At 39.9% G+C, this 72089-nt stretch overlaps 3 protein-coding genes across 5 annotated transcripts in view; all 3 read left to right on the top strand.

The window, feature by feature from the left end:
- Window positions 1–804, top strand: part of LOC114495406 (trace amine-associated receptor 3-like) — a 1679-nt gene extending 875 nt beyond the window's left edge. Inside the window, exon 1 of the mRNA XM_028510688.2 lies at window positions 1–804. This exon is cut by the window's left edge and continues 875 nt beyond it. Within this exon, the coding sequence (XP_028366489.1) occupies window positions 1–255 (255 nt within the window). The 3' untranslated portion in view covers window positions 256–804.
- A 4333-nt stretch (window positions 805–5137) lies between these two features.
- Window positions 5138–6618, top strand: LOC114495134 (trace amine-associated receptor 4-like). Its single transcript, XM_028510279.2, has one exon. The coding sequence runs from the start codon at window positions 5246–5248 to the stop codon at window positions 6287–6289; it is 1044 nt and encodes a 347-aa protein (XP_028366080.1). The 5' UTR covers window positions 5138–5245; the 3' UTR covers window positions 6290–6618.
- A 25404-nt stretch (window positions 6619–32022) lies between these two features.
- Window positions 32023–71002, top strand: STX7 (syntaxin 7). Of its 3 annotated transcripts, none has more exons than XM_028510443.2 (10): window positions 32023–32142; window positions 37723–37873; window positions 59659–59728; window positions 61032–61125; window positions 61824–61961; window positions 62770–62822; window positions 63357–63453; window positions 64447–64519; window positions 66982–67064; window positions 69719–71002. In XM_028510443.2, exons 2-10 carry the CDS (start codon window positions 37789–37791, stop codon window positions 69806–69808), a joined length of 783 nt encoding a protein of 260 aa, XP_028366244.1. In that variant the 5' UTR covers window positions 32023–32142; window positions 37723–37788; the 3' UTR covers window positions 69809–71002. The 3 variants fall into 3 exon arrangements, with proteins under 3 accessions (XP_028366244.1, XP_028366245.1, XP_035880629.1); XM_028510444.2 differs by lacking the exon at window positions 69719–71002 and adding an exon at window positions 68814–69566 and having other exon boundaries at window positions 32025–32137; XM_036024736.1 differs by having other exon boundaries at window positions 32026–32137.
- Window positions 71003–72089: the final 1087 nt, after the last annotated feature.

Below are 72089 nucleotides of genomic sequence, written 5' to 3'. Positions count from 1 at the left end.
ATAGTGATGGGGGTGTTTCTAGCTTGCTGGCTGCCTTGTTTCCTTGCTGTTTGGATTGACCCATACTTGGACTACTCTACTCCCATACTGATCCTTGATCTTTTGGTGTGGCTGGGGTACTTCAACTCCACCTGCAACCCCCTCATTCATGGATTTTTTTATCCCTGGTTCCGGAATGCTCTCAGGTTCATAGTGTCAGGAAAAATATTTAGCTCTCATTCAGAAACTGCAAATCTGTTTCCTGAAACACACTGATTTAGGAAAAAAACAATAAAAAGTGAGTAGAATATTGAAAATAAGGTTATCATTATTTTACTCAGAAGCACATATATTACATCCCCAAATAACTGCAAATATTATTTTATTGAATTTCAGTAATCTAGATACATTTTCTGGAAACTGCACAAGAGCTATGTTCAGTATCTTCGATCAGCCAATCAATCAATCAGTCAGTCATTAATTATCAACACTCACCTCGGACTTGTAAGAAAAATGTCCAAAAGATATATATACTATAGTGGAAAATAGGTTGCCTTTGACTAATTCACATGAAATCATTAAAGACCAACATAAGATTAAAACCTTAAATTGCTAATCATTTTGGTTCCTCTCTGATTCCATTCTAGAATCCACAAAAGGGAAGATCATTATGACCTGTGAGCCCACAAAGGGATCCATAGAGTGTGAGTTAAGACTTTCTTTATTATCAGCTAGCAGCCCACCTTATCATTCAGCTTGGAAGAATTATCCACAATCATTATGTAAATTATTCAGTTATTTCTGACACCCTGAAGCTCACTAGAAAGAACTGCTCATAGGAGATACAGTTGATAAAATAAATTGTCACAGGCAATTTGAACTTTTATCCTTATGATTTTTTATTTTGTGGCTTATATTTGAAATGACCTCCTGTTTCCTCTGTCTCTAGCTTCTTAACCTGCATGGTAGGTCTAAACTATTGGCCAGCAGTCACAAGGCCTTTTACCTGTTTTAACCACTTTCTCTGAAAGTTGCTTAGGGTCCTACCAGATACATATCACCCACACTGCAATGCCTACGATTTAAGTCAGATCATTAAAATTTGCTGAGAGTCTTTCTAGGAATTTTTCTGTGAAACATTTAGAGACAAAGAGTACCTTCCATTATTTGGTAGATTGGGACATGTGTGAGTAAGTAACAATCATGTCCATATCTCCTCATACCTGGGGTTGAGCTGTGGGAGCGGGAAAAGGAGGAGGAGAAGGACAGCAGGCTGTTCCTGAATCTAAGTTCAGTTTTCGGCCCTTAGAGAGTGAGGGATGGTGCAGAAAAGCAGGGTGGAATCAAATGAGTTGTTTGAAACACCTTTGTTGCAAAGACTGCATGATAAGAGAAGAACAAAGTAATTTAGAACATTGATGGCCATACGGGGAAGTTTTGAAATCCCCAACATTACTTTTCTTAAAACAGAACTGGACAATAATAGCTTTAACATTTGCAAAATTTTTTTGAATTGTGTTTTGAGCCTTTCAAACTTCCAGGAATCTGAAGTTGCCTCTTGCTCAGATGCAGTTTTAAAGTGAAGTGAGGCTAACACACTTTCTTTTTTTTTTTAATTTCAATCATTGTTCAAGTACAGTTTTCTGCCCCCTACTCCCGTTTCAGCCCCTCCACCCAACCCTCCCCCCTTCCCCCCATTACCCCCCACCCTTAATTTTTGTCTATGTGTCCTCCAAATTTGTTCCTGTAATCCCTACCCATTCCCCCCTGAAAAATGAAAGGACAAATGTCTTGGGAAGCCTGGCGCTCCTAGCTTCAGGCCCGTCTCAGCCTTTCCCCTCCATTCCTTTGCTTTAGCACCTGCCGCTGGAGCCTTCTTGCTATTTTTTCCTGACACGTGATGGTGGCACTTTTCACTTTTTATTCAGTTGGTTTGAAACATGATTCTTATTGCTTTCATTTAGGCTAAGACTTTCAGTTAGGGAATTACAGACAGAGAACTGCAATGTGGATGAATATCAGTGTGCATACCAGCCAAATGAATAGACACAGATGAGGCACATTTCCCATAAGGACTAAAGAGCCCACTGAAAACATCTAGCATTTGGTAATAAGTGAAGTGAGCATCTGTTGGATGTGAACTAACTTTCCTTCCTTCTTTCCTTCCTCCCTCTTTCCTCCACTCCCGCTTCCCTCTTTCTCTCATTTTCACTCTTCTTCACTTTGGCTTTGTGTGAGGCTAGTCCATGGATCCCTTTGAAGTCATGGGGATGATGATAGCATGTAAACAGATTCATCCTCCCAAAGCCAATTCTCTGGTGGCTTGCTGTGATCTCTTTGCTGGCAGCACCCTGAAGGTTGTTAAAGGACACTCCTTCAGACACGGGACACAGGTAATACAGCCTCAGGGGCATGTGCTGTGTATAAAAACTGAGGGCAGCACAGCCTGCCAAGAGCCTACCTGTGAGAGCTGAGGCCCAAGTGGGTTTTCAGGGGGACTCAGCAGGGAAGAGAGCAGTGAGTACGGTGGTCACATGCATGGTAAGAAACTTGGGCGCAATGGATCAGTCACCTTTCAATGGATTTAGCTCCAAAATACCTAATTAGCCAAAGAAATTCTGGGGAACCAAAGGAGAACACATTAAAAGAGGATAAAGATCAAATAGATTTATATTTGTGCATGGTGAAAATAATCAAGTTTAAAATACCAATTTATGAAGACAAATGTGGATCATTTTTAAGAGTCAATGAGACGGAGATCTACTGCAGATCTTTTTAGGTCTAATTCATAAGTAACCTGCCTTAACTAAAAAAAAATGCTACTGAGTAAGTGAGATATATCAAAACAAGATACAAACATTGTTTTCAGAGAAAGACTGAAAGGTGGAGTGGTTGAGCCCTGTGGCCAGTAAGAGAAGAAAAATCATGCCTGATAAAGCAGATGGGGTCTGCCCTTTACTAATTGTCCACTTTATTTACAGCACATTGTTGAGCTTGCTGAATATGTTTCTTCTTATTTAAGGGAAATACATATACAGAAATAAAATTTTAGGTATTTAAGGCCTGAGGAAAAGTCACTGCATCATTTTTCATTATTTCCTTGAAATTCTAAAGTACTTGTAGATTTTCAAAATCATTATTTCAGAGTCCTTGTGTCTGTTTCCTTACTCTGTAATCTTTTCCCTTAAAGAACTGAATTTGAGCTAAAAAACAATGCAATCTTTGCTCTTTTACAGAATTTAACAAAAATAATTAACATTTTCTATGCTTTTATTAGGTGATTGTTTACAATGTTGCTGTTAATTCCATTTTTTGTTGCAATGTTCTTGATAAAGAAAGAAAAAAAAGCTTAACAATGTCCCATGATGAAAGTGAGATGTCAAAGAGGGTTTAATTTTATTTATTAAAAAATTACTGCACCTTTTGTGGGACTGAATCTTCAAAGGAAAAGAATCTCTATTCTGTTCAGTTTTTAACTAACAAACCAAACCCCAACTGCATTTAATTTCATGACAATCTCTTTTTTTAACAAAGCAGACCAGCAGTCATATTGGCATTTTCTTACTTGTTTTTATAATTTCGGGTCAAAACTTTAAGGTGTGGACTTAAAAATATTGCTACTTTGACATTGCCTTAACAATTCACACATGTAATAACTTTTTAAATAAATGTGTCTTACCCTTTGTGTCTTACTATAACATTTAGAGGTTTACATATTCCCCTTATATACAATGGTATATCAAAAATATGAGATAAAACTACTATTTTCTAGCAGCTGTTTCATATCATGTTCTCCAAAAAAATTAACAGAAAATAAATAAAATTTTCCTATAAACCTAAGAGCTAAATGAATCATTGTTTCCGGGAAACGTTACACAGGACACTTACCCATGAGGCTGCTGTGTTTCAGGAATCTGTGTCTGTGCACGTACGGAGGCAAGTGCCTCAGTCACTCTGGGGTCATTGCTATTTGTACTTAAAGATCATTTTTAATAGATCATTAAAATGAATTCAATAAAAAATTAATTCACAACTGCAAAGAAGGTCAAAGGGAGAATAAAGTTAATTTAATAAAGAAGGTAAGTAGGTATGTAAAGCTGTATTACATCAGGATCTTAGAGCTTAGAAACCAAAGTGATAAGTAATGAAATAATTTGTGCTGTGTTTCAAAATCGATAGACTATAGTTTGTAAGAAAGTTAAATGAGTCTTTGTCATTCTTACATGTTATTTCTCTATGTTTTTGTTTCTCAAATTCAACTTAATAGCATAATATTTGATTGTTACAGTCAGGATATTTTAGAAAATATTTTAATCTGAGATACTAAAGAAAAATTTTTATCTGAGATATTAAATTACTATATCCAGATCAAATGAAATGTGCTAAACTGTTAAGATTTCAACTACTACACATGGGAAAGAATGTTGAGCTCTACTTGCAAATACTGTAAATATTACTGTCAAAGGTACTTGCATTCTCATTAATATATTTTTCAATTCAATCTGGTAGGACGTGCTTGTGGGTTCATTTTCCCAACAGACCAGGGACTTTTAATCTATTCTGAAGCCAAAGTCCACATCTCCAACCTGGCGCTGGATCTCACTAGTGCTTGTCATTGGTCATCAGAGTCACACATCCAGTCCTGGCACTGGAAAAACAATGTTGTATTCAAACCCATGTTGTATTCTGGGTGAGTCAATTCCATTAACCCACATTTTAAGAGCAATAGCATAAACTATATAAAGCTACAGCTTAAACAATGAGTGGGTCTATATGTCGAATTTGTTTCCAATATGAGACATGAAATCTCTGAACAACACCAACCTGAATTTGAATTCATGAAATTGCTCCTAAATAAAAGGAGATAACCTGTGAGATTTATAGAGCCTATCATTTGAGATGTTTTCCCTTTTACTTTGAGGTTATTCATGCATTATATTATAGGCTTTAAGATTTTCAGTTTACTACATATGGCCCTAAATTCTAAAAACTATATTGTTTGCACTTGACAGAGAAATGTTTCCTTTGTGCATGTTGTTTATGTTGTATATATCTGTGTCTATTGTGAGTATACTGTGTATTAAGTGGCAGGATCCAAAGCAATGCTCCTGACCAGTGTGGGGTTCAACCTGGGATTGGAAACGCAGCTAGCTGGGCCTTTCTGAGAAGCTGCCAATGATCTTTGTCATTTTTCCTTTCTTTCACAGAAAGGAGAGGAACACGGTACTTTTACAAAAAGACTTGTAGTAGCTAAGGCACCAGGACAATGAATTCACCTGCACTTTGGAAGGCCCCAGAAGTACAAGTCTGCTTTGCTTTGGTTAACAACTCATGCCCTAGAAATGTGAGGTCTGTGCTGACTGTCTCGGCCATGTACACGGTCATGATTGGTGCCATAGTGATGACCATACTGGGCAACCTGGTTGTGATCATTGCCATCACTCACTTCAAGCAGCTCCACACCCCAACCAACTTCCTGATCCTCTCCATGGCCACCACTGACTTTCTGCTGAGCTGCGTGGTCATGCCCTTCAGTATGATCCGTTCCATCGAATCCTGCTGGTACTATGGAGATCTCTTTTGCAAAGTCCACAGTTGTTGTGACATCATGCTCTGTACCACCTCCATTTTTCACCTCTGCTTCATCTCAGTGGATCGTTACTATGCTGTGTGTGACCCTTTGCATTATGTCAACAAAATTACCATCCCTGTCATAGAGGTCTTTCTGCTCATCAGTTGGTCTATTCCCATCTTTTTTGCCTTTGGCCTGGTATTCTCAGAATTAAACGTAATTGGTATAGAAGATTTTGTTGCAGCCATTGACTGCACTGGTTTGTGTGTGTTGATATTTAACAAGCTCTGGGGAGTTTTGGCCTCCTGTATAGCCTTCTTTCTCCCTGGGACTGTGATGGTGGGGATTTACATACACATTTTCACAGTAGCCAGGAAGCACGCTAAGCAAATCCACATGGGTCCTATGAGGAAAGAGGTTGGGTCAGAAGGGAGAATGAAAGCATCATCCAAAGCAGAGAGCAAGGCCACCAAGACTTTAAGCATAGTCATGGGAGTGTTTGTGCTGTGCTGGCTGCCCTTCTTCCTCTTGACAATTACAGACCCTTTCATTAATTTTACAACTCCTGAAGATGTGTATAATATCTGCCTTTGGCTGGGTTATTTCAATTCCACTTTCAATCCTATCATATATGGCATGTTTTATCCTTGGTTTCGCAAGGCATTGAGGATGATCGTCACAGGAATTATCTTCCACCCCGACTCTTCCACCCTAAACCTGTTTCCTGGACATGCTTAGGCAATGAATGCTCTCTGTTCTCTAAGGTTCTTTCCTGTTTTTTTTTTCCCAAAAGGATCTCAGGTGCTTTTTCCACCCCAAGGTAGGGACATGTGTGGAGTAGATCAGGAGATTCATCCAGCTGGTGTGACAGACACCTAAGTAGGAGCACTAAATTGAGTCTTCTGGGCATGCCAGAGCTGCCACAGTGGCTGATTGCCGGGGCTCTGAGGAAAGCACCTCTAATAAAAGAAACTCTCTTCCAAGGTTTGCTGACTCCTGAAGTTCTAAAATTAGAGATTCAGAATTTCACTTATTTGGCTTAAATAAAATAATAACAATCTTTTACTTTTTTTTCTTGTAAACATCAGAAGAGGAGACATAGCCCTGACTAGTGTGCCTCAGTTATTTGGGTATTTTCCCACAAACCAAAGGGTCAATGGTTCAGTTCTCTGTCATGGCACATGCCTGGGTTGCAGGCCAAGTCCACATTTGGGGGGCATGCAAGGAGAAACCAATTGGTATTTCTTTCTCACATCGATGTGGTGTCCCTCCCACTCTTTGTCCTTCTCTTTCCATCTTTCTAAAAATAAATAAATAAAATATTTTTAAAAAGAGGAGACAAAATTGGTTTTCACATTCATTGACAGCCATGTACAGTTTACCTTAATCTTTCTTGAGGTTATTATTAAATCTTAGGGAAGAGGGGAGAGGCCTTGAGAATGCCGGGAGCCTGCATTGTGCAGCATGTAGATGACAGAAAGAAAAAAGGAAGCAGACAGTTGTATTTACTTCATATTTTATTTGTTCTGAGTTAAACCTCTTTCCAAAAAGAGTTGCTATGAGGTTTGCAATATTTTGATAAAATTGCACTGTCTTATTAAATGAAAAGAATGGGTAAACAGTTTAGAAGTATGTTCTTTTTCTGAATATATAATTCTTATGTCTATACACATGTATCCTGCATGTATATATACAGGCATTGTACATCTCTTTGGGTTTGTGAGCACATACTAATTATTCACCAGGGCTGAGTTGCAGTCACAAACTGAAGTTGTTTCTCTTCTTGCCCCCAAATTTTAGGACAATATTTATTGCCTTGATTAATGTGTCTTCCCTGTGTCCTTTTGTCTTTCTCTTCCTCCTCTCACCCCATAAACTTATTTCACCAAACTATGATTTTTATAATCTTCTTTTATTCTTCCCACCATCTCTCTGTCCTCTAATCCAGCAGTTCTCAGTCAGGGATAGTTCTTCCCCTGGGAGACATTTCTGGTTGTCACTAGCAGAGAGGGGGTAGGAGTGACATCTAGGAGGTAGAGGTAAGGGATGTTGCTAAACACCCTACACTTCACAGAACTGTCCCTCACAACAAAGATTTATCTGGTCCACATCTTCAGTAGTGCCATGTCTCAAATATACAGCTTTAATGAACACCTGTCTATGTATTTCTCACAAATATATTTATCTTCATCCCTACCATTTCTCCACATTTGAGTTTCTTGATTTTTTTATAATCTGCATCTTTTTGTATTCTCCCTCAAGATCTCAAACTAAACATGTCCATCATTTCCCTTCTATACCCACCTCATCACCCCCATCCTGTGTTTTCTGACTCCTGCTTTGTACCAGGCTTGGGCGTGCACAGTGTGTTAGTTGCTCATCTAGCCTGTGGGCTCTCTGTGTGCAAGGCTGCAACCTGATACTATTTATGTTGGTGTCCCACAGTGCCTGACACGGTGCCTTTCCCACAAACATCTCTGAATGTATTCACTGGATGACTAAAATGTAGAAACTGGGAGGATAATGAGAGTTACCCCAATTCACAGAAACAAACCATTATCAGAGAAAGGGTGTCAGACAGTGGGGGGCCTCTTTCCTTGGGAGGGAAGATGGAGGGAAGAGCCTATTTTGAAGGAAGAGATGGAACTGAATTTATTCCTGTTCTCATGGGCTTTGGCCATATGTGCACAATGCTGTACTGGGAACTTGAGTCCAGGGCCAGCAGAGGCACATAATGGAGAAAGACTCACGAACTCAGAAATGTTTGCAACATATAGAAAGAAGCTTTCAGTTCATACAGTGAACTTCCTGAGGATAGAAGTTAGGTTTTCCCTTCCTTTGCCTAATGTGCTAATAGTTCAAGAGCTTCAGAGAAATGTTTGGTCATGTAGAAATATTGTTCACCATCCTATGTATTTACAGATTGGAAAAAAATTTTAATGGAACACAAACTCAGAACTTTATATGTGGATGGAGCAATTCATTCATTTTTGTTTGCCTGTATTTGCCGATAGTAAGGTTGCTTTTAATAACAAAAACCCTAAGACGCTGGTAGATTGGAAAGAGAGAATTTGCTACCATTACAACAAATTTCAAAGTATATTTTATTATACTAATTCTTATCGTAATATCAGAATGTAAGTTTAGCTAAACACCATCCATTTTCTGACCCAGCCAATGGCATCACACTTCTATGCAGGACATACAATCCTAAGGTTTCTAATGTTCACATACATACACCCTAAAGGCATTCATAAACTATTTTGCTTTTTTAAAAATCTAACCTCGCTATTGAAAAATTACTCATTACTCCAAAATACCTTCAAAAACATCTCTATTCAGGGAACAATTCCCAATACCCTCTTGGTCTACCTGTTCTGTTGAACATCTATAGCTTCCCATGGTCAGTAACTATAACTTGATAACTTAATTATAGTGTATTTAGGTCCTGAGATGTCATTAAAATATTTTTTAAACTAATACTTCCCTGTTTTCACAGGAAAATATTTGAAATCAGAGGTGGGTTTTAAATGCTTAGCAGATGATTGGTTTATTCCATTCTGATTGCAGTAATTTGATCCTGCAGAAGGAGATTTCCCCTGCCCCTAATCCAGAAGGTAACGTTCAAAGGGTAAGGTACTCTTTCTGTTTGAAGAATGAACAGAAGAATGAAAGGGCCCCGTGGCACTACCTCAGCAGTCTTTGACTTCCTTCCCCATCGTGGAATTTCCTCCTTTTCAAAATGGGGGGTTTGTACTCTATGTTTTCTAAGGGGTCCTTAAGCTCAACTAGCACGTAATCTAACTATGGGAAGCATTGCCTGAATCCTAATTTCACCTTACTTTTCACAGTTGTAGTCAAGGGTTTGGAACACTTTTCACAAAGTTCCCTTGAAGGTCCCTGTCTCCTTGGAACCCAGTTACAATGTAAGCCAGGTTTGTCTACTTCAGTGATCACTGAGTGAATGTATTAGTACTTTTAATTTATTATATTTTTGAAGGAATATTTTCTTCCTTTCCTCTTACAATAGAAACTGGAAAATATGTTGAATATTTTCCACCCCAAAATAATAAAAATAAAATTGATAATGTACCACAATTCACGATTTTAGTTTTCCTCCTATTTTTAAAATCAGAAAGGTTAGAACTACTATTTTTTGATTTTATGAGAGCACATGATTCCCTTTGAAAAACAATTACCTATGCCACATGCTTGCTCAGAATCGAACTAAATGTGTTTCAGGAACTGTTACTAGTAAACATACTGACACAGTTTATGCTCATCTTGCTTCTGCTTTTTTTCCTCAGTCTTATTCTCAGGTCTCTAGTCATTCTATTTCCACTTAGGTTTTTTTCAGACTAATACTTGTTTGGAAAACTTTTTGTAAATTAATTTGTGGTATCTGGTGTACAGAGATATACATATAAATGTAGTTATAGATGAAGACATAGATATATCAATCTCAATAAATAAATACAGAAGAAAAGTCATATGTTGAAGTTTGGCTGAAATGGATTTATTCCATCTGTTTATTTTTATTTGCTAAAAAGATAACTTATCCTGACACAATTCTTATTCCCAATTTAAAAAATACATTGTAAAATATTTTTAATATATTTCTAGTGCCAAATTTTCTTTGGAAGTAAATATTCTTTATTTTCCATTTAGCTCATACTCATTAAGAAATAATTAAATTACAGCCCTGACTGGTGTAGCTCAGTGGATTGAGCGCGGGCTGTGAACCAAAGCAGGTTCAATTCCCAGTCAGGGCGCATGCCTGGGTTGCAGGCCATGGCACCCAGCAACCGCACATTGATGTTTCTCTCTCTCTCTCTCTCTTTCTCCCTCCCTTCCTTCTCTAAAAAATAAATAAATAAAATCTTAAAAAATAAAATAAAATGAGTATCAGCTATGCAAAGATCACCCTTAAAAAAAGAAATAATTAAATTACAAACAAATTATAAATTAAAATTTTGAGACATTAAGGCACTAGGAACACTTTGTCTTAGATATAGCAATAGATATAATTTGCAAAGTATAAGTCAGTCATTACTTTAAAAACACATTTCCCTCTTTCCTTCCTGGAAATAAACTCACACCCATTCCCAGTGCACTGGGCACGGCACCATCCTGGAAACAAGCACACTCAGCCACTGCACAGGGTGGAGTTCGCATATTGGTCACCTTCACAGAAGCAGAACATGATTCCACTTCCCTCGCATCCAATCGTGTCTGTTAGAGGGGGAGGGCTGCATTAGCCAAGAGAGGTTCCATGGTAGAGAGAAGGAAAGGATGGAAAGGGAAGAAACCAACATTTACTGAAAACCTAAGCATCTCCCTTACTGCCCACAAACTGTGAGACACAGATATTATCAACCTTCTGTTACAGACGAGGCACACAGATGTTAGGTGATTTACTCTCTTTTTACCTGAGTGCCCTGACTTATCGACTATGTCTCTGGGATATTAGAGAAAACCGGACAGCTAATAAACCTGTGGGCGGGACTACATTTTAAATGCAGCAAGCAGACTTTGGCTTCCAGTGAATCACAAAAACACTAGAACGTGAGCGTCACGGCCCAATGTTCGTATCACCAATGAGCCAGGGTGGAGGGGGAGCAGGAATCACACTGGCAGTGGACACCACAAAGGTGTGCAAGAGCTGGTGGTTAACATGTCAGGCTCCTGACCCCAGGACTCGATGCCCAGCTCCTTCCTCATCTGCAATATGACAATAGGATGCAAGAAGCAAAACTGTTGCACCTAAAAAATCTGGTTAGACCTATGCTCAATAATATTGTCCTGAAATATGAGTAGAATGTCCATGGTGATACATTACCATTCTAGGATAAAGTCCTAGAACTCCTTTGAGTCTTTGGTAATGACCATGAAGTTGTTTCAGAATAACACTTTTCAGTTGGTTAGAAAGTTTAAAATACACATAGAATTATAAAGAAATACAATTATATTGAAACTCAATTATCATAAATCACCAGGTTCAATAACTGTTGTAATTACATAATAGGGATGAGCATAAGTGACATCTCATGATATCTGCAAAAACTATACTGTGATTCAAAAAACTGATATGTACTGATGACAGAAATCAGAGATAGTGCCAATATTATTGTGGGTTTTTTGCCTACATTAGAAACAGAAAGAAACGCTAAATTTCAAGTACAGATTAGTGAATATTGAGAAATAATTTTTCTTCAAATAAATTCATAGCCTCCCCAATTAAAGGAGCTCTTTAAATGTGAAATCCAGGTCCATGCATTTTAAACAGAGGGGGCAGAATAGAAATTAATATGTACTCCCTCAGAAAATCTATCTTTACTGAACTTCAACACTTACTCAAAAAAATGTCTATGAAGGGACAGGGTTCAGGTGGGTTAAGAAGATGGTTCTAGGTCACTGAGTCGACACAGAACAGAACTGAGATTTGAACCCCTCTGCCCAACCCAGCGCTGAGGAGCTTCCTAGGGAAACAGCCTGTGTCTCTCCCCAGAGCTCAGGCCGAAGGACTTGTCTGGGCCGGTCATGCTGGTCAGTGCAGATGCTTACAGAGCTGGGTCACTTCCTGTACTTGGACAATACAGACAAATGTGTCCTTCACATTTTATTGTTCTTTTTAATGAAGTTCTTTCAGTTATAAAAACTGTATCATCTATTACAGAAAACCTGAAAAATACCAGAAGGCACAAAAGAGGAAAAATAAACTCTAATTCCCATTTTCTGGAAAAGACTGGTGTTGACACTTAATACATTTTGCTTAGTCTTTTCACGCGCAGTTTGCTGTTTGGAAGTGCGCTCTCTGTACTGGGACTGCATGTCACTGTGCTTGTTTTGTTCTGAGTTCACGGTCATTTGTAAATCTGACATTCTTTTTTTTTTTTTTTTTTTAATGTCCAGGAGAAGGTGGCACCACTCTGATTTCTGCCTCTAGGGTCACTTGTCTGCCACTCTGGCTCTCCTCCCTCCCTCTTTCCCTCGTAAAGACGCTCATGATCCCGTGGAGCCCATGTGGACAGTCCAGGATAATCTCCTCATCTCGAGATCACATCAGCAAAGGCCCCTTTGCTGTGTAAGGTGACATGGTCCTAGGTTCTGGGGCTTAGGACACTGACCTCCTTGAGGTGCCTCCTAGTTCTGACTGCCTCTGGCACCGCCCATCCCCTTCTCTTATATTTAATCCAAGGTCTTATCATTTTACTTTCAATAACCTAAGAGGCCATGCTGCTGAGGGTGACTGGCCTCATATGTTCTTAACTTCATAATGGCTGAGTTTCCTTTACTTCCACTGACCAGTTTTTAATTCTAGGTTGAAACAGTGCAGGCTGAACCCGAAAGCACAGCACACCTAGTAACCAGCACTAAGGAAATCAAAATTTCAAGCAGGGAGGGCTATCCTTGGTTGCATGTGTGAGTTCTGTTTCCCAGATGACACCAGAGCCAGGAGTAATCAGTGCCCGAGATAACAATCATAAAGGGTTAGACCTGAGACATTGACTTCTAAGTATGAAAAGTCTTATTGAATACCAACTGTGAAATGATGTAATGCTGTATCCAACAAATTCTTCAGACAAAGCCAACTTGCTACTTTGCTTTTTAAAAATGCATTTGCATGTACTCTCCCAGTGCTGGGACATGGATTTTAATTTTTTTAATCTATTCAGCTGTCTGAAACAAAACAACCACAACGGAACAGAGTAGAAAAAAACAAAACAAGAATAAAAACTGCCTGGTTTACTCACAGTGAAACTTAAGGAAGTGTTTGACTTCATGGAGCTTACATGTTCCCCAGAGAGACAGACAGACAAAACAGAAGTAAATACACAAATAAGATTATAGCAAACTCTCATAAGTACAATTAAGGCAATGAGAAAATAAGGTAAATGGCCCTGGCTGGCATAACTCAGTGGATTGAGTGTGAGCCTTCTAACCAAAGGGTCGCTGGTTTGAATTCCATTCTAGGGCAGATGCCTGGGTTGCAGGCCAGGTCCCCAGTAGGGGGTGCACAAGAGGCAACCCCACATTGATGTTTCTCTCCCTCTCTTTCTCCTTCCCTTCCTCTCTGTCTAAAAAAAGTAAATTCTTAAAAAAAAGAAAAGAAAAGAAGGTAAATTAAGTAATATAAGAGAGATACCAACATTAGCTGACAGTGATTTTTCTGAGGAAGTAAAGTAAAAGCTGAGTCCTGAGGATGATGAGGAGACTCGCCTCTGAAGTCTGAGGAAAGAACAGCGCAGGCAGGTGAAGTAGCCTGTGCAAAGCTCCTGCGGCATGTTGTTGGGAACTGAGAGGGTGTGGGTAGGGAAACACAGCTGGAGCACGTTGAGGCTGGGCAGGAGGTAGTAGGATGTGGTTAGAGAGTTTTGCAGGATTAAGACTTTCAGAGCCCTGACTGGTGTGGTTCAGTGGGTTGGGTGTCATCCTGCAAAGTGATAGCTCACCGGTTCGATTTCCAAAAGACAACTGATCGATGTTGTTCTCTCACATCCATTCTCTCCCTCTCTTTCTCCCTCTCTTCCTCTCTCTCTAAAAATTAATAAATAAAATCTTTAAAAAAAACTATTTGAGACCTCACAGGACATAGTCAAGAATTAGAATGTGATTATAAATACAGTAGAAATCAGGCTTTCGGCTTTGAATTATGAGCCTCTCACAGACCCTGGAGATTAGGCTCGATGCTGGAACTAGCCAGGAACCTGTAGAACAGGCATTCTTTCAATATGTGCTGCTGTGCCTAAAACTAACTGCAGGATACCCTGTCCTGCTATAGCCTCCTGCACTCCAGCTCTGTGCGGTAGGGCAGCCCTACAGGTGTGATTCTAATTGTTTTAAATGCAGGCTGGCTGATTTATGTGTTTCTGTTGGTCTCTCAGAGACTGTGACAGAATCTGGACTATAGTTGAATTTATGGATGCATTGTGAGGACTCAAGCCCCTTGAATCTCGTGTTCACTGAAGCATTTCTGTTTGGTTACTTGTCTTAAAAAGGCTGCTCTCTAATTGCACTGGTAAGTGTGTCATGTCTGATGGGCCCTTTCTTTATAGAACTTTGTATTTATAGAAATCCTCTTGTATTTTTAGCTGCTAAGACATTTTCTTTTTAGTAATGAATAAATTTAGAATATGCAAATGCTTTTGTTGCATTTCATCAGAATTGTAAAAATCTGTTAAAATGGTGAATTATATTAATAGATTCCTTAACATTAAGGCACACTTCCATTCTTGGCATAAACTAAAATTATGATATATTCACTGATGTTAAAAGTTGACACATAAAGGTCCTTCGTGTTCAGAGCAAAACACTGAAAATAACAAATAAGTAAGAAGACTCAATATTATGGGTTAACATTTTCCAGCACTTTTTATCATTAAATATAAAATTATGTTTAGTGATAGGGTCAGACAAACCCTATTAATAGCCTAAAGCTGGATTCTTTCTTAAACATTGATTGTTAAAAATTTTCTATTTAAAAAAATCTAATAAAGAAGTTAGCAGACTTTTTAAATATAAAAGACTAATAGATCATTATTTGACAGGTGAAAATGAAGAATTAATCATTTATTTACTTAAAAAGGTATCTTCATGAACTTACTGAGTGTAAGCCACTGTGCTAGGTATTGAAACAATCTGGACAGTTATCAGCAAATAAAAGGTATATAGTAATTTAGTATTTTTAGTAAAAGTCAAGTTACTCTATGTGTACATTGTAGGAATAGGTCTGTGTAGGGGCTGAAAATATCTAAAGTTGTTGTTAATTTATTGTAATAGGCTTAGTTGTAAAATACAGGGTGGGGCAACAGCAGGTTTACAGCTGTAAGTATGTGAAACAGCTTATTCTTGTGTTATTATTTATTAATTATTGTATTATTTTCTATATTATCCAGTGTAAACCTACTTTTGCCACACCCTATATAGTAATCAGAATAAAAGAGGACATGTATTTTACTTTTAATGCTCACTTCAAATTAATATGACTTTTAATTTATATTACTAACGTATTTGTTTTTTAAAATATAAATGTAATGAACAATCACTCTTTAAGACTGATATTTAAATATGTTGATCATAGTACTGTATACCTGAAACCTATGTAATTTCCCTAATAAATGTCACCCAAGTAAGTTTAACAAAAATAAATAAATAAATAGCTTGCAATGTGTCAAAAATGAAGAGCGAGAACATAAGCCAAGGGCACTGTAGGTGAAGAAAAATAAACACAGCATGTTACAAGGTTGTAAACACATGAGGCATTCATGAAACTGAAGGAAGCATTGATTACAACACCAGTAATGAATTAATGCTGTTGTAATTATATCCAGTTACACCGGTAGCTCTCTGAGAGGACAATGATGGTCTACTCTGTCTTTACACCTAGTTATTGATAGATGACTTCCAGCCTTGCCACTAATGGACATAGTTACTCCCTACAAACACTGAGGCAAACTATAGCAATTGTCCTGTAAGTTTCCATGTCTGAACACTCCATTTCAATACCAAAAAAGATACGTATGTGCAAAGCTCCACAGAGTGTGCAGGTTGTACTTTTTGTATCAACTGATTGAGAACAGAAGCTATTATGAATTCAGTAATGATTTTAAATAAGTTAGTATTTTATTAATACAAAAAATTAACATGTATTCTATTTTTTTCACTTAATTTTTATTGTTAACAATATTACAGTAGAGTAGAGGGCCTCTACTTTTCAGCCCACTCTTGTTCTATTTATGGGATTCACACTTGAATTTCTCTATGAGTGCTAATAAGAGTTGTTTAAAAAGGTCTTATTTTCTCCTCATTATTTGTGTTCTTTCTTCGGTCAGTCTCCCTGTTTGTTCATCTTGTTCATTTTTTTTCCCTTTTATTAACTTCCTCAGTTGTCTTGGATTATTCAGTTAGGATTTATACTCATCTCTTTCCCATTAACTTATTCTTTCTTAATCTCAATTTATTTTCTTGGTTTTGAGGGAACTTAATTTATAATCTAAAAATAATTAACAGTAATATAAATTACGGTGCTTGAAAAGAAAATCCCTAAAATAAAATCCCTAAGGTAAAAGTAGGAAAAGGATTGGGGCATGTGTTTATTACTGAACTATGTCAAAGATATGTCTTATTGTACTTTGTGGTCCTCTTATATTTCTGTACTCTGCTGCCTCTTAGTGGTCACTCTGAGCAGTACTGGGCTGAGCAAACAAGGAGATTAAAAAGTTAAATAGCTAAATGCCCTGAAGTGTCAGTTTAAAAAGGACCTCCCCCTGAAAAAAAGGAGAAGAAAAAAAGGAGAGGAAGAGGAGGAGGGGGAGGAGGAGAAAGAGAGAGAATAAGGAGAAGAAAAAGACAAGAGGAAAGAATACAAAAGAAAAAGGGAAGGAAGATCCTCCCACCAAATATTTAGAAAACACGCCAGTTAGATGTCTACCTACTCTCTCACTTCCAAGGTACTTCTCCATAAAAACAACTCAAAGAAGGTTTTTGAGCTTTTGCCTTCATTGGAATCACATGAAGAGCTTGTTTAAGATTTTCAGGCTCTATACCCAGAAGTTCTAACCTCTAAGACTTAAAGTGAAATAAGAAGTATGCTCTTTAAATCAAGCACCCCAACTGATGTGGCATTCCACAGAACACCTTTCGGGAAATACTGCTGCAGGGGAAGTAGCACTGTTGTAAAGAAAAGTGTTCTAAGCCTGGAGTCAGAATAATCCATTCATTCCGTTCACACTTGCTAAGCACCTTCCAACCACTCATCCATGCTAGGTGCAAAGGACGTGGATACAAGTCACAGTCCCCAGTCTGAATAATTTCATAGTGTACTTTGGGTAAGCCAAGCAAACAGTAACAACGCTCTGGGGTAAGAACTCTGGAAAGAGGGAAGAAGAGCAGTCCCTGGGGATGAGGAGTGGGGGAGGGCACAAACTTGGGGAGAGCCAGGTTTGGTGTCTATTGCAGGAAGTTCCCTAGTCAAAGAGACTATTAAGTGAGTTAGCAAGGACATGCAGGATTCAAGTTTCTAATTCTGTGACCCTGCACACATCTCCAAACTCTCTGAGCTTATATTTGTTATTCATATGGATATAGAGAGATCTGATCAGATCACTGGGGAGGAGTGAGGGAGGGGCATGGAAGGAGGTAAGTGGTAAACAAGGCAATGGTAAACAAGCTAGGGAGTGACAGGTGCTCTCAACCTCTGGGGAGAAGCCCAAGAGGGAGGTGCAGATGCCAGTCTAGGACAGGATCGGCTGAGAAGTTGCATGCCTCCAGGGCACATGGAATTACAGACTGGAAGATTTAATCAGAAAGGGGGCAGAGACTCACTCTCTTTCTCTTCCTCCAGGATGCCTGGATGATTGTGCTGCAGCTGACTGCATTTCCCAGACTGGTACTTTAAATGGGAGAAGGAACTCCAGGCACAGCCTTGGAGCAGTCTGGCCTGGCAGAGGGGAAAGAGCTATTTTTCCTTAAGAATGCTAAAGGAGACGAGCTCTGAGGCAGAAGCCTGCCATTCTTCCAAAATTGTATAGCTTTTGCAACTTATGTCACTTTGGGTTGTAATAAAAACTAACAGGGAATGCTAGGGGAACTCAAGAGTTAAAGGCTTTACCCTTAGTTGATAGGCTTAAGTGACTAATGCATGTGAAAAACTGTTATCCCAAAACTGTGTAGCTTTTGAATAAAGACTCCTTTCTTTATTCACCAAATGTCTGCCTCTGGAATTTTGCCTAGAGGGTGGCTGTGGGCAGCAGGACCCCACTTGCTGTTTGGTAACAATATAAGGAAAAGACTTATTGTATACATGTAGATTTGTCATTGTTTGTCAGTTTCTGGTGCTTTTCACTTTCACCTGACAGTGTACTTACAGTTTACAGAGGTTACAGTGTTTGTACCAGGTAAAATAACTGACCCTAAGATGTCATTCACTGACTCCAAATAATTCCCACCCAGTGTTTTACGGTCCTGTGGGGAAGGAACAAATATCCTCTGCCCTCAGGTTCTTTCAGCTGATCTAATTATCAAATAGGCGTGAGACAGATTAGCAAGAGAAAATAACCAAATTTAATACATATGTGTATATGGGAACCCCACATACCTGAACTAGTCAGAAACCCCACATGAATGAGAGATTCAGAGAGAGAAAGAGTGATTGAGCGATGCATATATGACATTCTGAGCTAGGGATGAGATGCGGCCCCTTGGGGGCTTCATTGAAGAATGATAAGAAGAATAGATGTTTCATAAATAAAAGTTTGCCCTGCTACATATGTAGGTCAAAAAGGTTATTACTGATAATCTCTTATTATGGGCAAAGCCCCTAATTCAGATTCCTTTAGATAGTTAAAGGAAGGACAGAAGTTTCTCTTGAGCCTGAAGCTAAAATTGTCTGTAACTCTGAACAATCTATATATCATGTGGTGACTTGCTCTGAACCCCAAGTCCTATATACAGAGTGGGGCAAAAGTAGGTTTACTGTTGTGAGTATGCAAAACAGAGCTAATTCTTGTCTTATTATTTATTGAGTATTGCATTATTTTCCATACAAACAACTGTAACCCTACTTCTGTGCCACCCTGTACATATATGATGGAAGAAGTCTTATGATGTGCAGTTTGCTCTTCTTCCAACTAGAACAGATGAGATCCTAACCGATCTTTGACAGCCATTAACAATTTCAAAGTAATCTACTGAACAGAAATCTAAAATGTATTTTTAGTTAGTTCTGTCATTGATCCTAATCTTATTTTTAATTTTTTAATACTGTTTTCCATAGTCACCCTACCAATTTCCATCCACAGTGCACAAGGGTCCCCTTTGTCTACATTCTCACAACATTTGTCACTTGTCTTTCTGACACTAGCCATTCTGATAGGTGTGAGGAGATAGCTCACAGTGGTTTTGATTGGCCTTTCCTTGATCATCAGTGATGATGAGCACCATTTCATGTATCTGTATCAGTATGTCTACTTTGGAAAAATGTGTATTCAGACCTCTGCCCATTTTCTAATTGTTTTTTTTTTTATTAAGTTGTATGAGTTGCTTATAGATTTTGGAGTCCAACCTTTTATCATATATATATATATAATTTACTAATATTTTCTCCATGGGTTGTTTTTTCATTTTATTGATGGTTTCCTTTATTGTACAGAAGCTTTTTAGTTTAATGTGGTCCCACTTGTTTAGTTTTTCTTTTGTTGCCTTTGCTTTTGGTGTCAAATCCAAAAAGCTATTTTCAAGACCAATGTCAAGGAACTTCAATGTTTTCTTCTACGAGTTTTATGCTATCATGTCTTACATGCAACTTTTTGCAATGGCTGTCCAGTTTCCCCAACACCATTTATTGAAGAAGCTGTCCTTTTCCCATTGTATATTTTTGGATCCTTTGTCATAAATTAATTGACTACATATGTATGAATTCATTTCTGGGCTCTAGAGCTGTTCTGTTCCATTGATCTCTGTGTCAGTTTCTGCTACAATACCATATTGTTTTGAGTACTATAACTTTGTAAAATAATTTGACATTTAAACTTTTAGAGACTGCATTCAAGGATAATCTCATGACAAACTGAATCTATAGAAATCGTTCTCTTTTCAACTTCAAAGACCAAAAAATTATCATCTCAGGGTCAAATATAGCCCTGAGCCATAGTATCCCTCCCTCACTGCATTCTCTGACCATCTACATAAATTTGATTTATTTTCAAAGAAGAGATGGCTTTAGTTTATTCACATGGATTTTGTTTAAAAATTGAATAATTCAGAAGCATATAAAGTAACACATTAAAAAGTTAAAGTCTGCATGCATTTTCTTCCAGATATTATTGTTTCTCCCCCTTTTCCTCTGTGTACACATTTTAGAAACAGTATGATAACACATATTTCACTTTAAAACTGGAATTTATATTTAATGTGGAAGAACCATTGGATGTCACTAATATAAATCTAGTGATACTAATTATACTATTATATGTATATTACGGTATGGACATTGCATGCTAGCCTGCATTACCTCATTTAATCCCCCTAACAAGACTATGACGTAGATATATTTCTACTTCCTGGGTGAAGAAAACTGAGGCACAGAGAGACTGAGTTGCCCAAGATTACATGTCCATAAAGGCTGAAGCTGGGGTTTGAACCTGGGCAGCCAGACTCCAGAGAGCAGCTCTTAATCACCACACTGCTTCCAACCCTCCACTGTCTTTGTGATTGCCACATTGTTATGTTTGTTATGTGTGTTTGGTCCTTAATGAATCTCATTGACAGATATTTATATGTTCTAAAATGTTTGATATTTAAATTAATATTATGATATATATCATACTTCATACTATCATATATCAGCATACTTGTCTAAGCATTTTTTCAGTATAGATTTTTTAAGAGGAGGTTGATGGGTGGAAAAGCTAATACATTACAGCTGCAAGTGTGCATATAGGCCATGTCCATTTGAAGAGCTGCCCCACCCACCTTAATGTAGTGCCCATTTCCACATGATACATACCCTGGTCAGCACTGTGTATTATCAGTCTTTCTCATATTGCCAGTCTCTTAACTGTCTGATGATGCTGAATGTTACCTGAGCCCTGTGGTATTGGAAAACAGTGCTAATTAAAGAAAGCTTCATACATCTGTATCCTGGGAAATGGTTTATTACTTATAACCGCCCTTCCTCACAGGACATAGATAAGAGTCACAGAATTCCCTTTCCAGACACCCTCAACTCCTGTTCACTTACCTGCGCAAGGCCAGATAGCTAAGGCCAAATTCCCATTCTTTGCCTCATAAATGATTAGCTAAACTTCTAGTAGGCACAGATCAATCAGGAAGAAATGCTAACCAAACTTTGGTTAAGATTCTCCCCTCCCCTCAGGTGCCTGAACTTTGGTCCAGCCCCAGAGCCTGAGCCGGCGAACAGCCAGCCCTCTTCAACAGCAGCCCTCCCAGAGTCATGGGCCTCAGAGGGAGATGTTTTCTGATCTGGTCACATCCATTCATTCCAAGTCCCCATGCCCAATTCCTTCTAGTCTTGTTCATTCCTCTCTCTAAAAAACAAACAAACAAACAAACAAAATACCTAGCCCTGGCTGGTGTGGCTCAGTGAGTTGGGTGTTGCCCTGAAAACTGAGATGTTGCTAGCTCAATTCTTGATCTGGGCATATGCCTGGGTTGTGTGGTCCAGGCCACTGGTTGGGGGCATGTGAGAAGCAACAGATAGATGTTTCTCTCCCTCTTTCTCTCTAAAAAATAAGTAAATAAAATCCTTAAAAATAAAAAATATATATATTATAAAAAAATCCTATTGGCTAACTCATGAGACATCTGCAGATTTTCCAAGGTCAAAGGGTTTTCCCCAGTCCAACGGCCCCTCCCCTACTTTGCAATAATTTCCAGATAGAGTCTGTCCTTACTAAATCCGGGTTTGTTTTTTATTTGATAAGTCAATACAACAACAAACAGCTTGTTTTATTTTGCCTGTCTTTGTGTCCTTTTGCTTGCTTTTCAAGTGTGATTATTAGCTATTTTGGTTCCTTTGCATACAGCTTGTAAGCCTCCCCAGATTTCCTCAGTCTCTGGGGGCTTCAGCCATTTCTCTGCAGGAGATCCAGCCACCAGGGACATTCCAGCACCCCGGGGTCTCTCAGCCTTCCTACCACGGGTCTGGGATTCTGCAAAGCCTCCACCGAGCAGCCTGAGTGAGCCACAGCAGGACCAGTGCACAGTTCCACATGAATAAAATCAACACAGAGTCTCTGGCTTCTTCACCCTCTTTCCCCTCGAACACGTCTACTTCTAAGCCTGGATCTGACATTCTAGAAACCCTGGGTAACACAACCTGAAAGTGTAGGGGAACTCAGTGCCCCGCAGGATGAACTTTGATCCAGGATTATCAAGACAAGGAAGGGAGGCAAAAGTAAATACCTCTCCCTTCTCCCCTTTCCCTCCCACACTCCCCAGTTTTCTTCTAAGGAACAGTGGTTCTACAAGGCCTCTCTGGAAGGTGCCTCAGTCCTGTGAGACTAAGCCGTGCTCTCTCAGCAATGCACCGCTTCACATTTGCTCTCCCTTTTCCTGCCTTGCTCCTGCTGCCTTGGGATTACTGTAAAGCTTTATGTTAGCATTTAAGGAGGGCAGGGAGTGTAAGAGAGATGTTATTTAAGGGTGCAAACTTACAACTGGTAGATAAAAAATCTTGAAGATCTAATGTACATGGCAGTGACTATAAACAACAATACTGCATTATAAACACCAAAAACTTGCTGTTAAGAATACCAGATGATCTCGCTCATCTGGTGGAGTCTAATGAACAAAATAAGCTGGTGAACAAAATAGAAACAGAGGCATGGACAAGTGGAAGAGACAGACAGCTGTCAAAGGAATGGGGTGTTGGGGGCTAGATGAAAGAAGGTGAGGGGATTAAGCAAAAACACATATGTATTTATAACACCTAGACACGGACAACAGTGCAGTGATAGCCAGAGGGAAAGAGGGGTGAGGGGCAGGTGGAAGTGGGCAAAGGGTGAGAAAATGTGGGGATGCAAAGAGACTTTGCTTGGGACGATGGGCACAATGCAGTGTGCAGACGGTGTTTTGTTGAGTTGTACACTTGAAAACCTGTATGGTTTTGTGAACCAATGTCACCCCAATGAATCTGATATAAAAAAATAAAATAACCATTATCCATATTTCAAAAAAATGATTAAAGAAGGTAATTTAGATGATATTGGGCCAAAAGATTCATTTTTTTACATAGCATTTAGTTATCTTTAAATTTATTCAAAACAATTTTGTTAGATTGTATTATGACAGCTGTCATATCAGCATGCATTTTTTAAAAGTTGAGTCTCTTTTTTTAAGATTTTTTATTTATTTTTAGACAGAGGGGAAGGGGAGGAGAAAGAGAGGGAGAGAAACTTCAATGTGTGGTTGCTTATCATATGCCCCCACACTGGGGACCCAGCCTGCAACCCAGGCATGTGCCCTAGACTGGGAATCGAACTGGTGACCCTCTGACTCAAAGGCCTGAGCTCAATCCACTGAGCTATGCCAGCCATGGCAGCATGCATTTTTTAAAAACATCAAAATTGATGAATTTTTGTGTAGCTATTTTAATATTGAAGATGGAAGAAAATACACAACATTTTTGGCATGTTATGCTTTATTATTTCAATAAAGTTAAAAATGCAACTGAAATGCAAAAAAAAAAAGACTTCTGCAGTGTGTGGAGAAGGTGCTGTGACTGATCAAATGGGTCAAAAGCAGTTTGTGAAGTTTCGTGCTGGAGATTTCTTGCTGTACGATGCTCCACGGTTGGGAAGACCAGTTGAAGTTGATAGTGAGCTAACTGAGACAATAATTGAGAACAGTAACAATCAACGTTGTCCCATGTGGGAGAGAGCCAACATACTCAAAATATCCAAATCAATGAAGTAATTGGTGAAAATGAAACATGTGTCCTTTACTTTACAGAAAAAAAAATATAGGGACTTTTTGCCCAACCCAAAACAAATAAACTTTGTTTGATACTTCATAAGTGGACAGTCTCCTTTTGGAGAACTGCAAAATGGAGTGGAAGCAGGAAACTTTGATAGAATAAGGAGTAAAGAACAAGGAAGAGGGAAAAAAGGAAGTATCTAAACTGCTGGGGGAACACAGTCACCCTTATCAGGAGTGAGAAGGCCCCGAGCTGGTTGCGGTTGGGGGTTGGGGGGATTGACTGGAGAGACTGCTTTTCTATCAAGCTGACATTTACAGGGACATAAAAGGGTACAAGGGAACTTGTTTACCAAGTTTGCACCTCAGGCAGGACTTGCTCCATCTTGGGCCTAGAAAGTAATTTTAATGTTGCTAAAAGAATAGAAGTTAATTATTCCTACCATAAAAAAGAAATAATTATGTGACTTGTGATAGAGGCATTAGCTTACACTCCAATGGCAATACTATGGCAAATATAAATGTATCAAATCAATACGTTGTACACCTTAAACATACACAGTGTTATATGTCAATAAATATATTGAAATAAATATATTTCAATAAAAAAGCTTTAGCATGTAAAATTTTGCATTAGGCTTCAGTTTTTAAGGAAACTTAGACTAACACTTCTGTGAATTGTCTATTCTGAGTTCTTGAAAATTTTTCTAGTGTGATGTCTGAGGTGGGTTTCTCTAGAAGCAGAAACTGAAGGGTGGAACAAGAGCTGGGAAGAATGCTCAAGGAGAGTGGGACTAAGGAAACGAGGATGAGCAGAAGGGGAAACGTGGTCTCAGCTGGAGACTAGTTTCAGGCCATCCCACAGGGAAGTTGTGGTGCACAGGTGACCCCACAGCCTTAGTTCCGCCGCAGGTCTGGGAGGTGATGACAATCAGTCAGGGACTGAGTCGGTGGGGCCAGGAAATGTTGAGTCTTGCTGGAGGCGGCTCCCCCCTTGGGCCAAAGGCAATTCTGCAGAGATGGCAGCTGTGATCAGTTCTTAGCTGATAAAATGACTATGGTTGGTTATAAAGACAAAGAAAAGAAATCTGGTGTTGGGGAATTGATAGCATCCACTGTCAATGTATAAGAAAGATGGGGTTTATCTTTCTCATAAATGCTAAGAGGATGTGAACCATTTGTATTGGAGCTTTGCAGATATTTTTCTCATTTGTCATTTTCTTCTACCTCATTTATGATTTTAACAAAGAAATTATAAGTTTTTGTGTGAGGGGGATCAGAATATGCCACCCCCAAATATACCACTTTGTCACAAAGAGTATTTTAGGCTGAAGACATTTAAGATTCAACAAATGAGGGGGAAAGCCTCCTTCAGCTTCTCTTAAGTGACTAAAAGCAGCCACTTCTGGGAAATGAGGCTACTGTGCTATTCCTCTGCAAAGGAGATTTATTTCTGTGGGGAGAGCCCAAATAAAACCCACCTCAAATCCCTTCTCCACGGGAGTTTTGAGACCACTCATACTTGTATAAACAAATATCAGAGACCTTCATATCTCCAGCTTGTTCTCCTGAAAACCTACTTGTCTTTCCTCAAGAAACCTATGTGCTTTCCCATAAGAAGGCTTTTCTGCTCCCTAACTTTTCCCTACTAAGGTACATAAACCTTCATCTAGGGTATCGGCACCTTAAACATTTGACAAGCCAGCTGCTTCATTTGTTGGTTTCTATACGTGTGCAGAATAAACCTTTCCCCCTGTTAATCTACCTTTTATTAATTTCATTCACAAGCCCCAGCTACTGAACCTAAGAGAACAGAGGAAGAGTTTTTTGTTCCTCTCTATGTGTCATAAAGACAAATCATTCTCTTTAGAGGTTTCTGCTTCCCTTGCCCTTTTTACTTCAAGATGAGAAAAATCATTCAGGTAAAAGGAAAGTAATAGGTTACAAACTTGGATCTACCTACACAAGGAAATAAAGAGATTCTGGAATGGAATACATAAGCTGAAATAATTCTCTCATTTTAAAGTGCTCTAAAAATGTATGGTATATAAAATACTATATGTTATATATATAGTATTTTTATAGCATATGTAAAAGTAAAACATATGATGTCAGTAGCACAGGTATAAGAAGGAAGGCTTGGGGATACACTGTTATAGTGTCTTTAGAGATACATTACTTGAATGGAGAGATAGATTACTTTTAACATGGTGTATAACTTGCTTCTAAAAGAAGTATATATAACAAGTCAATAGAAGAAAAAAATAGAATCACTTCAAAAATCTTAATTAAACCCAGGGAAGAAAGAAATAGAAGGAGAATAAACAAAGAATGAATAGCACAAACACTTAGCAAGATGGCAGATTCTAATTCAAACATATCAACAATAGCTTTAAATATAAAAGATCTGTATATATCAGTTAAAATTAAGTGGACTTTGAAATTTAAAAAAATACATTTACGATAGCACCAAAACAAATTTAAAAATTATGTATGACTCAAAATATATGCAGGATCTGCATATTGAAAATTATAAACTAATACATTTTGAAAATCTAAATAAATGCAGAAATATGCTTGTTTGTAAATTGCAATTCTCAACATCAAGGTGTCAATTCTCCTCAAAGAATTCTACATGTTCAATGCAATTCCCACTAAGACATCAGCAAGATATTATAAATATTGTGGAGCTGCTTCTAAGATTTATATAGAAATGGCAAGAAATTGAATTAACCAAAACATTCAGGAAAAAAGAAAACATGATCATACCTGATTTCAAAACTTATTCTAGGGCTTCAGTAACCAAGACAGCAGGGTGTTGGTGAAAAAAGGAAACACGTAGGTCAGTGAAGCAGAATAGAGACAGCAGAAACAGACCCACACAAGAGCAGTCAACCTATTTTTGATACAAGTGCAAAGGCAAGTCAATGGAGAAGTGATAGTTTTTTCTACCAATTGTGCTGCAATTAGACATCCATATGCAAAAAATATATAAGAAAGAAAGAGAAGGAATGGAAAAGAAGAAGAAGAATCTTAGTACAGCCTCATACATTACACAAAAATCAACTCAAAATGGATTTCAGACCTAAATGTAAAATATAAAACTACAAAACTTTAAGAAGAAACTATAGGAGAGAATCTGTGTAATTCTGGATTTGGTGATGAAGATTCAACACCAAAAACATGATCTACAAAGGAAAATTTGGCAAATTGAATTTTATCAAAATTATAATTTCTTGCTCTTTGAAAGACACTGTAGGGAAAATAAAAAAACAAGTTAAAAATGGGAAAATATTTGCAAATGACATATTGGATAAAGCATCAGAATAAAGAACTCTTAAAACTCAACAATAAGAAGGCAATTTAACAAAATATGGGCAAAAGATCTGAACAGACACTTCACTAATGAAGACATATAGGTTTCAAATAAGCATATGAAAAGATGTTAAACATCATTATGGAAATAAAATTAAAACCACAGTGAGATGCCACTACATGCCTATTAGAATGGATAATATTTAAAAAGAAAATCTAGCGATATCACATGGTGACCAGGATTTAGAACAACAGAAATCCTCATTCATTGCTGGTTGGCATGCAAAAATGATACCAGAGGTTGGGACAACAAGCATAAGCTGGGACTGTCCTAGGCAAACTGGACACATGATCATCTTATTTATACGCCATGATAAGAGGGTTAAGACTTGATCTCGAGAGCAAGGTTTTCCATAATACACATTTTGAAGGTCCTCAGAGTCATTAAGTACAAAAACATTCTAAGGTCAAATATATTCAGAAAATACTGAGTTAAAGAAAGTTACATTTTTTCTTTACTGAACCACTTTTCAGAGACTTTAATTTACAAACATGAATCTTCAAGAATGTATCATACCATGGTTTTCTAGACCTTCAGCATAAATGCCCTTCTCTGCTTCCTTCCTCCAACCTACACAACCCCTCACCCTGCTCAGCCCAACACTTTAACTTTTAAGGAGCACCTTTGGAGGCATGCCGCAATCACAGGGGTTGCATGAAGCCTGGAGTGATGTTTTTAGATTTGTGCTGCAATTAGTTAGTGGTGGCTTTGAGGATAATATAATTGAATAGAACTGGAGATAGAGATGCCCATCAGGAGGGTATTGCAGTGGATTGGGCTGCAGACAGTGAGGAATGGGGACTAATGCACATAACAATATTTAGGAGGCAAAATTAGAAACAAACATGCCAATCATCATGCTATTCTTGTCCATGTCAGACTTCTGTGGGATGCCTATCTCTTACTTCTATATTTGAAAATCAGAGCAACATCTGGCCTGTGCATGGCATATTCCTAGGCACATGTGTGCTCTTAGGGAAAAAAAAGCCAGACTGCGGAGAGAGCTGGGGGGTACATAAAAATTGGTACAACAGAACAAACTCTTGTTTATTAGACATGAATTTAAGCTGCCTTTTAATCGAGCACAGATTTCTTAAAACAGCTGTGTTTTTGATAATAAATCAAAAACAAACTTTCACAAGTCAACCTGCATCCCTCTCTTATCAATAAACTCCTTGTCTTGCTATATTTTCTTTTTTGTGTCTTTTACTTCTCTGGCTATCCCATTAGATCACATGGTGGTCACATAAAAATATTTTTAGTTCAAGTAACTATTAAGTAAACAGACGATTATCCCCTTTCACCCTCTCAAATTGCTACTACAAACCCTGGAGACACAGCAGTGGAGAGCAATCTTGCACAGTGGAGGTTATTTCAGGGGTATTTATTTTTAATAAGGACACAATAGGTATGCAGATAATCCCCACTCCAGGACCTACTTCTGATTGCCTTCAAAATCTTTCCAAGAAAACCAAAATCTTCAAAATGACTAGCTTTGAAAAATCCAAATTACAAGCCTTCAGGCATAGGTATCTCCCTCAAATGTACAGAATTTTGGAGGGATGTGAAATGAATACTTGTTAAATCAGCAGAATTTTTGTAAGAAGAATCTCCCCAGTATCAGAACTTCATTAAAGCAAATGCATTGGAGAGGCAGAGGTGAAGACTGCTTTGAGAAATGTTTAAGAAGACATGGAAATCAATTAGATATGGAGAAATCTCCTACTCTTAGGACATGCAAAATTGAGCTGAACATGAGGTAGCTGAGATCTAAGATTGAACTCCATCTCATGTTTTCAGTTGCTTGTAAGACACTGAACATCTCAAACTGGATATCACTTCCCCAGAATATTAAAATTTAACATGTTCAGTGCTAAATTTATTGTCACTTTGTTCCCTTGTTGCCCCCTCCTCTCTCTCTCCAGTCTCAATGTTATTTCCCTTTAATTTCCTCCACTTCTCCAGAGTTTTCTTCATTGCATGGGCTCAAGACACCTGGATGAATTTCACTAAGTAGCAGGCAGATGCTCAGATGGCATACAGTAAATATCAGGAACTCATTTATCCTCTGTGACTGTAAATTTTGCAGGCTTACCCACATATTTTTCCCATTTGAATACAAAGGAGTGAAATATTATTCTTGGTTTTCAAAAGACCTGGAAGGAATCCTTTCATAACATATTTTAAAACTAAAGAAATTGGAAGGAGTCCAAGAAGAGGATTCAGACAGCTGAGCTTTGGTTCCGATTTTGTCAGTGACTAGCAGGATAACGTGAAGAGGCTATTGTAGCTCAGGTTCATTGTGATTTCCCCTCCTACAGTCCAGGGTTCTATCAAAGGTAATGTGAAAGATGTTTGGAGAATGCACCAGACCTTACATAGATGTAAATTCTTTGCATATTTCTTTAAATGATTGAAATGCCTCATCCTAAATTCACCAACCACTTCTTGGTTCTCAAGTCCAATGCACAAGTTTCGGTTCTTAATTTACTTGAACTTCCTGTGACATGTAATACCATAGACTATTATCTCTTTTTGAGATGTTTTCCTTCATTCCCTAGTTTACCTTTTGCTAGTTTGCTTCCTATTTCACTGATTACTTCTTTTCACAGTTTTTCTTTCTCTGCTCTCCTTAAACATAGAAAGGTCGTATCATTTCATCCTTAGAGTTAGTGAGCTCATCTCTTTCCATAGTTCCAACCACAGCTCTATCCTGAACACCTCACATTTCCAAGTACCTGTTAGACATTGAACACCTCAAACTGGATATCAGTTCCCCAGAATGTTAAAATATGATATGTTCAACACATGAACTTACTGTCACTTTGTTCCCTTATTTCACCACCTCCATCATCAAAATGCAATTACTTTATTAACAAATTTATGTCTCAGCCACCTTGTGTTCAGGTCAATTTTGCATGACCTAAGAGTAGGAGTAATCTCCATATCTAATTGATTTCCAAGTCTTCTTAACTATTCCTCAAAGCAGTCCTCACCTCTTCTTCTCCAATGCATTTGCCTTAGTGTAGCCTTTCAATATCTATGATATTTGGGATTTCTCATTGCAACAGCCTCCTAAATGGCCGTAATCTCAATCTCAATCCCTCCCCCTCCTCTCTCTCTGTGCAGTCTTGACGTTATTTCCCTTTAATTTCCCCCACCTCCCCAGAGATTTCTTCATTGCATGGAATTATGAGCACATCACACCCTTGTTTAGAATCCTTTAACAGTTTAAGTCCTATTTGATACTCATTTCACGTGATGATGATGTATGGCTTTCCATTACATAAACTGCACTTGCCTTTCCAGTCTTGGGGCCCTCTACCCCACCCACTGTGCTTTATCTACATAAAGTTATATAGTGATCCCCAAGAGTTTACACTTGCCTGTGGCTTTATACATTTTTATGTGCTTTTCCTTTTCCCTTTCCCATTTTGTCTTCCTGGTGAACTCTTACACATCTTTCAGGATTCTGTTAATACTTCCCCTTTGGAATGATTTCTGACTCCACAGTAAGGCATCTTCATCTCTGGGATCCCACTGTGCTGTGTACAAGTATTTCTTATAGCACTTCTCACAGAGTCCTTGGAAGGATCTCACTCCTTGAGCTCCTTGAGGGAGAATACCATACTCCCGACATCTTAATTATCTGCAGTGCTCAGGAAAGCACCTGACATATATGACAGGTTTTAAATGAGTATTTGCTGAATGAGTGATACAATAGGAAGAAGTCAAAATTCTGAATTAGGTCATCTGGACCTGTGCTACTCATAATCACTTGGGTAATTCTGATGAAGCTTCTTTGGGTTTCAGTTTCTTTAATCTAGGGGTGTCAAACTCATTTTCACCGGAGGCCACATCAGCCTTGCGGTTGCCTGCAAAGGGCTGAAATAATTTTAGGACTGTATAAATGTAACTACTCCTTAACTGTTAAGGTGTTGAAATTACATTTGGCCTTTTGAAGGCAACCTCAAAGCTGATATGGCTCCCCAGTGAAAATGAGTTTGACACCCCTGAATAAGCAAAGGCTGAGCCTAGCTATCTCCTAATTAATTTGGTGATTTCTCTCACCTGAAGAAAGTGATGCTTTTTACCTAACAATTACATTGTTTGTTTGAATATTTATAATTTGAAGAGTCTCTGCTCTTTTTCAAACCCTGTGCAAAATATGCCCTGCTCTTCAAGGATGCTTAGAATGCCTTGTATGTAGCCTATGAAGATTTGTGTAGTAAATGAATACACAGAGGCGACTCTTTATTATTTCTTAATTTCCCTGCTAGGATTGTTGATTTGCGTTCTCCTTTTTCATTTGAACCGTGAAACCAGTCTACTGCAGAGGGAATAGTTAGGAAATAAGACAGGTATGGGCTGATGGGGCGGGCTGAAGACCTGAATCTAGGGAGGTTAGCAGGTAAAGAAGACAGCTACCCTCCATTTTCTTCTCTCTCTTTCCCACATCCCCCGCCCGCCCCACGCAATCTAAGGCGTTCACCACCTGTTTCCCAGGCCTCCAAGAGTACGTTCCTAGCAATTTCGCTGATACCCTCACATTCCTCACCTTGGAACCAGAGGGGGCGGGAGACGACTGCTGTCACTCAAGCCGGCGGCCCAATGGGAGGGAAGCAATCCCCGCCTCCTTCCTGGGCTGTATTGCGGGCATGCGCAGTGCGTATCCCAACGCCAACACCCATCAGCTGATTGTTGTAGCTGGGGCCTCTGGACCCGGTGAAAGCCTGCGGCCGGAGGAGGAGGAGGAGAAAGCCGAGGAGGTTGGGGTAAGGTGAGTGTGTGGCGGAGGGCCCCTAGCCGGGACTTGGAGGCGCGAGGTCCCTGTGGCTTCCGCGTCTTCTGGTTTATGTGCGTTGTCATGTGGCCGTCCTGCGTTGTGCGGCCGGCTCTTCCCAGCTCGCGGACCGCCCATCGCTCCCCACGATCCCCGGCCCCAGTCCCGGCCCCAGTCCCGGCCCCAGTCCCGGCCCCAGTCCCGGCGCGGGTGATTGGCGTGGTCAGGCGGCCGGGCTTGGCGGCCCGGCCAGTGGAACCAGTCCGGCGCCTGCAGCTCGCCGCCTCCCGCGGCCGCCGTGGTCCTCGCTCGCTCAGGAGCACCTGCGGGACCGCCCCAGAGCCAGCCCCGGCCAGCTCAGGAATCCTGCTTGAGCCTGCAGCGGGACGCGAATCGACCTCTTCCTCTTTTTAACCCATTGATTTAGAAAACACGTTAAAGTTCTCCCTCTTGATACAGAATATATGAAAATATATGGCTATAGTAACGGAACTGTAGACATTTATTCAGAGGCTCACTGTGGTTGATTTTCTGTTTGGCTTGATTAAGGCTGCCTTTCCTAGATTTCAGTACGCGTCATTAACTGGTTTATATAAAGACCTTTAGACATGCATAAAATATTTCAAGATGTCACACCTCTCTTGTTTTCTAGGTTGTTACAATATTTTTTCTCGCAAGTTTCTTGCATTTGCCTGGCTCTTGGATACATACATTAATTTTGTTTAATTCCCATCAGCGTATTCTGAATTTAACTCTGTAATTTAAAACTTGTACAGCATCTGGAAGAATAGGAAATGATTGTGAAATGCTATTCTGTTTAGTAATGTTGGAGGCGGAGGTTTCTTCGAGGGGTGGCCTGAGCCTCAGCGGGGCACAAACTGATAAAGGCGTTAAACTGCCTTGTGTTGCGGACGGGAGTCTGCTTTGCAGGCCACTTGAGAAGTTCATCTCAAACTTAGGACTGGTTAAGAGTTAGGCTCTAGTTTCAAAGTTTCTGTAGAAGTTAATATGATACTATATTAACTGACTAAGGTCTACATCATTTTTCTTGGGGTGTTTTACGTACTGCCGCTCTGGATAACAAAAGTCAAACCAAAAGCTTTGGTTAGGATACCAAACTTTAGCTAAGTGCTTGCTAGTGGATGAAAAATGTATAAAACATCTGCAGTAAGTCTGAGTAAAGTTTGCCGTGATTCCATTTAATTTGGAAGTTTAGTTTGTGAAAGGGTGGAAAACAATCCTTGAAATTGTGAACTAAGACCGAATAATAGTTTAACAGACGGAAGAGCTGAGCTAAAGAATGTGGCTACTGTCTCATTTATATTCCAGAGGTATAGATAGGTATTCAACAGTGTACTAACTAGATCACTTTAAATGGTGATTAGCACTGTGAGGCAGTAAGTCAGAGAGGTCAGTGGATTGTGGCCGGGGTGGTGACTTTTCACTTCAGATCCCAGTGGTCTCTATCCAAAGGCTTCTCTGTCATGTGACAAGACATTGCTGGGAAAAAGGGGCCAGTCACATGCAGATCATGGGAGGAAAAGTCTTCTAGAGATAGGAAACGGCACCAAGCACAGGCCACGAGGCAGCAGTAGGCCTGGACGTTCGGGATCTGACAGAAGGCACTGGCATTCGGTGTGTCAAAAATGGTGACATTTACCCGAAAACTGGTTGTGTGTTCTTAGAAAACAGGTACATTTATTCATTCATTCTATAAATATTTATTAAACACCTATTATATAGCCAGGTACTGAGGAAAGAGCAGTCTACAAAATAGACTGCTCCCCCCTCATTAATTGGTTTATATAAAGACCTTTAAAACACATAAAATATTTCAAGATGCCTCCCCTTTTTGCGTTTTAGGTTGTTACTTTAAAATCTGACATGAAGAAAAAAAAGACATTGCTTTTTCTGTCAAATGTTATATTTTGACAAATATTTTTTACATTGTGGGACATGAGGTGGAGAGAAACCAATGCTTTATGCTAGTGCTCATGATTAAGAAAGTGAAACTGACTATTTCTATTGCTATGCCCATGCCCAAATGCTTAAATGTCTTGTCCAAGGTAGAGATTTCTGGTTGTCAGTTCCACTGGTACCTGAAAAGGAAATTGGCAACTGTCTGTAACTTCAAAGACATGTAAACACTAATTAGAGTTAAGAGTATGACTTGTATAGAGTACAATCATACAAGAGTCACTTGTATAGAGTAGGTGTTTTTGTGTATGGGGATGGAGAAGCCCCACCTAAAAGAGTAGAAGAGAGTACATAAATAAGAAAAAGGAACATTTCCTCATTCAGTGTGTTTGTGTTGGCTGTGAGCCAGTTTTTCTAGAGCCATAGTTGACAGAGGGAAAGGAAAACAAAAGATGTCATTGAGCAGGAGCAAATTGTGCCCGTCCATGTAGTAGAATTTGACTATAAAAGGAATGAAGTGTTGATTGATAACATCAATATGAATGGACCACAAAAACATGCAGAGAGAAAGAAGCCAGTCACCAAAGAACACATATTGTGTTGTGATTCCACCTTGTGAAGATATGAAGTGGACTGGTGGTTGCCTGCAGCTGGGGAGGTTGGAGAGCAAGGGGGAGTGACTATGGATATGGGCTTTATTTTTAGGGTAATGGAATGTTCTAAGTGTGAAGTGTTGATGGTTGCCCAATTTGTGAATATTTTAAAAAATTTTTTATTGTTCAGTTACAGTTGTCCCCATTTTTCCCACATTGCTCTCCCCTGCCCACCTCCCACTGTCAGTCCCCCCCCCCATTGTCCCTGCCCATGAATCCTCTGTTCATGTTCCTTGACTTGACCCATCTGTCCCCTTCATTCCCCCATTATCCCTCTCCACCCTCCACTCTGGTTATTGTCAGTTTGCTCTTTATTTCCATGTCTTTGGTTCTATTTTGCTTGCGTGTTTGTTTTGTTGATTAGGTTCCACTTAAAGGTGAGATCATATGGTATTTGTTTTTCACCGCCTGACTTATTTCACTTAGCATAATTGCTCTCCAGCTCCATCCATGCTGTCACAAAGGGTAGGAGCTCCTTCTTTCTTTCTGCTGCATAGTATTCCATTGTGTAAATGCACCAGTTTTTTGATCCATTCATTTACTGATGGGCACTTAAGCTGTTTCCAGCACTTGGCTATGTGTCTTTGTGAATATTTTAAAACACTTTTGGATCGTACACTTTAAAGGAATGAATCACATGATAATGTGAATTATATCTCAATAAAGCTTTTACTGAAAAACAAAATAGATGCAGAATTTCAAGATCCAATTGGTGCTTTGTAGGACACTTAGACTCATTGAATCCCCAGATCTAGGCTTGTTCTGTCTGGGCCCTAGCACTTCAGGTCACTGCAGGCCCATGTCCAAGGCTACCTGGAAGGAGGTTTATTTCTGCCACCCTTCGGCAGTGGTTCTGTGGTCTGAGTTAAGGTTTTATTTACCCTTTTATGAAATTGGTTTTAGATCTATCTCTAGGACTTGGTGAGGTCCCGAGAGCCCAGAATAGATAAATTGGACCTGTGGGTTAATGGGAAAGAGTAGAGAGCATCTAAAAGCTCTCAGAAATTCCAGGGTGGCTGGGCGCATGCTGGAGTTTCAGGCATGGAACCAGTACTGTTCTGCCCATCTCAACAGTGCAGTTGTGCTTCCTGCCAGCACTGGCCCTCAGAACAAAGATATGTATTTCCTTGTGGCCTCTTCTCCCCTGCCAGAAATCTCCAGTGGTTTCTTATCACAACACATTCAAACTAAACCTAGCATGTAGGGCCCTCCTTCTTCTGTGGCATTTATTCTGTGGGGTAGCCAAGCACGGGTAGCTTTGGAACCAGGGCCAGGGGATTGAAGCCCACCTCTACCTGGTGTATGGGTTGGTTACCTTTCCAGCTACTTAATCTTTATAAGCCACACTTTGCTCATCGTTAAAACAAGGTTTATTTACTACTACCTACTTTTTAAAGGGGAGATTTTGAAAATTGAACTAGATAATCTATGTGAAGTCCTTTTCATTTCACAGGTGTGCAGGGAATGTTTGGTCATCCCCCACTTTCTGTCGGTGTTGTCTTCCACTTGTCCCAGCCGTGAGTCCTCCGACTTGGAGTTGCCCAGGAACCTCTTCGTTCTTTGGCAATGACACAGTGTGTTTGTCTTGTGCACATGTTCTGGGTCTGTCCACTCCAGGCTTTATTGCATTGCCTTTGTTGCTTTCGTTACCAGTCATGCCCAGGTATTGGAATCTTACGCTTCTGTTATATGAATTCTTTTTAGACAAGGGCCATAGTGATATTTTTTTTTCATAGTCCCTGTCACTCACTATTGACTTTTTTAGTGATTTGTATTGCTTTTGTTGTTTTATACATTGTTAACTTTATCCTTTCTCCTAAGAAACAAACTTGACCTCAGCAGCTTCTTTACATTTGTTCTTTTATTTGCTTGCAGCCCCCAGGTGCTTACTTTAATGTGGGGCCTGCAGCAGATGCGTAGTGGAGAGTTGGCGTATAGATTGACCACTCACAGCTTTGCAGTGTTCCGTGCATACGCTGTGAGAAGGTGGTGCAGGAGTAGTCAACATTCTTCGCGGTGCACAGTCCTGTACATAGGATACCCCTTTCTAGTTCTTTCTTTTCACACTCCAATGGTATGGTGTGGATAGAGGAAGAAAAGAACTTCACCTTTCCTCCTTCCCGTAGCTGCATCCTAGCTTAGCCTTCTCTCCTGGTGCTGGCTTCAGGAGGAGGAGTCGTTCTTGCTCTGTCAGGAAGGTGTATGTGTGATGAGCACAGGGCTGTCCTTTTGTCCTTACTTGTTGGCTTTGCTCTTTCAAACTTGACCTCCTTTTTCATCTCTGAAATTAGAGATTCATGCATAAGTTTCTGAGCTGTTCCTACAGGTATTAAAGATAGATATAGCAGTGACATTCCTGGAGATAGCCTGAAGTCTGTATTCCATATAATAAATATTTAAATACCTGACCTGTGCTAGAAATTGTTTTAAATGTTGGGAAAAGAAAGATAGGTAGCATGTGGGCCCTGCCTTTAGTTGCCTGGAGTTTAGTTATAGATAAAATATATAAACAATTAAAATTATACATAGAAAAGAGACTTAACAATTTTTCCTTAGAAAAATCACAGAAGTTCAAAGGGAATGTACAGTTTGAACCTTATTTTGTTGAGACATGTTTAACTTACCTCTATCCTTTAAAGTTTTTTTTTTTTTAAGATTTTATTTATTTATTTTTAGAGAGGGAAGGGAGGGAGAAAGAGAAAGAGAAAAACATCAATGTGCGGTTGCTGGGAGCCGTGGCCTGCAACCCAGGCATGTGCCCCGACTGGAAATCGAACCTGTGATGCTTTGGTTTGCAGCCTGCGCTCAATCCACTGAGCTACGCCAGCCAGGGCTTTGTTTTGTTTTTTTGATAGACATAGGAGTTTTACTATTTGATGTTAGATTTCAACCCTTTAGGTTAATCAGATTTGTCCTTGTAACCTCCCAAATCGACACGACAGTTTAGAAACTATAAGCTAATAACTTTAAAAATATAATGATGTGACTTTTCTCTTATGGTATTCAGGTGACTGCTTAGAAAACTGCGTGGCCCACCAACATCTGATGACATTACTGACTAAGCAGAGCAGCCATGTCTTATACTCCAGGGACTGTCGGCGACCCCACTCAGCTGGCCCAGCGCATCTCCTCCAACATCCAGAAGATCACACAGTGCTGTGAGTTGAGTTTTAAATTGACTCCACTGTTTGCTTTCAATTATTGACTGACCTTGGTGGAGTTTATAAAAGGACAACTACTAGTGATTGAGAGGGGGAGGGGCATTCCTTTACAAATAGATCCTAAAAGGCTAGAACTATTTAGAATGGATGTAAGAAATAATTATATATAGAAGAGGTAGCACTTAACTGCATTTCCTTATTGCTTCAGGCTCATAATACACATAATTACATTAACAAAATAAAAATTATAAAAGGTAGAGATATTTGTTTTTGCTTTAAATCTATCCAGTTCTAGATGAGATTAATGAGACTCAATGACTAAGTCTCACAGGTTTGGGACTGGGCAGCACTATCGCATTTTCAGGGAACATATGTTTATTAAAAAAGTCTGGCCGGACATGGTTTAGGTTAGTTTTGTAAAAGGTAGATAGCGGTACGTTACTCAGGAGCAGGGAAGAACTGAGGGGGAACATGGATGCAGACACGGAAGATGACCATCTGGGCTCCTCGCAGATTCCTTTGCTGTACTTGTTAAAGGCAGAATGCTAGTAGACTAGTCCACTGCGTCGTTTTATTAGAAGTCATTACTCCTCAGAATACACATAAGACTAAAAAAAATCACTGTAACAGATTGGAGCCTATAGATTTTTTGCTTTGTTTTGTTCTTTGTTTCTAAATCTCAGCTAATCACATACCTGGATGATTCCAGTCATTTCATGGTCAATGTTTTGGCCCTGTGGGCATTCCTTGGGCACCACTCTGTCAGAGGGTTAGTGTAGTTTTATTCTTCAGCCTACTTTGTTAAGGCTGCCCTTTTTACCAGAAGGCAAACACATTGTGGAAACAAGCACTGTTTTCAGATGCACAAACTGTGTATCTTTATGTAACCATTAACTTCCCAACAATTATTACTCTACACGAATGATTTGAATGAGATGTCAGTGTGTTTTGGGGAAGAGGACATAAAATTAAATTATAGGTGGTCCTAAAAAAGTACCACTGTGCACTTTGTAGAATAATGCTTTTTCTGATTTGGATTAATTCTTCTTTTCTTTGGCTCTTCTTAGAGGAGCAAGGAGGTGAATAGTGTGGCGGTATCATGCTGTCCCTGGCTGGGACTGTAGGAATGGGGCATCAGGGATTGTTCCAGTTTGTGTCACCGCACCAGCATTGTCTCCACTGTGTCTGGCTTCCTGTCTATTCTGATGATAGTCGAAAGGGCCTCCCCTTCCTTTGGCTCCTCATTGCTGTTTAGAAGTCATGCCTGTCTGTCTCAGACTACCTGTGCGGAAATTAGGAGAGCTTATCATTTTAATTTACACATGTGGGAAATTAGGACCTTTGTGTGAAAAAGGCAGCCAGGAGGTCTTCCTCTGAAGAACAGAGCAGGTCAGGTATCCCCAAGCCAAACAGCGCCAGGACTTCTGGGAAAAAGGAGAACTGACAACTGTGCACTGAGCTGACAGAGGCAGTAAGCACTGGGTCACACGAAAGGCACCTTGGGGAGATTGCATGTGAGCTTGAACTGGAAGGGGTTAAGGGGTAGCTTCAGTCAGGTCTTGATCCCTGAGAAAGAAGTCAGTTGAATCAGCCAGATGAGACTAATAAACTAGACCAGAGCTGCATGCACATGGCTTAGTTGATAGCTGAGTGTGCAACTACACTGTGGTGCAGGGCAGTCTTGGAGAGGCGATAAGACCCACTGCTGTGCTCTGTGAAGACCTGTCAACATGGGGATTGTTCAGCCATGAGAAGGTACAGTCACCACCTTCAGATATTGGAAGCACTGCCTTGTGTAAGACATAAGAAATGTATTCAGCGTGATCGTTAAGGCCTCCGCAAATGACTGCGACTTCAGCTTGGGAAGAAGTAAGGGCTTTTGAATAATCGAAGTTGTTCAGGGATGGAGTTAGTTGCTTGCCTCTGGAGGAAAGTGATCCCTGTTTTTAAGTGACTAGCCTACAGTGGTCAGATATTTTCCAGGCCCGTTATTGAGAGTTTTAAATTCTGAAATAATGGTTCAGACTAAGTGACTTAATTTTGAGAGGCTGTCTTTACTCAGGCAGCAGGTAATTCACAGAGCACCTACTGCTTGCTCATCACTGCTCCAGACCCTGGGAATCCAGCAGTAAACCAGATCCACAGGCCCTGTTCTGTAGTTTGCAGTGTAAGAAAAAGCAGATGGTAAAAAGAAAAAGTTAATGCACAACCTAATTTCCTATGAAGAAAGTACCATGAGAGTCATGGGCAGCTGCCTTAGCTTAGATGGTGCCCTGCATGAGGATGAGAAGGAGCTGGTGGTGAGCAGATAGTGGGAAAGAGCATTTAAATGGGGGTCACAGGTGGTATTTTTTTAAAAAAAGCACTCCAGAGCTTGGCATGAGCAGCAAATACCAAAAACAAGAGAAGTCCAGTGTGTCTGAAATGTAGCACTCAAGGCCAGACTGAGCAGAAGTGAAATCAGAGAGGAGGCTGAGCAGGTCACCCAGAGCCTTGGAGGCTATCTAGGGAGTTTAGATTTCATTCTAAGAGTCAGGGAAGAAACACAATCAGATCTGCACTTTGAAAAGATTGCTTTGCTTTGGCTTCTCTTAGAAAATAGACTTTGGGGAAATTAAGGGGGATACATTGGCCATGAGAGAGAGATCGGCATGTATTGGGGTGGTGGCAGTGGGAACAGAGAGAAATGATGGACTTACTGATGAATGCAGATGGACTGGAAGAAAGAGAAGGATCCACATGACTCATGGTTTTTGTGTTGAGCAACCAAGTGGACGGCGGTGAGCACATACTGAGATGGGAAGTACCACAGTTCAGAGAAGTGGGGAGCGTTTTGTTTTGGTCACGCAGATTTTGAGATGTCTTTTAAACACCTAAGTGAAGATGTCAAACATTTATTTTAGATATATGGCTTAGGAGATCAGAGTGTCATTGGAGCATTAATGGTATTTAAAACCATAGGTCTAAAATAATCTCAGCGCCGAGTAGAGTTAAGAGGGCTGGCGTGTTAAAAATGTGCAGGTCAGGAAGCAGAGAGAAAGCAGCATAAAGAATTGGGAGTGACCAGAGAGATGACAATAAAATTAGGATATCATGGATTTCCAGAAATCAAGGAAAAGAAAAAAGAAAAAAGATAGTGCCTCAAGACTGAGCGAGGCATCATCTATGTCTAAAGCAGTGGAGAGATTAAGATGAAAGCAGGTAATTGGATCTTGCAAACTGGTGACTGGAAAAGTGGTCTCATATCCATGTTGCAAGTATAGATGGAGAAAAGGAAGAAGGACCAAGACTTCCCAGAATCCTGCTCACTTCTGCTTATACTACCAACCAGAATTGAGATGGTCACATGGCTATACCTAGCTGCTAGGAAGGCTGGATGGCAGTGTGCTCACTAACATTGGGGATTTTTGCTTCATGTGAGAGAGAAGGAAAAACATCAATATTTAGCGCGTAACTGGCTGATTTTACCATGGAAGTGGAAAGAACATTAAAGAAAGGGTTGCATTTTCCACTACAAAAGTGATTCTAGGTAGAGTATAACTGTAAAAGGATACCTTTGAGGGCTAGAGGGAAAGGGGAACAGATCTTTCGTGTCTGGTTTGCCTTTCATCCGCTGGACGGGGTTGTGTGGCGTGGGTGGTAAATGTGGTAGGTGAAGATGGGGAGTTTCCATCTGATTGAGCTGTTTTTAAACAGAATAGGAGGCACAGGCTGATGGGAGTCTGTGGAAAGAAGAGAAAGTGATTACTTGTAGTTTTGAGGATTGAGAGAATTGACATACCTCAGAAGCAGAGAGGGGTTAGTGGCAAGTTGAGTATTCATTTGAGATTCGGGGTCTTGAATTTAGTGAAACCAGTCATCACTGTGCATTTTCTCTAACTCTGGGGATTCAGTGTCTAACTGAAGGGAAATGCAGATTTAGAGAGAGCCAGTTATTAAAAGCTTCACCTACCATCCAGTGTGTGTCACAGAGAAGCACTGTGAAGAAATCACATGGAAGTGAAAGGCAGAAGTGTGAAATTTCAGTTCCCTTTTTTTTTTTCCCATCTGGTAATGCTAATTATACTGGATGTGATTGAATCAAATGGTACTTTGCACCACATTTAGGTGCTCTCTTCACACTACATTTGCATCCTGTGAATTTGTGTCTGCACTAATTATCTAGTTTTGCAGACGAAACCTGAAGAGAAGATGCTGTAAATAAAGAAATACCCTTGTGGTTAGAATCTGTGAATGTATCCAACCACAGCTAAAGTTTTCTGGAACACTGCAGTGGGAAAAGTTTATTTTTCAATTACTTTTGATATAGGTCGATGAAAACTTGCAAAATACTGAATTGTATGGTTTAGTTTATAACGAAAAAATAGCTATGAGAAAGAGTTTTTCTTCTTGGAGGAACCTAAGGGTAGGATTTAGTAAGATGGGAGTTCCGTTCTGCCCCCCCCCCCCCAGTATTTTATTCTGGCAGCTTGGTTTTGCAAAGAAATAGGATAGAAGGAACAGAATGTATTTAAACTTTTTTCTTAAACCGTTTGCTAAAAATAATGCATAGTCTTATCAATTTTCTGTACTAATGAAGTATTTAAACCACAGTGCAGTAATATAGTTTATGCCAAACAAAACATATAAATATGAATACTTAAATGTAAAATACATTACACAAAAATAGATTAAAGTAATATAACTTTTTAATACTTTATTAAGGATTTCTCTGTGGAGCAATGAAATGATGAAGAAAATATTTTCGTCCTGTGAGGGAATGTGTTCTGTTGACTTTGTCACGGAGTCAGCAGTGTGTCTGTGCCCCCAGTGCTGCCCCCTTCCTGGGCATTGTTCTCTGTCGTGGCCCCAAGGTGGCGTCCGGTCTTTTTCAACTCCTGCTCCAGGCCGCCGTTCCCAGTAGACTAGGGTTGGCCTGGAAATCAAACCCCGGGCTATCCCAGGTCTAGAAAATCATCATGAATCAAAGAAATGGTTGGATTCAGTTCTCAAGCTTTGGCATGAGATATTCAAAAGTCACATTTTTATTAGCAGTAACTAGAAATGAGATATATGCCCATTTACCCTTTATCATCTGTATTTTCTTTGAGACAAACTGCTCTCAGTGATGTGTATAGTGCAAGACCAAGCAAGCCTTTGTGGGTTGAAATGGCTGAGCTTGTTGTACAAGGTAAACCAGGGTAGGATATTTTCACTGGGGCCCCTCACTTTATGTAAACATGAACAATATAAAAAAATGTACTCAGGACACACAGACCACACAGAAAGAGCTCATGTTTTTGAAAGGAACAGAATAAATATATTGAAATTATCACATAATTATTGTTTTTAACTTTAGAAAATAGATGTACAATGTACATATTGAGTACTGCACCAATTATTAGGGTATTAGTAGTTCAGTGCACAGAATGTTGGTAGCCCCTGAAGCTCCTCTCATGCCGATGCCCTCTTCAAAGGTAACCAGCGTCTTCTAACATCACCGATTAGTTTTAAAGTCTTTAAACTTTATTTAATAGGATCAAATAACATGTTTAGGGTTGGACTTCTTCCTGCCATTACGTTTTTGGAGTTCCTCCCTGTGGTTGCATGTCGTGCGGGTCCTGTGTTTTCAGTACTGTATAGTATTCCGGTCCAAACACACTGCAGTCGGTTTTTTCTCTGTTCGGTGGACGTTTGGCATGTTCCTGGTTCTTTGTTTCTTTGCTGTTACGAGCAATGCCGAACATTGTTGTATGTTCTCTTGTTTCATGTGTGTGCCTAGGAATGGTTCGCTGGGCCTTAGGATATATGTGTGTTCAGTTATAGTAGACACAGCTGAACAGTTACCTGAAGCAGTTGTACCAGGTTACGTTCCCACCAGCCAGTGTATCAGAGTTTGTATTGCTCCAAATCCTTGCCACATTAGGCGCGTACAGTCTTACATTTTAGCCATAGTTGTATCTCACTGTGATTTATATTGCAATTCCCTGATTAGAATCAGACTTTTTAGAATGTCACCTAGTTAGAAAAAACAATGAGATGATAGGGAAAGTTTCTTATTAGACTAGCTATGTGTGTATGCATGCACATTTCCTGAAATCAGATCCAAAGAGCAGGGTGACCTTCAGTGAGCTACTTCACTTTCTAGGACATGGCTTTCTTGTATGTGTTTTCTGTGGGCTGGACTGTAGTCTTCCGGCTTGAACAGGCTATAATTTTAACGAAATTTTTAAAGAATCCTGAAAACTCCTCTAATACAGGCATGCTTATTCTCTTTGTTATTAAGAGACCAGTTGCTATATCTAGACCCATACTTCATACTTTTAAAAATCCTATAATAGAAAGTCATTCACAAGACCATCTAAGGTTCCATTAAGACTGGGTATTATTTTTAATTATTAAAAGGTGGGACAGTTGCAGTCACAAGGGATCCTGGTGTGAATCATGTCAGAATTTGCTAAGTATGGATTGGAGGAAATTGACAAATAGAAATGATAACAGCTGACCGTGAAACATAGTCCTTGAGATACAATTTTCCCATACGTACATGTTATAGTAAATCTTCCCACCAGGTCTTTAAACAGGAATCTGAAAGAGGAAGATACAGAGTGGCTGACAGGCAGCTTTTGGAAAACGAACACAGTTGATCCATTGGTAACATAAAGTATACTCATCTGAATTTATGATTTCAGAAGCTTTCCGCTCAAGTATGCTGGACTTACTACATGTGCGTGTGTGCATGTGTGTGTGTGTGTGTGTGTGTGTGTTTCAGAAGATTTGGGAAGGCAGAACTTTATAGGGAGGCATAAAATGTTTGAGCTTGAGCCTATTATAAAGGTTAAGAGAAGGTGACTGAAAAAATGATTATGTTGCATCTTTATGTTTTTATGCTTTAGCTTCTGTAGATTAAAGCTGTTAGTGCAACACAGATTTGTTTAGTGTTGAGAAAAGTTTACTCGTTTCTTTGTATTGTAATTAGTTTCTCATTCTGTGTGCATACTTTCCTCATTTACTAATAAGGACCAGTGCTTGGCCCTTGTCCCCATAAGGATTTTAGGATTGTGAGATGAATACAAAGCCTATACACAATCGTGAGTCTTTTTGTTACTTACGAGAATGAATACAATTCTTTTAGAGTCTGGTGAAGAGAACACTTGTTTTTACATCTTAACAAATGATTGCACAAAAGGGAAGCTGATATTGACTTCTCTTTTTTGGGTGCCACAGCAAGCTTTTCTTGAAAAAAAACAGCTCCAGTCCTGAGCAGTTAATGAATTTACTGGAACTGGAACCCAGGGATTGGAGACATATATATTTTTCCTGTTGGTGAGCACTGGTGGATGGGAAGATAATTTTTAGGGGAAAAGGAGTTGAAAACTTCTCCTTCCCTTTCTCCCTCCTCCTCTCTACCTCCCTCCTGAAATGCTGTGAGATAGATAGAGATAGATCTATCGATCTACTTCTAACATCACTCAGTTGAAAATACTGTTTTTTTCCACTTTGAGGAGAAAAACTCCAATAGCTTTGATTTCATTGTGATTTTCTTCATGCTTAAGGTGTCGACATTAAACATAGGTGTGGAAATTAATGTCTCATCCAAGGGAATGTTAACAGAGACTGACAACTTTTTCTTCTCTTCAGTGACTTCTGCACAAACAAGTGTGAGTGCTGTTTATGACTAAATGTGAGCGAACCCTTTTTGATTTAGGGATTAAAACGTTAACATATGGTTGGGTGCTTCGAGAAGCTTTATCACTCAGTGCTTCTATATGTGAGTCATCTGCATGCTTGTGTCCCGGACATGAATTTTCTTACTCTTGGTTCCAACCCCAAACCCTAGTACTCTGTGTCTTCACTCCCCGTATTCAAAAGTGTGAATCCTGTTGGTTCTACTTGCCAGATTTCTCCATTTCTCTCCACCTGTGCTGTTAACATTCAGGACCAAGCTGCTGCTGTTTTTTCTTTGCATGTTTGCAACCTCCATATTGTTCCTCCTGCTTCCGTTCCTGCCTGTGTGCAGTCTGTTCTCCACACTGGCGAAGAGTAGTCCCACAGTATCCAAGGTGAACTTGTAAAACAGTGAATCAGATCATGTCATCCCACAGCTTAAAACTCTATGACGACTTCCCCTGGCACTTACAATCAACACTAAATCGCAGCCGTGCCCCATAGTATCCTCCCAGGTCGGATTCCGCCCCCAGTGCCATCTCCTCCCTCTCTCCACCCGGAAGCTGCAACATTACAGCCAATCGGCCTCCTTTCCACTTCTGAAGCCACCCTGTCATTGTTACCTCAGGGCCTTTGCACTTGCTAGTCCTCTGCTTTAGACATCTTCCTAGACCTCCACATGGTCGCCTCCTTCTTGGTGTTCAGTTCTCAGCCCAAAGGTCACTTCCTTAGAGATAGATGTCTTCCCTGACTTATCATTGTGTTTCCTCCAATTATCCTTTTATTAGTAGTAAATTTGTTGCTAATAATAATTTATTATTTATTATTAGTATTAAGTATTATTAGCATAAGTATTATTAGTAAATTTTATTTACTTTTAGAGAGAGGGGGAGGGAGGGAGAAAAAGAGGGAGAGAAACAATGATGTGTGAGAGAGAGAGAGCAATCAGTTGCCTCTTACACACCTGCAAATGGAGACCTGGCCTGTAACCCAGGCACGTGCCCTGACCTGGAATCGAACCAGTGACCTTTTGGTTTGCAGACTAGCACTTAATCCACTAAGCCACACGGGGCCTTTTTATTAGTAAATTCAACTACTACAACTATTTACTGATTTTTTTTTTTGCATTCCCAGTTCCCTAAAGGAAAATAATGTCTTTTCACAGCTCTATCTGTACTACAGGAACAGTGCCTGGCTTGCCTCAGTCCTCAGTAGAATGGTAATGAATGCCCTCAAGTAGCTTATTCAATGTATTTAAATTACATTTATCTATTTTTAAGAAGTGGTGTAGTAGCCATTGGATAAATGTTTATTTTTCTTACCTTTGGCCATATGGTAGCAATCTTCTCTCACTTATTTTTAATAAGATGTTGGCTTGTGGGGTTTTTTTGTGTGTGTATTTCAACTTTTATTCTTTTTTTTTAAAGATTTTATTTATTTATTTTTAGAAAGGGAAGGGGGGAGAGAGAGAGAGAGAGAGAAACATCAATGTGCGGTTGCTTGGGGTTATGGCCTGCAACCCAGGAATGTACCCTGGCTTAGAATCGAACCTGGGACACTTTGGTTCCCAGCCCGTGCTCAATCCACTGAGCTATGCCAGCCAACTTTTATTCTTTATATATTTCTTCTAAGTGCCAGCATTTTTTTTTTTTGTTATCTGGCCTATAATGTCTTCTTTGGCTGGGAATCATGTCTTTTATACATAATTATATTCCTCAAGGACTTTACATACAGAGACTGTTAGGGATTGTTGGCTGACAAAGGCTAGAACAGAAAATTTTAGAAAAGAGGGTGTTGTGACCCCAAGATGTGACACTTGGAAAAGGGAAGAAGTGCAGTAAGGTGGGCAGCTCTCAGACACCGTAACTGCAACGGAAAATTACCTTGATGAGGGAGAAAGAAGGCATATATAGAAATCATAAAGGAGAGGTACATTCTCTTGTGGCGAGTCCTGTTCTTAAAAGGAAACAGTTCTTGAATGTGAACAGTGGAAAGAAAGGAAGAGGAACGAGAAGGGTCAAGAGATCACACTGGGATACATTGATGCACGGGACATTTCGAAAGTACTGGGGGCACATCACCTAGAGTGCAGCTAGGATTACTGCTTCCAATACTAGAAGGGCTGCCAGGCGGAAGAGGCTGCGGCAGTTCTTATCTTCATCTGTTTGGTGACTTTTTGTTGCTTTTCACCAGTGAATAAGCAATATTTTTCATTAAAGAGTAATTGCCTTTGATACTTAACTGAGAACTGGGTTTTTTTTTTCTTAAACCAGTAATTAATTAGTTTGCATATTAATTGATTTGGAAGAACCCAAAAGTTCTTATAAAATAGTGTTCTGTAAGTCTTAGTACATTTATTTTCTCCAGTCTTCCTACTTGGTAAAGTGTCATTATCACAATCATTGTTTGAAGAAACCACCATAGCAGTAGCATATTGCCTGTCCAAAGGGTGGCCATCTGCTTCTCTGGGATAGTTCGGTCTCCGTCTCATTTAAATGGAGGATAAAGAGGATCCATAAGAGGATACCCACTGGGGGTGCAGAAGCGTTTAGCTAAAAAAACTCCACGGAGGCCTGCTCATTCTGCATACCCAGAGGACTGCTGGAAGTGTGGGCGGAGAGCTGGGCGGAATGGCCCACATACATCCAGTGATTTTATCGGTATAGTATTGCCTGTGTATACAACCTGCTTTATTCAAAAATCTCTTTCTGGAGGGTATATAAGTATCTTTTATTAACTGTTACTCTGTGCCTTGTAGTTGGTATTTTGTATCTGTTGTTTGTGCATTGTTATTTGCTCTTTCCACCCACTCTATCAAGTGAGAAAATTCAGATCTGGAGTGGCTACTTGCTTAAGCTCATACAGCTGTTAAGTGGGGAGGCTGGTGTTTGAACCCAGGACCATCTAATCCACATAGCAGTGTGCATTTGGATCATGTTACATTTTACTAAGGCATTACTAAGGCATTTGACTTTTGCATTCATTCTATGAGGACTTATTAAGTACCCATGATGTCCTAGGCACAGTCTGGATGCTGTGGTTAGTAAATAAAATAAACAGAAACCTGCCTTTTAACCTCTAGTGGGAGAAGACAGACATAAGGTAAGTTATGTAGTATATTGGGGAAAGATGTCAAGTGTCATGAAAAGCAACAGTGATGAAAATGAACCAGTGGGGACTGGGTGTTCTGGAGAGGGGATTGCATTTATAAATGGGGTACACGGGAGCCGGGATAGTTGAACAAATATTTAAAGGAAGTAAGGGAATGTACCCTTCCATATCTGGGGAAAGAATGTTCTAGATGGGGCAAGAGCTGATACAGGGCCCTGCGTGGAGACATGCCTGGGGTGCTGGAGCAGTGGTCGGGGGCCCGGTGTACATGAAGCACAGGGAGTGGGAGCCACGGGTGGGCCTATTGGGGTCTTGCAGGACATTGTGAGGGCTCGGACTCTGCTCTGTGTAGGACAAAGGTTTTGAGTATTCAAATAAATGGAGTGTGGAAACAGACGTGTGAATTGTATCATTTCATCAGCATCACACTTTTTTATCTATTTAGAACTCAGGATTTGTTTGGGGAGGAGGTTGTAGTTCCCCAACTTTTAAACATATAATCTTAATATAAATAGTAAGTTCCCCAACTTTTAAACATATAACTTAGGATGAAATGTCCGTTAACAGAGGTTTGGTTAAATGACATATGGCGTATTCATGTAAGAGAGGAGGTGCGGTGCTGGGCTCAGCCAGAGTTTCGGATGTGTCAAGTAGTGACTATGAGTAGGGTGAGGGACTTGAGAACGCGTGCAAGAGAGTGATGTGATGACCGACTGGAGTGTACGCTGGGGCAGGAGGCAGGTGAAGGTGGGGGAGGGAGGAGGTCATGTGAGGGAAAGTGGCAAAGTGGTAGGGCCACGGTGGGTAGGTCCTGGTGGGTCAGAGGCTTGTGGAGTCAGGGTGCCAGTGGGTGTGAGCTGGCACACAGGAGGCGGTGACTTCCAAGTGGTGTGCACGAAACTAACGTGGAAGCATTACAGCTCTTGGTAACGAGGAGGCGTTTGGTATGATCGTGGAGTGAGTGACTGCAGTAGGGGAGAGGACAAGATCATTTGGGGAGAAACATGCAAAGAACTGAGGCCAGGATAGTGGGAGGGTCATGGACGTGTGTACTGAAACAAGAAGTGGAACAAGCTGAGAGTGACATTGAGCCAGGAGCCAAAACCCTCAGAGAGTGGGGGGAGGGGCAGCCCAATCCTGGGCAGTGATCATGGGCTTGTGCGCTCTGTGTCTGACCTTGTGCTCCTTGTCACTTGGTCTTCATTCTTGAATTTGCCCTGCTCTTTATTTCCTGGGTTCCTCTAGTTTCCACTTCACCAGTACCTATTACCTGGCCATCTTGTCTATGAGTTCTTTCATGATCTTCCTTTAAAATTGCAATAGCCTCATTGAATTAAAAAAATTGTGATTCTATTTTGGCTTTATAATTTATACCTTATCTGCTTTGTAGCAACATTTTTTTTCTTGCTGTGTTTTCTTTCTAGGGAGTTTGCTATTCTTTTCCATAATTTTAAATACATACATTTTGTGTGTGTTATTACATCTGATCTCTTTTTGTTGTTACTGTTATTCAGTAGAGTGAATTTGATTTCCCTGGCAGGAGAGTGCTGTGGAGGGGAAGTACCCAGTCTCTCTGCTCAAGGTCCCCTTTCTCTCTGTCCTTACTGAAGCAGCCTTTCCTTCCCTCTGCCTCTCAGCACCCAGTCTGGTGTAGGAGGGCTTTCCCCTCCAGTCTGGATGTCCCCAAGATGCACAGCCACCTCTTTCTAAGAAGTCTGCTTCATCCTAGAGAAAAATGGTACCTTCAGAGATTAGGCCCCTGAGTGTGGTTCGAGCCCCCTTCCCCACCTCCCCCAGCAGAGTACAGAGTATCCAGTCAGTTCCTTGTCAGTCCTGCTCCTGGTCCCGTGCAGGGCGCGACCATGACCTTCTGGAAGTGGATACTGGCTGCCATGTTGGAGCTCCGCCTCCACTGTTCTGCTCTGCAGATTCCCCTTATTCCCCTCCCCACACATATGCCTCCTGCTCGGGACCCGCTCTTTTCTATTATTCTTGACCACATGTACATTTTTGAGAATTTTTTTGTTGTCTTAATGTCTCTGAAAATGTAACTTGGGTGGGTTTTCCTTTTCCTCCCTCTTTGTTCTGCATGGCTTGAAGAGGGAAGAAGAGGGGAGATTCGGAAACCAACCATGGTTCCATAGGAAGCAGAAATCCATTTTCAGTGTTTTAGCGACATCAGAGCAGCCCTGACTTGGCAGATAGAACTGATCAGAAGTCAGGACTGAGATGGTGGTTGGGGGATCACTGCCAGGTCCGGGGATCACTGCCCGGTCTGGGGATCACTGCCACGTGCACTGGAGGGGAACTTCCTCTAGTGCCAGCCCCGGCTGCTGTGGGGGCCGAGGGAGAGGAATCAGGCCGTCCCTCCCTTGGGAGACACACTCAGCAGGGAGGCGGGCCAAGGGGGGCCGGCCGGGGGCCCTGGGGAGCCGGAAGGAGTGAGGCTTCACCTTAAGCCCACCCCCTGTTCGAGATCCTTTTTTTAAGGATTGTTTTAAATTGTAGAACTACCGAACAGATTTAATACATTCTGTCATAAATAGAAATAAACAAGTCAGGACTCTACATAAGCAAACCGAGAACAACTGTTTTGAGAAAACGCGGTAAAATAAATGCTTTACCATTGTAAGCTGTCTAGTTTTTAAAACAAAACTGTTGAAGCCTCACAACTGCAAGCCGCACGTACAAGACAACCTTGAGGCGGGAACAAAGCGCGGTTCTGCCGTTTGGCACTGTTCTCACATCTTTAAAAGCTAATGGTGCTTAGAGCAAAGGCCTGTTTCCTAGCTCCAGAATTCACACAGGTTGGTTTTTTTTTTTTTTCTCTTCAAGAACCATAGAACAGAGGCACCAGTGACAATACAACTTTGTTTCAAAGAACCTTGTAACAAAGCATTGCCTTTTTTAAAACATAGAACTTAAGAGGCAGTGAGAGAATCCTGGAGAAGAGTTACCTTTCAGACGCAGGTTAGGAGCTGGCTTCACAAGCCCGTGCCCGTGGTCGCTGCTCACACAAGTCACCTTCTGAAGGGGCCACAGCCTCCTCTGGGCCTCTGCGCCTTCTGAGTGTGGACTCTCAGCACAGGTGACCTGAGCAGGTCCATGTGACGAAATGTCAGGACAGAATGTCTTTGCTAAGGGAGGGCTTGCTGTGTTCTTCTCGCCGTGTTAGGAATCTGAAGCATTGTTTACATATAGTCGTCACATGACCTGTTTTTGTGCTTTATTTTTCATAAATGTGCCTTCAGTTTTAACTCTATTATTAAGCTGCAAAAAGTTTAAAATGCCCTAAATTTCCACTTTGTTAACTTCTGTTCCTTTCTGCCTTTGAAGTATCTGGGAAGAAACTCAATGAGAAACTTAAAGTTAAATGGTTCTAAGTTAGAGATTGCCTCGGGAAGCAGGGTGTGCCTCCCAGTGCCGGGAGGGCGAGCACAGCCCACCAGTGGGCCTGGCCCCCAGGGGCGCTTGTCCACTCAACACTAATGCTTTGGAAGGTCCTTCTTCATCGTTCTTGCCGCCCCTTCTTCCCTCCACAGTTTGTGTCAGTTCTTTCACCTGCAAAGAAGATAAGCCCCCTAGGGCAGAGCACAAGGTAGCCCACTGGAAAAAAGCCCATAATTATTTTGGTATCTTTCTTTCAGATTCTCCAGGGAGTGTCTCCACTTGAGATGGGCTTTTCAGAGTTATAACACACTTTTCCTAGTTTTTCTTGACATGTGAAGCAGACCAAGTTTACCTGTTTTTTCTGTAGAACCTTCGTGTGTTTAGACTTGCTGTCAGCTAGCCGACACCGAGTTTTCTTGTGATGCACTGTCCCATGCGCCTTGTCCCTTCTAAGGAACCCAGACCTTCGATTCTCTAATTGTAGCCAACTCACCGGTTTTCATATTGTATCATCTCCTGTAGTGCTCCAAGCCACTGTTTAGAACAGGCGGAGGGTTTGATAGGTGAGAAAAGAGTTGAGTCTAAAACAGAGTTTGTTTCTTTTAATACTTACTTGTTTTTCCCTAGTTGAGTTTCAGTCACATCCCTTGTATGTAACTGCTAGATACTTGTCAGGCAGCTGACTTTTCCCTCCTAAATACGGGATAAAACTGTCTTGTGTCAATTGATATGTATTATTATCCCTAAAATTCTTTTTTTTTAAGATTTTATTTATTTTTTTAGAGAGGGGAGGGAGGGAGAGAGAGAGAGAGAGAGAGAAACATCAGTGTGTAGTTGCTGGGGGTCATGGCCTGCAACCCAGGCATGTACCCTGACTGGGAATCGAACCTGCCACACTTTGGTTCGCAGCCCGCGCTCAATCCACTGAGCTATACCAGCCTGGGCTTATCCCTAAAATTCTTATATCAGAAATTAAGTTTTAGTGCCCACCCAAGAAAACATGGCCCACATTAGTTAGTTGTGTTAGTAAGAATATTCTTGTTCATTTCTGACTTCAGGAGAATAACATAAACCAGTTTATACTGTTAGTGCTCATTTGTTGAGTTCTTACTATATCCGCTGTTCTCAGTTGAAGTTTGTGATATCTGAGAAGGAAGTGATTTTTTCTCCTTTTGACTCTTGACGCAATTATGGCTTGGGGAGATTAGGTAAAAGTGGCCAAGGGCAGTAGCCAGGAAGAAAAGAGGTCAGGTTTCCAAATCAGGCTGCTTCCTGGTCGGCACTAAACTTTATTTCTTCGACCTCAAGTGATGTGCGTGAGACTGAGTCAGAGTCTTAAAGCCACTTGTCCGTGGATTTGACCAATCATCATTTTGATTGGCTGTTACATCTCTGAGTTATTCTGGGTGGAGCAACAGTGATGTTTTGTGCTAAAAGAGAAGATAATTGTATTCCATTCTCAGATCTTTGGAGACAGTTCTTTGAAGGCGCTCTACATGCCAGTTAGGGCAGGCCTGGCTGCCCCCACCGCCTGCCACTCGCACAGTCAGACAGCGTCCGCCCGTTCCCCGGTGGTGACCTCCGACGGGCAGTCACATTGCATGGCCTGTGATACCTACTGCTGCCTGCAGTTTTTTATGACTAAAATATGTGGGGGGGGGGGGGGCGGGGGGTTACTATATAGCACTTTTAAAGTAAACCACTAGATGGCATCAGACCCACGTGGAACTGAATGGGTCCACCGTAGTCAAGCTATGAAGCCTCAGAAAAGGCACTGTTTCAGTTTTGACAAAATAGATAGCAGTGCACCTCTTTTTTGGATGTATAGGGAATAGTGTTCTCTTGATTTTATGAAAAAATGTAATACATTCTCTAAAGTCACCTCTCTAAAAGTAATCGTGCAAATAATTCCAAATTGTGAGTAATATAAAAAGAATTTCTTCATTGTGCTCTTGCAGATGTGCATCTTGATTTAAGATGTGCATCTTAATACCTCCATGTATTAGCTAAATTTTCCTTCAAGACACTGTTTATGATTACATAAAGAATTTGTTCCTTAATTTTCATGTCTCAACAGTTTTCGTTAAAGTTGGACATATGCCACTTAAAATTGAATATGACCACCCCATGAATTACCAATACCCCAGGCTAGATGATGAATTGAAACCCATTAGACCTGATGTGGGAGCAACTGGGAGTGGTTGTCGGTTTTTCCGTCACCATCCTGTTTGTCATCTACCTAGAAGTCTCTCTCGAGCTCTCTCTCTCTCGCTCTCTCTCACTCTCTCTCTCCCTCTCTCTCGAGCTCTCTTTCTTTCTCTCTCTGTCTGTCTTTAATTGCTGCTCTACAGCTAGAAACAAGGGTGCAGTTAGTCTGAACACTTTTCTCCTTGAGTAGTTATTCCATGTTCCTTACATTTCCATTCAGCACCTTGGCTGTAACCCAGATCTTCAAACCAGGGTCCCCGTTGCTCCTGTTCACATGCTGTGTGAGACTGACTTCATGATTAAAGATGGCACTGTTAGCTAGTTCCTGGCTGCTACTCGCCTAGATTTAGTTAGTTCTTCCTCTCATGTTGGCATGAGCTGGCATAGCCTTACTTCCTATTAGTAATTACCTCAGTCAATGACATCATACTCTCCTGGCACCAAATGGGCAGATGCAATCTCAGCCTGTGCTCAGGTAAAGACATGGCTGTGGTTCTTACTTGGATATTGTCTCTCAGTTACCGCTAGAGATGGAAGGAAATTTGCCATTGGGTGATTTGGTATAAATTTGAAACATTTCTCTTCAGTTTCACTCCTCCCCAAATCTGAATTTTCCTTCTGGCTGTGGGTGAAACAGGAGCACCCTGGAGTGGTTTTCCTTTGAGAGCATAAAGATCCTGTAGGACAGCTTTCCCAGATATTTTCTCCCAAGCGACAGACACCATCATTGAGTCTTCAACAGGCCATTAAACATTCTAGAAGCCAAGCCCAGCAGGTTCTAGATAAGGAAATGCAGCAGGGCAGTGAATTCCATTGTCCTTGAAGATCTGTTAATTTTTTCTTTGTGAAGTGAATATCCTCCTCAGAAGCACTGGTGTGTGGAATACCATGACTGTGGCTATATAAGGACTGGGAAGCTGGGGGACTCTTGGGGTGACCTGCAGGGCTATGTCAGTGAGTATACAATTCTGCCTCCCCCATGGTGGAAGGAGTGTAATCATCTTGCCGCCAAGTGGCTGGCTGATGCCTCCAAGAATAGCGGCATAGCACATACTCACTTTTGGTTGCTGTTACTGCAGAGTGGTACGTGGCATTGCCAGTAAGCATGTTAGTTTGAGAAAGGGGAAGTCTGAGTTGGTGAGCCTATATTAGGCTCTTATGCCTCCATTGCTAGTTTATTATCCCATTGAACAAATGCTATAGGAATTGGGATTGGGGACAGGTTGACTGACATACATAGAACGGATATAGTAATTGATACACCAACAAGGTTACATCACACCTTGTGAGTAGTGGGCAGCTCAGGTCACTTGGTTGCCTAGTGACTATTGTTTGCTTTTAATCCCAGGCTCAGTAGCAAGATCAGAACTATTCTTCAAAAGGATAACATGGGTTTGCCAAAAACAGCATGATTTTGCCTCAGGATTCTAAGGGACTTCTATGGGTTGTTTTTTTTTTCTGTTGGGATTTGGGACTGGTTTTATACAGCACCCTGATAATACACGGGCGCTTGAGTTACCATTGGATCAGCTGGGTCAGTAAAGCCATATTGTAGAGCTGCTGTACCACCACTTGAACTAGCTGCTTAGCCTTCACTTTTGTGGCTTTGAAGCCCAGGCTGGCAATCTCTTGGGGCCCTTGGTAAAATGGGTTAGAGCAGCATGATTCTCACCATGCACTGTTCCCTATTAGTATTGAGACTCTAAAAAAAGCAGTTTGCCATTTACTTTGCAGAATTATGTCAACAGTCCAGACAGATTAAGGGACCAAGAATCCTTACTGAAAGCCTCATATTTTCACGGAGTGTCCCTTCCGCCTGCTGGCATAGCAACATCCTTTCAGGGCCCCTAAGTACATGCTGTATTTTGCTTTCAGATTCTAGATTGCAGATATAAGCAATGTGTTGGACTAGTGTAGTGTCCTACAGGAGGAGATGACCAACATCCTAGAAAAACGGCTTGTACTGCAGAGATAGGAGCATATATAGACCAACATAAAACTATTAAGGCTCACTACTCTTCTGCCCAATTGAAAGTAAACTCCTTCTCATGTTTCCTGTTTTTTTAGGATACAGCAAAGTACTCATCCTATCAGCAGGTTTATACAAGGTGCCAGAGATTGTGGTGATCTGTTCTAGCAAATAGCACGTTTTGAAGAGCGTTTCGGTTGGAGTCACTATCTGAACAGCTTCTGCCAGCCAGCCACCGAGGCTGTTCACCTCCTGCACCCCCAGACGGGCCAGTTAGATGGGGTTAGGGAACTCCTCACCACTCGCAGCTTGTCCGGTGTTCGGTGGCGTTTCTGAGCAATGTGACAGGAACAGGAGTCGCTCTTGGCATACCGCTTTGTTGGAGTGCAGTCCAGGGGCTTCCAGTTTTCTCTTCCTTCCCCTAAACCCCCCAGGCAGAGTGGGTGAAGACTGGGGCTACTGAGGATATCTGTTTAAAGACAAACCAGGGGCATACCCATTCGGTGGGTTCAGGCTCCCACTGGGACTATCAGAAGCAGTTCAACTTAATCTTTCTCTTTCTGTTTCTGTGGTGGGTGACAGCTTTCTTTTTTTTCAATTAGAGTTTTTCATTTATTATTATTCTGTATTAGTTTCAGGTGTGCAGCATTTGGGTAAGATAATCATATACTTTCAACCATTAATAGTTTTAATGGCTAAATTTTATATAGCATCCATACATGAAAGTTATTTATCCTTTCCAGGATGGTATAGTTTTCAATTTATTATTTTTTTTTTTGCTATTCATTTGTTCAGTGACTATTATTAAAGTTTCTGTTCTTGGCCCACTTTTTTGTCTGGCTTTTTCTCAGTTATTTCTGGTTCCTCATACAGTGTGGCTATTGTTTCTTCTATCATTGTCTTTACCTTTTGTATTTAAGGCTTTTGATTGTAATTATATTCTTACCTGCTTATTTTTCTTGATTTTTACCAACCTGATTGTGAAAAGTTGATTATCAATGAAGTTGAATTCCTTATATGTTTGTTTGCTTGTTGTAAATTTCAAGATAATATTTTTTGCCCATTTTTTCCTGGGCTATTTTTTTTATCACCAAGTTTTAAGTGTTTTTTTACTATTTGGGATATTAACTCCTCTGCTCATCATACACTCCAGATATTTTCTCCCATTTATACACACAAACGTGTTATTTATGTATATTTTAACATGGTTATATATTTTCTATGTAACATTTAACACTGTGTGTTTTGTCAATTTGTTATATTGTCCTTCATGATTTGTAGTTTTGTGTCATATTTAGATAATATTTTATACCTCCCACCAACATCATAAATAAGATCATATAATAAATACACTTTTATAATAGTATGTTACAGCTTAATAGTTTCAATTTTTTGTTTAAATTAACAATTTATTACAGATTTATGTTGTTATATGAAGTGAGATAGGGTTCTGTAACCCCCAAATGGTTAGAGAGTTTTCCTGGTATCCTTTTATTGAACAGTTTGTTTTTTCTCACTTAATGTGACCTTTTTAAAAGACGGGAACCCTCTAGAGATGAGATAAATGCTTAGTTTTATCCTCTAGAAGTCTATACTTCAATTAGTCTAATCAACATAGATTTTTTTAAAAATAAAAGCTTTAAACCCGTCTAAGATAGTCCAAGAAAATCTGTTTAGAACAAAAAGAAAATATATAACTAATTGCAAGCAACCATAAGTTGAAAACAGCAAACAAGAATTCTCCACCCTACAAAAGAAAAATCCGCCAAAATAAAGGCAAAAAGAGATTCCTTTGAAACTAGCTGGATGGTTAACAATTGCTATATGCCCTATGATTCCCCTTCAGTATTGCTCTTTTCCAGCTTCGACTTGAAAGCGGTGTTCATTACATCATCCCAAGTGAACAAAAGTTATACTGTGTTTTGGAATACAATCATTCCCTTGATCCCGTAAATAAATAACGACTATTTAAAAGCATTCAAGCTATATAAGTAAACGACTTCTTTTTAATGAAAAGAACAGGTGGGTTGAGTTAGTTTTCTCCCTTACCTTGAGATGGACCCGCAGCTTATTTATACTCGACGTTATGTTTGTGTGCACACATGCGTGAAACTGCGGGCCCCCCCATTGTAAAGAGCCTTTGTTTAAAAAAAGTTGCAGTGGTCCTAGACTTCTGGGGTGAGTTCAGTTGGAATTTTAAACTCCTTATTTTGAATTTTAAGTGTTTTAACCTCCAGAAAAGTAAAGTATAGTACAGTGAACTTTTTATATACCCTTCACCTGAGTTCACCAATTGTTGACATTTTTTTATGAATTTTATTTATCATTTATCTTAGAGATGGGGGAGAGGGAAAGATGGAGAGAAATATGGATGTGAGAAAGAAGCCCATCGGTTGCCTCTTGCACACACCCTGACTGGGGACTGAACCCGCAACCCCAGGAATCAAGCCAGTGAACTTCTGCTTTACGGCCAACACTGCCCTAGCTGAGCCACACTGGTCAGGGCTATTTTTTAATGTTTATTTAATATCTGTCACTCCAAAATAAAATTTTTAATTCAAATTTCTTCAACTGTCCCCACAGTTTTTTTCTAATTTAGAAACCAGTCAAAAAATCATATTACCTTTTGTATGTTTTATTATTTGGGGCTTTTCTGTTTTTTTAACATAGAAAGCTCTCCTGCTTTCACTTTTTCTCCTTTTGCAACTTTGACATTTTAAGTCAAGCCAGTTGTTTTGTAGATTATTCCACAGTCTAGATTGGCCTGTCTTCTTTCTTACGATTAGTTGAGGGTTAAATATTTTGGCAAGAAAAATACATAGATCATATTTTGACTTTATTATTGTATTGTCAGGACCCTCATTGTACTAGTTGGTACCATTGATGGTGCTAAATTGGATCATTTGTCTTAAGGTACAAACTTATGATGAAGTTAGCTCTTTGTAATTAATGTCATCTATGTGGTGATAATTTGAGGTCCTGTGAATGTCCTGTGGATTTAGCATCCTTTGATGATCCTTGCTTGAATCACTTATTACAGAGATAACTGAAAAATAATTCTTTCTCATTTTGTTATTCCTTCCTTGCTTATTAACTATACTTCATTTACTGTATATTTCAATGAATTATGCAATTGTTACAATGATTTTTCTCACAGTTTTTAAATGAAAGCCTGTGTGCTGTTACACTGAATGTTCTGTTGGAAGATGGGAGAGCATACTACTTTTGGGTCATAACTGCAATTTCTTACGTTAATGCCCCCACACAGCTTCCCCTTGAGAATTAATTCATTATCTCTAGATTCAAATATACCATTTATTTCTTTTTAACTGTTTTCTATATTTATCTTTATTTGTCTGTCTTTTTCTAACTGCCGAATTGCTTATATTAATTTCTAAGTTATTTTCTGTTGCCCTAACAGCTGTAACAATTATACATTTGTTTCCTTTCATGATAGCTGTGGAAATACAGAGGACTCTGAATCAACTTGGAACACCTCAAGATTCACCCGAATTGAGGCAGCAGCTGTAAGTATTTAATTTAAAAAAATGGGAAAAATAACTATTGTTATATTTTTTGATAGTGTGTAGTGTTATGTTTACTGGAGAAAACAATGGAAACTTAATAAGGTGTTTCTTCTCCCTTATTTGTACCAAACTTTTGTGTTAAGTTTTTCCTTGTCCAAAGGAGGCAGACTTTTTTAAAGATCTGGCTTACTCTCTCAAAGCAGAACTTCTTTAGTTATTTTTCTTATACTTTTTAAATAGGTTGTTTCTGGCAGCTTTTACAAAATGATACTCTAAGCTTCTCTATGTGTATGATTTATTTCCCATAGCTACAATGCCACAGTGACCAGATTTTTATTTGGTTTAGATCTGATCCATATCCAATACGAATTCTTCCTCAAAAGCTTGTACCTACATACTTGAATTTCAGAAAGCATTTATCTGTTTTTTAAAAAATGTTACAATGAAGTAATATAATACATGTTTAACTAAATTAATATATCATTAGAAGAACAGCAATAATACTTTGTGGTGTTAAAGATTTTAGAAATGTTTTACACATTTTCTCATGTGAACCTTATAAAACTGCAGTGAGGTAAATCAAAAGAACTGTTTTCATTTTGCTTAATAAGGAAAACCTGTCTATTAGGGGTTTGATGATTTGCCCAGCATCACTCTGAGCCTGAGTTTTCAATCTTAGTTCAGTGCAGTTATGGCTACAAATTTCAGGTAACATACATGTGGTAAGTAATATGCCAGACAACATTAGATCTGGAAGGAAGAAATGAAGAAATGTAAAGATTGATGATAATCATTCATATTTTTATGCAACACAATTTGAAGAATTTATAGTTATCTATAATTCATATTGTACTTTTCTGTGAAATATAAAAATATGAGAAGCCAGATGTACCCTAAGACCTGAGAACTGGGCAAATCTCAAAGGCAACAAATCCTCTTCACTTATTAATGACCTCCCAGTTGTGGGATGCAGACAGAAGGCTCCCACACGCCCAGTGTCTCAAACATGAGACATCCCACAGTCCCGAGTTGGTCTGAGTCATCTTCCTTTCTAAGTAGCCACTGACATTTATTTCTCAAGGTTTGGTTACCTGCACTGTAATGTTACCTTTCCATGTAATATTTGCTCAATATTTATCAAAGAATAGAACCTGAAAAATTTATTTTCATAGAGAAATTTGGAGCTGGCCTAGAAGATAGTGATTTTTATAAAACTATTCATCAAGATTGATTCAAATGATAGAGTTGTAGCTTAGGGAAATATATTAGTTCTTTCTCTATATTGTGTGTTCTCTCACTTTAGGCAACAGAAGCAGCAGTATACTAACCAACTTGCCAAAGAAACAGATAAGTACATTAAAGAGTTTGGATCTCTGCCCACCACCCCCAGTGAACAGGTATCAAGCTTTAAAACACATTGTTGATATATTGAATATAAAAGGAATCGAATGTATTATGAGATCTTTGAACTGTTACTCTAGAAAGGAAATCATGGGGGTTGGGGGTGGGGAATTCTATTTGAGATTAGTTCACAGAACACAAAACTGTATTTAATTGCCCAGGTAATATCCTGTGGTTCAATAAAGCAAAAATTATTTCCATGCATTTGCCCTGACCCATAATTAAGTAAGTGCTCAGAAAATGCCTCCTGTGTAATTGTTTCCTGGCCTTCCAGAGCTGACTTCGTATAACATGTGCACTCATTCACAATGTGAGGTTTCCTAGGGGCGCATATTTATTTCCTCGCTTACTCAGCGGACATTATTATGTAGGTAAGAGTGTAAGGTTTTATTCCCCCCCACCACCAAAAAAAAGGAAAAGAAAAAGAAGATGAACTACTTAAAGTAACCCAGATTTTAGTGAAAATTTTAGGTGAGAAATTCAGCACTATGGACTTTTTGCCTCAAAGTAAACTTATAAGGTATTTGAACATATTGTCAAAATGTTATTGAAAATCTATCAGTAATGCCCTGTAATTGGAGAGTAAGAATTTCAGAATTAAATAAAGAGTGAGCTCATGGTAAAACAACTTTTACAAAATTTGTAGAACTTCACAGCTTGATTCTAGTAGGTTTTTTATCCCCCTTTGCTCTAGCGTCAAAGGAAAATCCAGAAGGATCGCTTGGTGGCTGAGTTCACAACATCACTGACAAACTTTCAGAAGGTCCAGAGGCAAGCTGCTGAGAAAGAGAAAGAGTTTGTTGCTCGAGTGAGAGCCAGTTCCAGAGTATCTGTAAGTATTTGCAAAGGCTGTGGAAATGGGCCTAATATTTTGTGGGGATCCCGTAAAAGATGACATGGGCGTACGTTGTAAGTCACAAAGACCTGTGAATATCTTGGAAATCAGTATTTCAGTAATTTTCAAGTGTTTCTGGCCCGTTTTTAAGAACGTTGATAGTTATGTAGTTATACATTACTGTGGTTATTTTATCCATGTCATGAAATAAAAGATTATAGATTATATTAAAAATATAGAAATATTTTGTCAGAAAAGATTAGGGGTCAAATCCTAAGTAATATTCCCACATTTACTTGAACTTGAAGGTCTTACTTAGTGTTCATGCACTAAGAGAGCCCTTTACTCCTAGGTTATATAAAGGCAGAAATGAACAAACTGAATATATCATACAAATATTAAAAAATTTTCATTCACATGGAGAAATGTAACCCAGAGAAAATAAGTGAGAGGATAATTTTGAGCAGAATTTTGACTCAGTCTAATTGAAAATTCCCTTAGAAACTATCACAATTTGTTTTCTTGTTCCTTAATGTAGAGTTTCCAAGATTATGCTACATTTTAATTAAATAATGTATTATATGGCTCTTGGGAGTATTTAATGAATGCCATCCTTGTCATCTTAAGATGCAATTTCATTATTACTTGAAGTATTTGAACTAAAATATTAGAACAAAACTTTTTTTGCTCTACATGTATGTTCACATGCATATGTAAATCAGTCCAGGTTGTTACAAGGGGAAATGTGAGTGTTATGTGTTTTTTCTTTTTCCTTCTCAATCTGATCTGTTGCTAACTTATTCAGGGTGGTTTTCCTGAGGAGAGCTCAAAAGAAAGGAACCTTGTATCGTGGGAAAGGTAAGAAGTATAAAACATAACACTGGTCAAAAGATACTTATTTAAATACAGTTTGTACATTATGGTCCCTAGAACAGAATTAGAGCTTTCCATATTTTACACCGTGCTATCCTAAGTTACTTATAAATAGAAAACAAATAGTACATTTGAAGAAAATTTTTTCAGTATTTATTATAAAAATACATAAATATATTAAACTCTTCCAATAAGGAATAATACAATTATTTGTCCACATAAATATTATTGCTTAATTAGTATTTGGCATAGAGAATGCCCTTGTGTAAGGTTTTAGTAAACCAACAAGAAATACCCAGTTGCCAAATACAGCTTTCCAATAACTAAATCATAACTCAAAATAGTATCAGTGACGTGAAATGTGAGTAAGATTTGATTAATATTTTTGTTATATTCTTAGAACCTGAGCTGTTCTCTGACTTGGAAAAAAATGTTCTATTTAGTATTTATTAAATAGGGAGGAAGTCCTATTGTTTTAATATGTTCTTTCTTTTTTCCATATTCTTTTCTTCTTATTAGCCAAACTCAACCTCAAGTGCAAGTACAGGATGATGAAATTACAGAGGATGACCTCCGCCTTATTCACGAGAGAGAGTCTTCTATTAGGCAGCTCGAGGTAAGTGTTACAGCACAGTGTAGAGGTGACTGCTGCTCTGTCCTCAGCGAGTTTGCCCTGCAGGTGCTCGGCGAGTGCTGGGAGAGGGGTCGAGAAGGGAAACCAAGTAAATATACTGATTTGGTGGCATTTCTCATAGAAGTTAGAATGATTCCTTTAAGAAAAATGTCTTCAGAATTTGTACTCGGATGAGAGAAGATACTTCCTTCCACAGTTTTTTTTTTTTTAATTCTGTTAAGTCATCTTAGGTCACCTTACCATTGAGGAAATAGCAGCCTAGAGATAAGTGTCTGTTCAGGGAGTCTGGAGGGCCTCTGCGGCACAGGATACACAGCTCACCTGCATGAATAACAACTTTTACAAGGGCTTTAAAGGCATTTTATTTCTCTTCAGTGCGCTTGTGACATCAAAGAAACCTAAAGCCTTAGTTCTTACGGCACCTCCCGGCTCCCTGGAAGGCGGGCCGCCAGAGCTACCAACAGCTGCAGCGTGTTGAGGGCGTCCACGCGCCGAGCACCGCCTCGTGCTAAGCTCTGCTGGTTCATTGTCGTGTCGAGTTCCATAAAATCCCTGTGAAGTGGTTACCTGTGACGTTGTCATTGCCACATCACAGATGGAGAAACTGAGGCACAGGCCCCATCCCTCCCGAGTAAAGTATTTAAACTTTACTCTTTAAGTGGGCAAATATAATAGTTATCATATATTGAGGAAAAGTAATTGTATCATTTGTTTATCAGTATTCCATTGCATATTCAAATTTATTAATATGAGACTTTAAATTTACACCTAATATTTTATTCTTTCAAGTTGTCAAATTGACGTATGTATACATTTTTACTAGGAATATGTCATATAAAGAATATTTTATACCGTTCTGAGGAAATGAAATTTATGTATTCTCTACGCATGGTGGTTTGGGGTATTTTTATTTTCCCCATTGGTGGACTGGGGACTGAATTTCTGATTATAATAATATGTGACTTTTTCTCTTAGGCTGATATTATGGATATTAATGAAATATTTAAAGATTTGGGAATGATGATTCACGAGCAAGGAGATGTGATAGGTAAGCCCTGCTGCTTAGACTTGTGAGGTGCGAGCAAGCTACATGCAGTTTACCTGTGGTCACTTCTTTAGCAAGAGTAACTGCTCCTTTTCTGTCTGTTGGTTACTCTGGAATCAAAAATAGTCTACAGCAGACAAAAACATCACGCTGGCATCATCCAAAACAGATCTTGTTTTCGGCTCCCAGCAGTTGAAATGATCAGCTTCATTTATTTCAGAATACTCAAATTTAATCAGGGTCTCCTGCTGAGGTCATGGAAAGCACCATCTAACACAATTCTAGCTTATTTCTAGGACTTCTGGTTTTAGTCTTATCCCAATTTAGTTCTCATCACAATTAGGACTTTTGGAGAAATTTGTGCTATTTATAACTTTGTATGCTATCTTGCCCTTTAGATTAGAGGGAATAGGTAGCTATTTGTTCGATCATTCATTCTAATAGCTTTTTGATATAGATTAATTTAGTAGTATTACTTAGATATTCAGAATTCTTTTTTAAAAATTCTTACAATAAATCAGTGACTAAGACTCCCTTTAAGTTTTAAGTATAATAGTAACTCATTTGAGATGTAATTGTCAGCACTGGTCAGGATTCTGGTTATTTTTATCATTTTGAAATATGAAAATGTATCTAAAGATGCATTTAATATGTTTCCTGAATTTAGTTCAGTTGAAATACATGAATCTATAGTTTAATATAACTAGTATTTGTCCATTCTTAGCCTCTTCTCTCACCTGAGTAGGCCACAGGATAAAATTTTGTAAACTGTTTAATGCATCCAACAAATATTTACTGAGTGCCTACTGTATCCAGGCACAAATCCAGGCACTGGGAATTCAGCTGAAATTAAACAACAGAAAAAACACCCTGACTTTATAGATCTTATAATCTAATTGAAGAAGAGAGACAGTTAAAAAAAACAAGAGAGAGAAAGGGAAAGTAAGTAGTGATAAGTGCTGTGAGGGCAAATAAGGCCGAGGCAGGGCAGTGGGACTGCGGCCGGCGGAGGTGTAGCTGCTTTTTGCACTCAGGTAAGGCCTCACTGCGAGGTGACATTTTGGGACATTTCGGTGAAGACGTCACGGCGATAAGGGAGCAAGTGAGAGAAAGCGCTCCGGGCAGAGGGAGCAGCTGGTGCAAAGGCCTCTCGGGCAGAAGGGCGCTGACATCTTTCGTGAGCGCCATGAGCAAGAGGAAGGTGGAGACGATGGCAGAAGTCATGGGGGCGGAAGTGTTCGAGTTAGGGGACAAGGACTGGGCTGAAGTGCACAGGCGGAAGCATGGACAGTCCCCCCTTTACTGCACGCAGGAGACATCAGGCACCGGGGTGTGGTCTCCTGTCGTGGTGAGTAGGGCCAGAAGAGAGTATGGGACTGTCATCTAATTGTTCCCATTATCCCAGTGATCTAGAGTCAAGGTCACTGGCTGAGAATGGCACTGCATGAGGAGGCATGAAAAGTTTGAGGACAGAGGAAGAAGTGTGCCATAGTCTTCCAGGAGGCAGGGAAAAGAGGTGGGCTTGCTTGGCAGTCACACCTATAAAGCAAAGTAAGTCAGCAACAGGTCATTCTTTTTTGCACCCACGTTCAGCTTCATGGGGCAGGTGGGGGTTGTGTCGTGTGAGTAGGACTCAAGGGAACTGAGGATGAGTGCCACGAAAGGCAGATAGATGCGGCTCCACGGGATCCAAGCCAGGTAAGGGGTAAGGGCAGGAGTGAAACAGTGCTGGGGTAGGGAAGTCGAGGTGTTGGTGAGCTGTGAGGACAGCGGGTGGTGGTCAGAGAGCGAGGCTTGAAGCTGAGAGGACGGAGGAGCTGCAGTTATTTGTGATGGCCGGGTTTGTGATACGGTCATGGAAGTGAGTGGCTGAGTAGGGGTAACAGGCCAAGCCTTGAAAAATGTGTTCTCGAGGAGCTGGAGGGCCAGGCTGTCAGGAGGTCATCAGTGAGAAATCGTATGGCCAATCAGGATAACAGGAAGAGGACTGAAGGAAACACCAGTGAGTCAGGGGCTAAACTATTATTTAAGGCATGAGAGGAAAAAACTATGAGATGTTCAGGTGTCTGCAACAAGAAGGGTGGGCGGTTTTGAGAGCATGAGCGACTCAACTGAGAGTCGAAGCTGTTTCTCCAAACGGAGACAGCGGTCTCCTGCTGCAGAGCCACACCTGCTCCGGGCCCCGGAGGGCGCGAGGGAGGACTGCTGCTGCCAGAGAGGCCTGCGTGGGCCCTCGGGGAGGGCTGGGCGTCCGCACCAAAGGAGGTCGGCGATGGCCATAGAGCCAACGACAGCCTTTAGTTCTCTATATTCACCCAAAATAAAAGTCCACATAGTGATACTGCCCTTTGAATAGTGAGCACGTTTAACCTCACCTCGAGTGAGATTCAGTGACCTGCACAGCTCTGTCACTATAGCATCGGCACATGTTTAACAGGTGTGTTTGTGTGTGTGTTTCATTTTAGACAGTATAGAAGCAAATGTTGAAAATGCAGAGGTGCACGTTCAACAAGCAAACCAGCAACTGTCAAGGGCATCAGACTATCAGGTAACATCAGCTGTAATAAGTTGTTTTGTAACTCGGACTTTTAACCGTGTGTGTGTCGTCAGGGTTAAAGCAGCTGGAGATGTTGAAGTGTCAGACCCTGTGGAAGACAGGCCAGGATTATGCCGGCTGGTGTAAAGCTGGATTTAGTTTGGTGACACTCAGGGCTGAACCAGAACTGTGGCCCCTGGGGCTAGAGGTGTAGTGTTTAGAGTGCCGAGGGGCGCAGTAGTGAACTCCAGGCTTTTCTGACCGCCTCTGATGGCCCTGGGACCTTCCACCCCAGAAACCTCTTTGATAGCCTCAGTGTCTCACCGTTCGCTTCTACCTTTTCTTCCCTTTTTTGTCAATGACTATGGACGAAAGAGGCAAGAGATTTGTCCTAAAGCCATCCCTTCAGGTCCTGGGGAACTTGTAGTAGCTTGGAGTGGCCTTCACTGTTAGGTGTTCTGTCAGCATTCAGCCAACCCTTCACTAAGAATAAATTGATTTCTTAAGTAAACCAGGTTAATAAAGGAGTCCACATGTGTGTGTCAGATATCAAGTGTGTGTAAAGTACCGTATGAGTATTAGGAGCATGGACTGTTAATCTGTTGTTTAGTATGTAGACCTTTGCTGTTCAACAAGGATAAGGCCAGGGTTTTTGGAAACCACTAAATTCTACCTTAGATTTGACTTCCCTTTCAAAACCCCATTTTTTTGTTGTTCGCAATTATTTTCTCAGACCTTGTTACCTTCCTTCTCATAAAACATGTAAGGTTTGTACCATCTTAGACATTTTCAGTTGCTTTTTACTGTTCTCACCATAGAAGTTCCCCTTTGATTTCAAGGCCATTTTCCACTGGACAGACCACTGCTTATCCAGTGGCACACAGAGCACAGTGAAGCTCTGCAGAGAGCGCTGACGACAGCCAGTTGTTGGCACTGGTGGGGTAGCATGTTTACCGTCTCTGTGCCTGTGACACGCCTCTGTGGGATTAGTGCCATTGTGTCAGAGACTGTGTTATTCACAAACAGTTGAGAGCACGTTTACACACTGCAGCAGTAAATGCCAACAGTCACAACTGCTCACACATAGTGTTTAGCAGGACATCTCACGACTGGGCTTGCCTGTTATTTCATTCTGCTCTGGATTTGGGGGAATGCACTATATAAAAGTTTTACTGTTCCTCTTCCTCGTGGAAGGCAAAGCCTGCAGCCACCCTAGGAAAAGAAACACACCTTCCCAAGTTGCACCTCCAAAACTGGAGCTGCCCTTGTACGGAGCTGCAGAGGCCTCACAGTGATGAGAAAGGAGTCGCTTTTGGAAGCCTTGATGATAACCTCCTGCCTTTGCAGGATGGTGCTTCTCACTAGGTTGGGTGGGCCATGAGCATAAAGGAAGGTGATAAATGCCCTTGTCACTGCAGCAACCCAAGGACCTCACCACCCCACCCTAGGGAGGGCTCCCCAGGGAACCGCTGTCCTGCAGGGGGATACCTGTGACTGCCTCTTAAAGGTGCATTACCCATGTGTCTGGTAACCACGTGGGATCTGGGGTAAATGTGTAAGCATGGTATTGAAACTCTAGAGGAATTGGGTTTTACATATAAGGAGTATTCAGTTGAAAAATTAGATGAACATGTGGAAGGCTAAAAGTATTCATGGTTTTTAGGGTAACTTCAGAGTCAGAAACATATCTTTTTGTAAATTTAATGATACATCAAGTCACAAAAATACAACGTAAATTTACGAATTGTTTTGCTCTGTAAGAAAAAGGATTCCTGCATGTTGCTGTGAGATACACAAGCCATTAAAGAAATACAGAAATCTACAGCTGGGCCAGGAATGAAGAATGGAATGGAATGATTCTTAACCTTTACATTTCAAATGACTGTATCTTAATTTTTTTGCCTCTTTGTTTTTTATTAGTATGTTGAGATTCTAAAAGCAGTTTCCATTAACATTAAAGAATGAGAATGATATTTTTCAAAACTAATAAATTAACCTTGGGAAAAATTGCCAAACATTTATACTTGCTATTTTCAGAGAACTTATTTTGAAGAACAGCTTTTTAAAACAATCATTATTCAATTTCAGTTGACATATAATATTTTATTAGTTTCAGGTGTACAACATAATGATTAGATATTTATATACCTTACAAAACAATTACCCCATTAAGTCTAGTACCCATCTGACACCGTGCATATTTATTACAATATTATTGACTATATTGCCTGTACTGTGCTTTTAATACCATGACTATTTTTTATAACTGACAATTTGAAGAACAACTTTTTGATGAAAGTTTTAAAATGTATAAGCATTTAAGCTGTTCTTTGTTTTCATACATAGATGACCTGAGTCCATTGCTCAAATCAGTACCTTTTATTTTTCTGTGCCTTCTACCTCAGAAAAATTACCAACAAAAGTTTGAACAATTACCCCTTGAATTGTACCATTAACTCAAGATGGATATTTTTGAAAAAATAGTCCCATGTGTATTGAAGAGATTTTTAAGAAACAAAAAAAAAAAAGAAAAGAAAAATACAACCAAAAATTTAAGGGCAATAAATTACTATTGATTTCACTCTAGAAATGAACCAAATGATTTTCAGTTGCTATGAAGATGCTTCACTACATTTGTCAACATGTTTTTGTTTTTGCATCTGCAGCGCAAATCCAGAAAAACCCTGTGCATCATCATTTCTCTCCTTGTCATCGGAGTTGTAATTATTGGCATCATATTGGGAGTGAAAGGCTAAAATTACAAAGGAGCACACTGCTGCACTACGTTAATCTAAATTATGCAGGGAGGTTCCTGTAATCATGGTTTTTTAATTATTATTTTAACGCTATTGCATAAAGGGTGGTTCCCATACTTTTATTTTTATTTGGGGGGACGTTTCCTTTGTATTAAATCTGATGTTTTCTAATACTGAACATTTTTCTAAATATCACTGCTGGCATAACTGTCATGCTTTCTGGTCTAATAACTTAGTTTTTTTGCCCACATTGTATATGTCTTTCATTTATAATTTATTTATCTTGTTGACTTAGTTTTTGGAATTAATAAATTTAAAGGTGTGCGTGTGTTTTCTGTGGGCATCTGTAACATGCACCAGATTTGCGTTACTTCATTGAAAATCTCTGCCTTTTGATTACCGCAGTGGAGGAAATATTGTCAACACCTTGAAAAAATTATGTGTTTATGTTGGTTTTCATTTCTGGTTCATCCCAGCACAAATTATCTTCTCTTAAGACCCTTGATTATTCTGAATGAAATCAGTGAATCATTTCCCACTGTATTTCATATACCTGATGTGTACATATTAAGCATATGCTGTAGATTGCCTAGTAAACAACTAAGGATAGACTGTTTTTACGTAGGCTCTGTTTAAATCTGACACTGACTGAGGAATGTGTAGTCACTATAAATGTTTAATGTGATTTGGATGGAGAGTGTGACATATCAGTACTTTCTGTGTTAGAATTCTAAGGATCCCAACCTGTTATTCTGTTGAGTATTTCCATAGCTATTATAATGGAAATTAATGATCTTTTCTCATCTCCTATAGCATAATGGTTACATTTGTATCCTTAGGTCAAAATTATTGGGGAGGTAACTGTGCCACAGTGTTTTCAGCACCCAGCACTGAACATTTCGTGTTTCCCTTGAGTACCGTTTTGTACCTTCCTTCACTGGAAAAGGAATTGGATGTTTGCCAATTGACTCACTTGCCTTTTTAAGTCACTCTTGTTTTAATGTACTAATCTGAATACTGTAAAGAATTATCTTAGTTTATAGTTTGTATTTTATAATGTTCTTATACAGCAGTTTGTTAGTGAAGGCAATGTTTTACATGGCAAGCTATGAACTTCAAATGGGAGCAAATAAAATATCGAGTAACTAACTAAGTTGTACATTTGCAGTCACAATAAAGATGATTTTAAAAGTGTCTGGAGAGTTCTGTTTCATGAGGACTGTGCTTCCACGGGACCAACACTTGACGCTCACCTCACGCTTCTGCTGCCTCGCTGCCCGAAACCCCAGCGGAGGGACGGCACCCACAGGCAGCCACTAACCAGTAAAAGCTGCTTTGCATGACAGTAAAATTCTTTTTGTAGTTGTTGTCCTATAAAGGAGACTGTAGAAAACTTTTTTGTAAGTGATTAGAAACTTTGAGGTTTTGTGTTCACCAGAGTCGGCTTGCTGTAACACACGGGCTAAGTGGTGCAGGGAAGAGCGTCCATGCAACATCCACCTGTTCTGAAGTCAGCGGGCCGTCGGGCTTTCTCCATCACGTTTTTTTATCATGAGTGCAGAGAAGCGTGCTGTTTAATGCCATGTACCAGCATCTTGTGGCCATAAAAGTCCCAGCGGCTTTCACAAATCATTTCAATTTTTTTGACATAGTTTTACTTGATAAATGCTGTTGTAAAGACACATACATTTACTTCTGTTTATGTTATGGTAAGTTCCTAATAATAACAAAAGCACTTAATTTTTTGGCATGATTTTAGCACTCTTATTTAAAAGGTAATAATTTATAAATGATTTTAACTGGGACACAGATCAATGACTAAAAACAGGAACTTTAGTGGCTTGTATTCTTTAAAGAGTCATTCATTTTGAAGGAGAAATTTGAACAAAACATTTGGAACACAAAAAATAGTCCTGATTAGAAAAAATAAAATGAAAAACTTTTAGTTTTTAGTAGCCACTAAAAATTCTTGAGCCACAAAATTCAGTAGCCACTGTTTTAAATTCTTGAACTTTTCCTTTAGGTTAGTTTTAGAATCACTTTGAAAGGTGGCAAGGCTTACACTGTAGAAAGTAAAATTCGAGTTGTCGGTACGTCTGAATCTGTTCGAGGCAAAGTGAGCCTCAGACTAAAGGAGGCTCCTCGTTGAATGGCACACACAGCTCACGTTAGTGCGCTCCGAGGATATGCCTCAGTGGCTCGGACTGCGCTCTACCAGCTTGTTTACTTAAGCGGAATGACAGCGTGGCACGAAGTATTTGGCCATTGTATTGGTCACTGA

This window comes from Phyllostomus discolor, chromosome 4 (assembly GCF_004126475.2).
Source record: "Phyllostomus discolor isolate MPI-MPIP mPhyDis1 chromosome 4, mPhyDis1.pri.v3, whole genome shotgun sequence".
NCBI classification, from domain to species: Eukaryota; Metazoa; Chordata; class Mammalia; order Chiroptera; family Phyllostomidae; genus Phyllostomus; species Phyllostomus discolor.
Note: the sequence above shows the minus strand (reverse complement) of the source record. Positions and strands in the feature narration are given on the sequence as shown.

What these genes read in the sequence shown, in the direction of transcription:
- LOC114495134 (XM_028510279.2), top strand. Translation starts at nt 5,246, where the DNA reads ATGAATTCACCTGCACTTTGGAAGGCCCCAGAAGTACAAGTCTGCTTT.
- STX7 (XM_028510443.2), top strand. Translation starts at nt 37,789, where the DNA reads ATGTCTTATACTCCAGGGACTGTCGGCGACCCCACTCAGCTGGCCCAG. An exon ending in CCAGAAGATCACACAGTGCT is followed by an intron (nt 37,874 to 59,658) that starts GTGAGTTGAGTT and finishes CTTTCATGATAG; the next exon opens with CTGTGGAAATACAGAGGACT. An exon ending in AACCTTGTATCGTGGGAAAG is followed by an intron (nt 62,823 to 63,356) that starts GTAAGAAGTATA and finishes TCTTCTTATTAG; the next exon opens with CCAAACTCAACCTCAAGTGC.